At 40.9% G+C, this 72,089-nt stretch overlaps 2 protein-coding genes across 2 annotated transcripts; one reads left to right on the plus strand and one right to left on the minus strand.

Annotated features, from left to right (window-relative positions):
- Positions 1-7,304: 7,304 nt before the first annotated feature.
- Positions 7,305-38,171, plus strand: COPB2 (coatomer protein complex subunit beta 2). The gene is made up of 22 exons (XM_029214947.1): positions 7,305-7,426; positions 11,564-11,701; positions 15,206-15,292; positions 15,501-15,627; positions 16,498-16,646; positions 18,527-18,673; positions 19,603-19,702; positions 20,357-20,499; positions 20,749-20,948; positions 22,269-22,379; positions 25,411-25,499; positions 25,590-25,696; positions 26,761-26,904; positions 27,547-27,677; positions 27,954-28,161; positions 33,974-34,084; positions 35,113-35,327; positions 36,709-36,801; positions 36,890-37,070; positions 37,257-37,325; positions 37,479-37,550; positions 37,802-38,171. The coding sequence occupies exons 1-22, from the start codon at positions 7,424-7,426 to the stop codon at positions 37,895-37,897; spliced, it is 2,721 nt and encodes a 906-aa protein (XP_029070780.1). The 5' UTR covers positions 7,305-7,423; the 3' UTR covers positions 37,898-38,171.
- A 627-nt stretch (positions 38,172-38,798) lies between these two features.
- Positions 38,799-58,071, minus strand: MRPS22 (mitochondrial ribosomal protein S22). Its single transcript, XM_029214948.1, has 8 exons — positions 57,887-58,071; positions 51,283-51,446; positions 50,041-50,205; positions 48,046-48,189; positions 47,655-47,738; positions 46,008-46,153; positions 39,923-40,031; positions 38,799-38,927 (listed from the first exon to the last, which is right to left on the minus strand). Exons 1-8 carry the CDS (start codon positions 58,056-58,058, stop codon positions 38,832-38,834), a joined length of 1,080 nt encoding a protein of 359 aa, XP_029070781.1. The 5' UTR covers positions 58,059-58,071; the 3' UTR covers positions 38,799-38,831.
- Between the last annotated feature and the right edge of the window lie 14,018 nt (positions 58,072-72,089).

Below are 72,089 nucleotides of genomic sequence, written 5' to 3' on the forward strand. Positions count from 1 at the left end.
GATAACTAAGCATAAAGGGAACAAGAACCAGCAAAACGACAGACAGAAGAAATATACCCACAGAGACTTCTGCTGTTAGAGCCAGGTTTAAAAACCCAGGTTTCCATGTTTATGGAAGTGACAACCTTGAAAAGAACTGTAAGGAGACTATGAAAAGTTACATACTATATCTGAAAAAAAGAACCAAACTAAAAATAAAGATAGTAATTGAAATTTAAAACTCAATAATCACGTTTGCAACATACTGACACTATGAGGGAGAAATAATGAACTGGAAGGTGGGGCAGAAGACCTTATACAGCATGCAGAACTGAGAGAAGAAAATGGAAAAAATACACAGAAGTGTGTAGAAGATGTGGAGAATGTGGTACAAAGTTCTAACTTTGGCATGCCAGGAAGAGACAAAAGAGGGAAAAGACGATAGGGGTTGAGAATTTCTCAGAACTGATGAAAGATACCTATTCACAGATTTAAGACACTCAGGGGATCCCAAGCAGAATAAAACAAAACCCATGCCTCAACAACTCATAATGAAACTTCAGAAAACCAAGACAGAGAGAAAATCTTAAAGCAACCAGAGAAAAAAATTATCATCAAAGGAGGAACTGACAAAGGACTTTTAACAGCAAGTCAGAAAAGGGTAGACTGATACAGCTTTAATGTGCTCAAAGAAAATTAGTGCTAACCTAGAATTCTATATACAACCACAAAAAAAAATTCCATTCAAAAATGAATTTGGTCCCCTTTCCTAGAGTGTGGTCCCCTATAAAATTCTGGACACTCTGAGAGAGGCTTGGAAAACCCATGATGATTGATTACACTTTAAAGTGATAGCCTAGGTGATGAGTTTATCAGTCCGATATTTGAGAAAGTCATAGAACAAGTCCTTGTAACCACACACAGAGTTGTTGGGAAAGGGAGAAGAGGGTACCTGAAAGGTTGGAAGTAGCTGCCAAAGACCAATTACGCTTATTTGCCCTACCGTGAAGATAGCTCGTCAGTGTAAAATACCTGCTTTCTCCTCTCATTGATTCCTCAAATAGATGCATCAAGGACCAGTTCATTATCCTTACCTTACAGGCAGGGTTGATGCTCAAAATACTTAACAGTACTCAGGCACCAGCACTCATCAATCAGAAGAGTTGTCTAATATCAGACTAGATGCTGGCTGTTGCACAAGATCAGGGGCCTGGGGGCCTATTGCAGTGTAAATTGTTATCCCTTTCGTGGCCACAATAGGGAGAAACCCGATCAGCTTCAGCTAGGATGGTGGAGTCATTCAAGGTAGCAGCTATCTAATAACTTGTACATGAATACATTTGTTGACATACAAATACATACCTGCTGAACATGAGCCCTTCCAGCCCTTCCACCAGTCTCCTTAGTGGGTCTCATCCTTCCCCTGCTCCCTGATCACTGCCTCACCTTTCTCCCTTGCAACTTTAAACCTTTCAACAAAGCTGCCTTCTTGTCTAGTTTTACCAGGAACACACCTTACCAAAAAAATCCTTTCTCAAAACCCTCAAACAGGGATTGCATATTCTACCTTGGCAACTGTTCACTCCTGGATATGACCATACCATTTTGTTGCACCTCAAATGGGCTTTATAAAATGAAAATCGAGATTTATGCAGAAAATAAGAGGTATTTCTTTGCTTTATAGTCAGATTCAAACTAAGCTTCCTTTAAATGACAAGCTCCTTTGCTACATTTTATATTTGCATAAAGTAATTTATTTTCTTTATTACAGTATATGTTTATAATAGAAAAGTTAGAAAATATAACCAAAAGCACCTGTAATCTTTTTCTACCTCCCTCAGATATTGACTTTACCTATATATGTATGTCTGTATGTCTGTATGAATGGAGATATATATATATATATGATCCAATTAACATTCACTTTATATATAAATCTTTTCAGGATAAAGTTATCTCTGTATTCATTGTTACTGTCAGATGCACCAAAGTATGGCCATATTTAGCAAAGAAAACACTTTCTTCTTCCTATATTTGGATTTTAATGACTGGATCAAGCATTATCAATATGAAGTTGCTTTGACATCAAGTGAAAAGTCCTGTAGCAGCACAGCTCAGTATAATTTGGATTATCATCTTCAGGTACAAAACCATATCATGAGTTCAGAGCTCAAGGACTTTAAAACTTGGAGCTTGAGCTACATTTGAATTCAAATTCAGTAATGCCCTTAGATCAACTTGGGCTGACAAATTCTTTAGAAGACAGTGGAATAAGGCAATTTGATAGAAATTATACTGTGCAGTGCCTTGTCACTCCAGATATTTCACTTTTACATTAAATTTTTTTCAATTAATTTAAAGGTAACTGCTATGTGCCAGATATCCAGGCTATTTGTCATTATTATTCATTTATTTATATGCAGCACTATCATTTACAAGCACATAATTCTTAAGGAAACATCATTGCTCTAAACCTCTCAATTTGCTTATATAAAACTTCGTAAAGTCTTTTCTCTGGAAAGAAAGTTAAGCATTGATTGTCAGAGAATGTCCCCCCAGGACCTCTGCATACCATGCACACTTGGGCCTCTGCTGCTGGTCCCCTCACACCCACCAGGCTCCTTGCCCTGAGTTCCAGGACCCTCAAATTTATACAGCACTGTTTCAAGCATAATAAAGCCTCAACAAACATTTGCTGATTTAAGGTGGCTTCCTGAGAAAAAGAGCAATGCATACTATAAAATATGCAGGAAGAACTACTTCACTGGCACATGAATGAAGTAAAAAATGTCTAATATATCCTGCAGCCACTCCCTTTGCCCATTTCATTTGACGAAAATATAGAATCACAGATTCAAAATTCTAAAGAAACTTGGAGTAGAAAGGGACTTTAGAGTTCATTTTTCCAACATTATCTTGTAGGTAATGAAACTGAGACCCAGAGAATTCATTCCACAAGACAACCCTGAGTCAAAGAAGTCTCCAGAACCTGCTGGGCATGACTTAACCACAGGTTGTCTTAGCACTCCAGATGTGAAGAGCTGGATATAGAATGTCCAGGGTGTGGACCATTATGGAGGTCACTAAATGACCAAGTCCCAAAACTCTGCTGCCATATTTACAATGTCTAGCAATTGCTACCTATGAAATCACTGCCTTCATTCATTCAAAGCTCACTTTAAACCCTGCCTCCTCTAAATAGGTTTATTAAAAAGACATAGAGTGAATGCCATTTTTAAGAAGGTAAAATATACTCGTGTCAAAAACATGACTAACAATCTGGATATTTACACTTTCAAGTACACAAAAGTGAACATTCCCTCTATCCCAAATCCCACGTCAAACTCACACGGAGTAAATTTAACAGATTTTAAATTCTGAGGACGTAATCATACAAACTGTACAGTACATTGTAGTTGATCAGTGCTTTTGCAATCCGTCAAAGCTTTGCCTCTGTCAGGCAACCTTATTAAGCTTCATTCTTCTTGGAAGACAACTCAGTGGTTCTCCAATTCAATTCAGTCTCCTGCTGGTTAGTATGTGATTATGTGGTCAAGACTCCCACTTTCATTCACTTCATGCAGAAATCCAGCTGAGAACCTTAACATTTCCTTTAATAGGAAAAGTAACTGACATGGAATGATGCATCAATAATAGAGCATGAAGATTACCCTACTTAACATTCTTCAGTGCTTCCCTAGATCCTTCAGGGTAAAGTCCAGACTTCTTAAACTGGCAATCACAGACTCTCAAGGATCTGAGCGTCATCTATCTTTCTAGTCCCATTTCTCACTCCTCCCCCTTCTTACTCTCTGGTCCAAGCATGCCAAACTACTTTTAGTTCTCTGGAAAAATCGAACTCTCAAGTCTCTCCACTTAAAATGCCCTACATATACCCTCTTGACACTTGTCTGGCTAGTTCCTAACTCATACTGTAAAGGTCCATTCAGTTGCATGCATCCACGTGGAGTGTCATCATGAAGTAATTAACGTCAACTATACCCCAAATATAGGAACAATCAATCCACTTTCCGTAGGACATCAACGTTTGTCTTTCCATGACTAAACTTTTGGTAAAATAGTTTATACCCACCACTTCCACTTCTTTATCATCCAATCCTTTCTTAATCCCTTGCAAACCTGCTTCCCCTAGCATTACTCAACTGAAAAAAAAATTTTTTTAAGGCTACTAGTGTCCTCATAATCATCTAATTCACTGACAATAGTTTTTTTTTTTCTCCAAATACCAAGTTTCCTTAAGTTCTCTAAAGCCATCTAGACTGCTAGTCACCCTATTATATTCTACCTCCCTTCCCTTCTGTGGCATACAGTTTTCCTTGCTGCCTTATTCAAATTGTTCCTTTACTGTGTCATTTACTGACTCCACTTCTTCCTCTAATTAAAGATATTCCTCTGGGTTCACTATTTTCAAAACATGAGCATTAGGATGCCTCCCAATTCCCTAACTTACAAAACAAATGCAAATTATTTGTGTACCCTGTTGATTCTAGCTTCTTAGTGAGAAAGGAAGAACTCACAGTCCAGTAAAAAGAGCATTCATTTTGGAGATAAACTTGGGTTCAGATCTCAAGTATGTCACCAACTCTTGAGCAGTGTGGCATGGAGCATATTTACTCAACTCATTTGGGCCTCAGTGTTTCATCTATAAGTTGAAGAAAATAATGGCTATCTTTCAGTATTACTATATGAATTGCAGTATGCAAAGTGCATATTTCAATGCTGGGTACAAAATTGGGCACTCAATGAAATCTGTTCAATATTATTATTTCCACACCCACTTCCTCCAAACTTGTATAGTATCTCACTGTTCCAATCCATTTCTTCATACGCATCAACAAAAGATAAATCTTATAGAGGGCACATATGAACATGTTTTTTTTCTGGCTTAATTGTTCCCGAGTGCTTAGTGAATCAAAGCCCGATTTCTCCCTATTAAATTTTCAGATTTTAGCCCCATCCTTCATTTCCAGCCTTCTCCCTCACTGCCATTCTAAATGAATACCATTTTCCAAACAAACTGGATTTTTGTGGTCCAAAGGTCCACTTCAAATTCTGCCTCCTTTATGAAAATTATCTCCCCAGCTGGTTATTTTATCCTGAGTATTTTATTGGTACTTCTTATAAACTGTAACCCTTTTGCAGGGAGAAACTAGGTTCTTATTCATTCTCCTACTCACCACTTTGCTAAGTGATGAGACATGTATATATTTTAAAAATACCAACTAGACTTTCCTCAAGGAATTATTTTCACTTCCTCAACTTCTCATGAAAGGGTGGGAATAGAATAGGGAGGGAAGGGTGTATGTAGAGTACTGACAGAGACACTGCTGGCTGAACTTCCACTTGGAATTCTCCCAGCAGCAGCAAAAAGGCAGGGTTGAAACAGTCATCCTAGAAACTGACCAGGTAAGACTTTAAGATCTGTTGATCAATTGCACTCAAACTCTTGGGAAACCCTTTCCCAATTTGCTAAGCTTGTCCATATTTCTTTTCTTTCCCAGACTTATTTTTCTACCTTCTAGTCTTCTCTAAACTGAAGAGTAAACAAAAGATTTTATTTTAAACCCACAGTTGAACACACAGGAATATACACACATATATTTAATGTTATTTTATGTATTAGTTCATATTTGAGAATCTTATTTCTTTAAAGTGAAATTTCTTTCAACCCAACCCGGTGTTTAAAAAATAAAATAAAATTTTAAAATAAATTAATTTATTTTAAAAAGTGGGAAGGGATTTCCCTGATGGCACAGTGGTAGGATCTGCCTGACAATGCAGGGGACACGGGTTTGAGCCCTGGTCTGGGAAGATCCCACATGCGACAGAGCAACTAAGCCCGTGCGCCACAACTACTGAGCCTGTGCTCTAGAGCCTGCGAGCCACAACTACTGAGCCTGCATGCCACAGCTACTGAAGCCCGCGTGCCTAGAGCCCGTGCTCCACAGCAAGAGAAGCCGCCACAGTGAGAAGCCCAAGCACCGCAACGAAGAGTAGCCCCCGCTCGCCGCAACTAGAGAAAGACAGGATGCAGCAACGAAGACCCAACGCAGCCAAAAATAAACAAAATTAAAAAAATAAATAAATAAAAAGGCGAGAAGAGGGTGCGGGTAGGCAAATGCTCTAGCACTTTACTTTGCAACCGCTATGGCTCAGGTCCTTATTCTAGAGTTCAACTACCTTAATGAAGATATACTTTGTTGTAATAGAGCACTGGACTTGGAGGACTTATCAGTCTGGTATCAAATCCTGACGCTACCATTTAGTGTGGCCTTGGCGGGGACCCTTAACTTCTTTGAGCCTTAGCTCAATATGTTGTGATATATTGTTTTGGTTGATGTATATGAAAAAAACCCAAAAAAAACAAAACTCAAAAACCTGGCTCACAGATACTGAGAACAGATTGGTAACTCCCAGAGGTGGAGTGTGGAAGAGGGAGAAATGGGTGAAGGGGGTCAAAAGGTACAAACTTCCAGTTATAAAATAAGTAGGTCATGGAGATGTAATGTACAGCACAGTAGTTAGTAATACAGTGTTGCATATTTGACAGTTGCTAAGAGAATAGATCTTAAACGTTTTCATTGCAAGCCTTAGCTTCCTCATCAGTAAAATGGAGATAATTCAGATTCGATGTGAAGATTTGAGAGGAAAGTATTCTGGCACACAGCCGAAGATCAATAAATAGTTATAAATGAATGAACAACGCGGTCGATGCTCAATAGAAGGAGATCCTGCAGGGTCGGATACTCCCATATCCTGGGGAGCTCCAGAGCTGAAGACTCTTCGCAGCCCTCAGACCACCAATGCCTGAAGCTCAGCCCAGAAACCGGCCCACATCCTTCCAGCCTCAATCAGGGCCCCGAGCAGGCCCCGCAGAGGACTCTCTGGGCCTCGTTCTCAGGTCCACCAGAGTACAGTAGGCTTAGAGCCTAGCTTCGCCTTCCCTTCTCTTCCCCGCCCTCTCCTCAGAGCCAGAATCAGAGGAAGCTTCACAGCGCTTCTCAGCCCCTGCGACACAACTCCACTATAGGGGAGTTTCTCCGGCCGTTAGCATTCGGATGAAGCATTTCGCTTTTCCTCATCTCATTTAACTCGCGGTTTTCTGATTCTCGTACAAGCTCAGCAGCCCCAGGACACTGCAGCGGATAGTGGAGGCCACACTCCCACTTCCCCAGCAGCACCAGGTGGGCTCGAGGCCATTTAGGAGGCCCTGTTGCCTTGGAAATTGGGGCGGGGCTTGGGAAACGTCAGCCCCCCGCGCCCCGTTTGCGCAGGCGCTCGGGCCCTGGACTCGAGTTCTATCGCGAGAACTCCTCCCGGAAGTTCCACGTCAAGCAGTCGGCCGGTCGGCTGGTCGGTGGGTCTCTCCCGGACTGCTTCGTCCGCACCGAGTAAAGGCGTCCGGGCTCGGACCAACGGAGCCATGGTAGGTCCAGGCCCTGCAGGAGGGAGTGGGGCCCCTGCGGCCAAGGCCAATTCCTGGGGCTCCTGGCCTGAGGGCCGTAGTCAGCGGCGGCCTGGGCTCCCGCTGCGGCCGCCGCCTCAGGCCTTGCGGGGTCTTGGTCCAGTTTGAACTCTGGGAGGGAGTGGTTTGAGGAGGCAGTGCCTGGAATTGAGGGGTCCCTGACTCCTCCGGTGCTTACTGCGTTTGCCAGAGGTCGTGCGGTCTGCAGCGGGATCCTTGGTGTAGGGAAATAGAAGAGACCGAAAACGTTGAACTCCGTAGAAGGCTTTGGCGAAACTGCCTCATTGTGCCTTTAAAACGACGACAGCTGATTTTGCAGTCATGTTGGGTTTGTTCTGGTATAGTATGTGCTGACCGCAAACTACGAACTTAAACAGGCAAGCCCCCCTCCCCCAAAAAAGTAAATAAAATGCATAGAGAGTCAAGAGTGGAATTTCAGATGCTTTGGGACCCCAGCTTAAGTTTCTAGGGAGAAACGAAGAGTTGGGGAGTTGTTTATAAAACTGGTTGGCGTGCTTTTCTTCATTTGCAAATATGGCGGCTGATAAGAATGACAGTCATGACAGCATTTTTTATTATCACCCCCAAATATGCTCTAAAATACTTTTGCACAAAAAGAGTTATAATAGTAAGAAAAACAGTATGATAGTGTGAGAATTTCTTTCCAAAAAGATGTAAGAAATTCAATATTTTGTATTTAAACATTTTCCTGCTTTTCTTCACTTGTTAGGAAGCACAGGTTCAAGGATTTTGGAGCTTGAAGACCGTAGGGATTAATAAGTCCAAGTTCCTCGCCTTGCTGTTAAAGGAAAAAAAATAAATAAAAACTTAAAATCAAGTTAGTTTAAGGCTCATTGCTGCAGAGTTTTAACTACAGCAAGTTGATTTCCTGGGGAAACTTGTGAACATTATGGATACTTCCAGAAAAATGCATAGAGAAACACGCTGTGTTTTAGTGGGTTCACTCAGAGATACCACCCCCCCCCACAATCCTCATCCATGAACTTTATTGGGTTCCCAGGTTAAGAGCCTCTGAACAATACTGAAGTCACTTAATTATGCCACCTCGTATTACCAGCCACCTACTCTGGGGTGTGCTGTGCTTTCAGCACTGGACATTTTTGGAAACAGCCCTTGCATCTGCCTAATTTAGTTTTCTTTTGCAATGTTTAAGAGTATTTTTATAATTACATATTTCATTCTTTAACACATTTAAAATCTTTTATATAAACTACAAAATGTGAATTTATTTATTCACTCATTTACCATAGAGTGTTTACTATGTGCCATGGATTTTGCTAAACATTTGCCTCCTAATTCTCACAACAGCTGGGAGAGTGAATTATAAATGCTTATGGAGTGGTTACAATAGGCCAGGCACTGTTCTGTTTAACACTGAATTTAATTCTCATTATACTAAGCGGTAGATAATAGTCAATGGTTTTACATTTTTCAAACCTGAGAGTTAAGTAAATTTACCCACTGTTGTACGTTTGAAATGAGTAGTGGAACTGAAGTTTGAGTCCATCATGATTCTTTAGACCTCGATTATACTGTCTGTACTTAAACCTCTATACCCAAATATATAAGATTCTGTGGAGATAAACACATGAATAAGCAGTGACCCTGCCCTTAAGTAGCATCTGTTCTAGAAAGCAAAAACAGACATGTGCACAAATGTTAAATGTTAAAATTAAAACCTGTAGGATCCCTTAGGAAAGGATGCTTCTGGTAGGGTAATCTGAAAGATCATAGTAGTGGCAGTAGCATTTAAGCTGAGTCCTAAATGCATCCAGCTTTTGGGAGATATAAGGAGACATTTAGAGTTAAGGCTGCAGTATGAGTACCTTACTCATTTGGTATTCCACAGTGCCTAGTACAATGTCTCATTCAAAGTAGGCACTAAAATCTTGGGAGACATACAGCAGGAGCTCTTGGCTGTGCTTTTTGAACTGAGATTGTGCATTGGGGGTATGTAGAGTTATACTGGGGTTGCTCAGTCCCCTGGACCACCTTCCTGAAGCATCACTTTTACTCAGTAATCAAGCATTTAAAATATTTTTAATGGTAAAATATACATAGTTTATAAGTGTACAGTTTCCTCATTTACTAGAGGAAAAAGCCTCCACCGTGCTTCCTGGCATATAATAGACACATAATGTTTGCTGACTCTGAAGAGACCAGAAAAAAAGAGTTAACATTTGTGATGATAATTAATGGGACAAAATTCAGAAATGGGTGAAGTAAGAGGTCCTGCTTCAGCAAGGTATGTGAAGATGATGGTTTGAAAGTAGCAAGTTTGAGATAGAGAAGAAGGTAAGACAGTGGAAACATTTTTGTGGCTATTGTAGAGAAGAGCCAGAGAACTCGGATCTTTTAAATGGAAGTAAGAGGTGTAGGTTGTTGCCAAAAGTGAGGGAGGCCTGTATAGAAGTCAGAGCAAGGTTCGAAGCAGTCAGTGACCCAGATTTGATAGAGATCCAAAACGATGAATAAAAGCCTTGTGAGGTGTTTGCTTTGTCTCAGGAAATTACCTCTGCGGAAATTATGTAGCAGTCTTCATTTGTGTAGAAAAGTAACGTTAAATTTCTGTCCAATTCATGATCATCATGGAAGATCGCAAAAATAAAAATTGGATGATAACGCAACTTGCCAAATAAACTTTTAGGTTGTGTGTAAAACCTGTTGAAGGAGAAATATATTTTAAATCAGTCTTCCTCAGATCTGCTTCCAAGAGAGAATTAAGACTACTGCCCTAAGCCATCATTATATATAATGAGTTAACTTTTCTCCTAGAGAGGTATCCTTGGGAGAATTGAGAAAGTAGTTATTCAGATCATTTTCTTTCTGTGGTTTAGATGAGGAATCCAGGTTGAAAAAGGCTGTTTTAAACTATTAGTATTTTATGACTCGAGAGAGTATTTTAGCTTTGGTTTAAAATTGTAATTTCCATTTGGTTCTTGTAACTTAAATACATTAAAACATTATAAACATTCCCATTTGGCTCCAAAGCCCTTCATGGACATGGATATAACCCCTATTGATCCCACATTACATTGCCTAGCATTTACTGATATTATTGCCAAAATAAATCTAATACTTTTCTCTGAAGAACTCAATTTTTTAAAAAAATAATTGAGGTATAATTGACATATGACGTTATATTAGTTTTAGGTGTCCAATATAACGATTTGATATTTGTGTATATTGTGAAACAATCACCACAATAAGTCTAAACACCTGTCACCATACATAGTTACAAAAATGTGTTTTTTTCTTGCAATGAAAACGTTTAAGATCTACTCTCTTAGCAACTGTCAAATATGCAACACTGTATTATTAACTACTGTGCTGTACATTACATCTCCATGACCTACTTATTTTATAACTGGAAGTTTGTACCCTTTGACCCCCTTCACCCATTTCTCCCTCTTCCACACTCCACCTCTGGGAGTTACCAATCTGTTCTCAGTATCTGTGAGCCAGGTTTTTGAGTTTTGTTTTTTTTGGGTTTTTTTCATATACATCAACCAAAACAATATATCACAACATATTGAGGGCCGAAGCAGATATGGGAAAACAAATGTCCTCTATTAAGTCAGAATTTAAAGAGTTTTGCAAAAATGTGAAACATTGCTGCTCTTCTCACTAAATTTCTTTTGAAACTATAGTTAGTTTTCATAACAATATCTTACTTAAGTTAACATGTAATGGGTTTAGTTCATTTTTGAAAATGAATTAATACACAAATATTTTAATGTCTCAATTTTAATTTTTAGCATGGTAAATATTAATAAATATAATCTACCTAAAAAGAAGCTTTTTAGTGTCCTCGAAAATTAAGACTGTAAAGGTGTCCTAAGACCAAAAAGTTTGACAAGTCCTGCTACAAATTAAAAATTCTTAAATACTCATATTTTTTGTATATATGAGTGAATAAGTAGGTGCTTTAGACTTCAAATTGTGTCTGTAATTTAGCAAAGTAAAAACTGAATTGTTTTGTAGGCATGTTAATGCACTGTTTTTAGTTAAGATCTCAAGCATGTTTTATTTGGCATAGCAATTTAATGTTTGTTTGTTTTTTATGTTTGTCCTTAGCCTCTGCGACTGGATATCAAGAGAAAGCTAACTGCTCGATCTGATCGAGTTAAGAGTGTGGATTTGCATCCTACAGAGCCGTGGATGTTGGCGAGTCTTTACAATGGCAGTGTGTGTGTTTGGAATCATGAAACACAGGTAGGAATTTTTAAAGACTTTATTAGAAATACTATCTTAATCTGTTTACAATGAAAGAGAAGAAATATAACAGAGTTCAGTAGTATATGCCTACTGCTTTCTTAAATAAAATTGGTATGTAGTATTTTTAATAAACTAACATTTATGAGGGTAGAGCTTGTGGGAAAAACTGTCTGGGCTCATTATATCCAATATTTAAGTGTTAAGTTCTGAGATAGGTAGTATTAGCTCTACTTTGAAATTAAGGAAACTGACACCAATATAAGATCACTTGCTCTAGATGAAAGTATTTAATGGTACTTAATTTTCCATTCAGTGAGTATTCTAACCATCTTAAGAATGGGATTTTTACTTTTATTAAATTTTCCCCAAGTGCTCACTGTAATGCATGATGCAGGTAACTTCCAGTCAGCCATACAAATTATAGATTATATCAGAGAGAGATTTGTAGTCAGCTTTTCATTACACATGAGAATGTGCCTTTTACAGATTATTTCCCTTAAATGCTTTCATCTGAGTAAATAATAGGTCTTTCAGCTTAGTTTGTCTTATCTTTTCCAGTCTTTGTTGGCCATCCTTAATCTTTTTCTTTCAAAGTACAGAACACATCATAGTTTTGAGTCTATTTATACAGTAATTATCCCCAACATCCAAGGTTAAGTTCTTAAAATCCAGATAAAATTCACATTTGAGGGACTTAAGATGGCAAAAATAGGCCTTAGGGAACCAAGTTCAGGAGTAAACCTAAAAACACCCTTACAGCTTATATCACTCTAATGAAACAGTAAGGAGTACACAGTCAGCCAAGTCCCACCAGTGACATTTTATTCACATTAACACTTTGATCTCTGCTGTATCCCAGTGCCTGTGACATTACCTGACACACAGTAAGGGCTCAGTAATAATTTGTTGACCTAGTGAATAATAAACTTTCCTTTTATCAGTATATCACTAATTCAGAATTTCTGTCCAGCGACTTCAAATCTTTATCTCATGAATTCCTTTTGCCTTGATGCGGAGAGTATGCTTGTTAACTGCTTTTGTGTGGGTGGGGTCGGGGGGAGGATCTACTCTCTCCATGTGTTTAAAACCTTTCAGATTTTATGCTTAGCAGATACACTGGTACCTGCTCCACCGCCACCTTGCTTCCTGATGCTCCCTGGAGTCCCCTCTGTCAGCTCCATTTAACCATTTCTCAGCTCTGTCATTTCACTATAGTTGTGCTCTAAAGCCCTGGTGTACTTCCCTTATCTTTCTCCAGGCTTTACTGTAACATAACTGCTTTATCTGGGCCATCTACTTTGCTTCGTTTTTCTTTCTGTACCCTTCTGTGCCCTCCTGCAGGGCCACCTACTTCCCCTTTCATAATTCATCTCATTGGTAAGTTTTTGTTTAATTTCCTTCAAAAATGGAGGTTTTATGAGGACAGGGATTATCCTAGTGTTAATTCCCGTTGTTATTCCAAGTGGGTACCTGGCAGACAGGCTCATAGTAGATACTCAGTAAGTTTTTGTTGAATGGTTGGTCTATTTTTGGTTCTACCTGCTTTTCCTCCTCTTTTTATCACCAACAGAAGTTACTTGCCACTCGTGTATTGAGAGCAAAATTCTTGAAAGAGCCAAAAAATGTTTTTGGAAGTAAATTCAAATGTACTTGAATTTCAAATAAGGAGATATTATACTCTTTGAGGTGATGGGTGCAGCAGTTAAAAAATCAGTATGTTATATATACAATGGAATATTTCTCAGTCATGAAAAGGAACGAAACTGAGTTATTTGTAGTGAGGTGGATGGACCTAGAGTCTGTCGTATAGAGTGAAGTAAGTCAGAAAGAGAAAGACAAACACTGTACACTAACACATATATATGGAAGCTAAAAAATTGGTACTGAAGAACTTAGTGGCAGGGCAGGAATAAAGACACAGATATGGAGAATGGACTTGAGGACACAGTGGGGGAAGGGGAAGCTGGGACGAAGTGAGAGAGTAGCATTGACATATATACCCCACCAAATGTAAAATAGACAGCTAGTGGGAAACTGCTACATAGTTTCCCTGCTAATTAAATGATGTGGGCAAGCCTTTTAACCACGTTGAGGCTCGGTTTACTTACGTAAATGAAGATGATATGTTGCCTTCTTTACTTCGCAGGATTGTCAGAAGGGTTAAATCAAATTGATAAAATTGTGCAGGAGACCTATAAGGCCCCATACAAGTGTTTCTTTATTTTCTTACATTTCGCTGCTGGTTTACATGTTGAGTGTGTAGCGTTTCCTCCTGTTTAGCTTGTTTAGCTTCTGGAGTGGGAAGACCGTCCCTTAGGTCATTTGTATCAGCCACAGCACTTAACGTGGACCTGAAACATGACTGTTACTTCTGTAGCTGCTTTATTTTTTACTGCTCAGCAGATCCCTGAATTTGTTGGCCCCTCACGAGCCTTCGTGGATTTGTCTGTCATCTTGTAGGTTGCATGTTCTACCTGTTTGCAGTGTCTGTATCACAGTCAGCTGCTAGTGGCCGTGCAGGTTGGAGCTTATGTCCCCACTCATTCAGCCTTTGACTGAAGAATCTTTGAAGTCTTGCTCAGGAAGCCAGAGTGGGCTCAACAGTTCTTGTGAACCAGTCCCTATTTTTAAATTTGGTGCACATAGTTAATCAATCAGAATATGCTCTTTTCATTATTCTCTCGTACAGAAAGAGAGATTGAAAAGTGATAGTTTGATTTTCAGAATTTTAAAGAACAAAGCATCAAAGTGGGAGGACAAAGAGATGCATTCATCCCTGCTCTTTCTAGCAGGGTCTCCTAGTTTTCCACCTTTATCCTGTGTATATAATTCTATTCTGAGCAGCTTTAAGGGACATCTGAATCACTGTGTTCTCGTACTTCACTAAAAGGAAATGGCATCTGTACGGAAGCATATTGCTGAAGTGTACAAAAGAGTTGTATCTTGTTTATAAATTTATTTTACGAGTTTATGGGTTTAATTTTTAAAAGGAGAAAACTAGGGGCTAATTCATTCAACAAATACTTATTACACATTCATTGTTTTTCAGCAGCTGTTCTAGGCTCTAGGTATACAGTGGTGAACAAGATTCCTGCCCTCAGGGGACTTAGCAGGAAAGATTGACGTTAAACATGTAATTATGAAGGTGCTATGTTGTGAAAGTGGAGTATAAGGTCCTCTGGGTGGGTCTTCAGGTGGAGGGAACATGAGCAAAGAAGGCACTGGGAGTAGCCAAGGATGAAGCTGGAGCACAGAGGATGGGGAACTTCATCTTGTTGACATTTGCTTTCTTTTGTCATTTATAAGTATTTGCACTTTGAATCTGTTAAAGAAAAGATCTTTGGTCTATTGTTTTCATTTGACTGTTGCACTTTTATATTTTAGCCTGAGAACATTTTATGATTAGTAGTGATATAAAAAATCGGATGTTTTAAATATAACAGGATAGATTTTTCAGTAATTTTCTCATGACTCAAAGTGTATTCTTGTGAAATTTTTAAGACACTGGTGAAAACATTTGAAGTATGTGATCTTCCTGTTCGAGCTGCCAAGTTTGTTGCGAGGAAGAATTGGGCTGTGACGGGGGCGGTAAGTAATTCCCTGCGCTTCTAACCCATCCGTGAACCTGTCAGTGGCTGCTTTGGCGGCGTCGAGTCAAAGAGCTTTGGCTCTTGCTTTGTTTTGTTAATTAGTGCATTGTTTTGGAACCTGGGCTTTATACCCTGAGCCTATAATATACTTTTTTGTGCAATTTACTTCATAACAGTAATGATGGTGTTAAACTTTCCATTTCCAGGATGACATGCAGATTAGAGTGTTCAACTACAACACTCTGGAGAGAGTTCATATGTTTGAAGCTCATTCAGACTACATTCGCTGTATTGCTGTTCATCCAGCCCAGCCTTTCATTCTAACTAGCAGCGGTAAGAGATGACCCCTTTTGGTCATGTGCGTCTCTTTGAGTAATTCATTTTCATTCAGTGAGACATGCAATTCTTTTACTGCTGTTACAAGCAGAGTTCTAATTCCAAGCAGCCTTTAAACTATTTAAATCCATTAACGTGCTGTCAGTGCTGCTTACTTTTGTATTTTAATGAATATCAGTTCTACTTAGGATTTGTATAGCAGTTGCTCCAATTCCCGTCAGGGAAGACCTGAAGGTCTAGATGCTGAAAAGTCTGCTGAACAGAAAGCTAATTTACATGCTGATTGAGTGAGTTTTTGGCAGATTGCCATATACCCTAGTCAATTTATCTTTATACTCAGACTAGTTTGCTCCTTGGTATTATGTATAAAACAGTGGCGCTTTTGGAAGGCATTTAAAACCAGTTGCACTGAACTGGTAATAGCTCTTTGAAACATTTTAATTTAGAGATTGAGAAGTAACTCAGAACTTTTTTTTTTTAACCAATCTTGTATTAAAAGAGAAATGCTTATTTCTGAAATAGTCACTGCCATCATTATTCGTTCATACTTAGACTCTAATCAGACTTGTTCCTCTTTCATCATTCTGTAAAGCCCATTGAGTCTGTCTTAAATTTTTTTCCATGAAATTTGTATATTTGCTATTAGTAATCTCTCTCTTTTATCTCCACTCTTTAGAGAGTTAAATTTATTCTTAGAATAAATAAGCATATTGAAAAATCTGTTCAATTCCGATTCTGTTTCTTTAAGACATGGAATATATGCTTTGTGTTAGATTTGCTGCCTTAAAAGGCACAGAGACTCTGCACCTTAGTTCTGAATGAAAGAAATAGAAATTGCAACTAACTGGAGACTTTCTTTTGGTCTAGATGACATGCTTATTAAACTCTGGGACTGGGATAAAAAATGGTCTTGCTCACAAGTGTTTGAAGGACACACCCATTATGTTATGCAGATCGTGATCAACCCCAAAGATAACAATCAGTTTGCCAGCGCTTCTTTGGACAGGACTATCAAGGTAGGATGTCCACTGTTGGTGTCAGTTATGATTGTTGGTGACATATAGTTGTGTCAGGTATTTTACTACTGGCTGCCCAGAAAGTTATTCCTGAGAAGTTTCTCTCAAAAGCTCATTTTGAAGCAAAATAGGACTTCTCATTTTGAACCAGAAGGGCATCATATTCTGTTGAGAAGAACAGTGTGGCAGCTCAGTGTCCTTAATGAAGGAGTGTTTTTCCACGTGGAAGCAATATGGTGTAAGACTTCTTAAACCTCTGCACATCCAGAATAAGAAAATGCCTGTATCTTCTCTAGGTCACTGTTTCCTCTCCTTTAGTATATGTGTTGTTGACTTCTGCTGATTATTAATCTGTTTTACATTTAAATGTCATCTGCCTCCATTCTTTTTCTTACTTCATTTCTCCATACTGCTTCCAGTTATCTTTCTAAAACATGGATTCCGTCTTGTCAGTTCCCAGTCTAAGGATAAAGTCCAAATGCCTTGGTGTGGAATACAAGCGTTTCCAAGACTAGCCTTAGCTAATGTTATGAGATATCTCCAGTAACCCTGGTCTACTCACCATTTTCTAGAGAAGCCCTGAATATTCACAGAACCTTACCTAATTCAGCTGGTCCTTCTGCCTGCAGTATTCTTTATTCTGCCATTTTGATTTCTTTTCCTCTGGATAATTAATTACTCATCTTTCAAGGCTTATTAGCACAGTTATTTACTGTGAGAAGCTCTCTTCAGACATACATTTCACCTCTAGACAGAGCCAGTCATTTTCATCCCGTTCCTTCCATCACTTTTTGCCTCTATTATGACCTTCATGTTGAATAACAATGAACGTGTCTCCGGAAATTTTTATACCTGAAATGTTGATGTTTGGGGCAGGAACTGTGTGTTACTCCCTCCCCCAAACAGACACAAGTTAGCAAGCAGCACAGTGCCTTGCCTATACTAGATGCTTAATACATGTTGCAGTGAGTGTAAATACATTTCTTTTCCCACTGTAGTATTTAAATTATTTCTGTATGCATAGATTTAAAATATACATTACATAAACTTTTGTTTGCATGTATAGGCTTACATCTATATAACATTTTTATTAGTTTTCCTTTAACTTTTATAAAATGTTATATGCTGTTTGTCTGACAGTTTATTATTAAATGTTATATGTTGAATATCTTAGGACTTCGGCTTACTTTATTTTTTTTCCTTTCACTGGATTGTCCTTGCTTTTGACATAGGTTGAAACTTTGAAATTAGTTTTAAACTTTCTTCACTAAATTAGGTATATCTTGAAGACAAAAATTATCTTATCTTTGGCTCTAGTAAAGTTTGTTTACACATCTTTATACTCCCCACAGGGCCTCCCATGTAGTAGGCATACAAAATAAATATTTGTAAAGGTAAAGCTCAATACCAGTGCTGTAGTAATATTTGACTACTTTTCCATACTTTTAATTTTTTGACTAAGCAGTAGTTTTCTCCTTTTAATACGTCCTACTAAGTCCACTTTCATTAGCTTTATATTAAATCTCTCATGAAGTCATTTCCTGCCCTTAAAGTAGTGTTTCTCAGAGTCAAGACATCTGGGGTGTCTGTTAAAAAAAATCTAGATTCCTGGGCTTCATTGTAGATCCATTGAGTCATAATCTCTGGGGATAAAGCCTGGAAATCGGCATTTTTCAGAGAATGCTATAGTGATTCTGCCCCCTGGAAATTCAAGGAAAGTGAGAAAAAACAAAAACAAGTGGGTGAAAAAATGAGCTTTCTTCAGCCCCCCCCCCCCCCCCCCGGCTTTGGCATTTATATGACCTGTCGGGGGTGTGGTGGAGCTGCCTTCTGAAAAGCAAGGCCCTATATTGACTGGCAGATGCTGTTGCTCTCTGAAGGTGTGGCAGCTGGGCTCCTCGTCACCAAACTTCACTCTGGAGGGACATGAAAAAGGTGTGAACTGCATTGATTACTACAGTGGGGGCGACAAACCATACCTCATTTCAGGTGCAGATGACCGTCTTGTGAAAATATGGGACTATCAGGTACAGTTTTTTCATAACTTACTTGCCATATATTAGATATGCTTCTTACTGTTTCTTACAGGACAGTTCAAACTTGGGTTGTTGAACTCTGTTTATAGCATAATAACTTAAGGCATCAGAATTTGCACCTAAAATGTGGTCTCAGACTTTCATTTATATTTGAAAACTAGCGGACAAATGAATAATGTCATGACATTACCATGGTACAATCATTTTGCCACAAAGACTCTTGTAAACCTAGGTATGTTACTACACTTTTGTTTTTTTTTTTGCGGTACACGGGCCTTTTTTTTTTGCGGTACGCGGGCTTGTCACTGTTGTGGCCTCTCCCGTTGCGGAGCACAGGCTCCGGACGCGCAGGCTCAGTGGCCATGGCTCACGGGCCCAGCCGCTCCGCGGCATGTGGGATCCTCCCGGACCGGGGCACGGACCCGTGTCCCCTGCATCGGCAGGCGGACTCTCAACCACTGCACCACGAGGGAAGCCCTGTTACTACACTTTTTATCTCCAAGAGTATGTTAAATTTTTATTTTTTTGTTTCTCACATCAAAATTTCAATAAACAGTTAATAAAATGAGGCCTAGAAACCAGCTGTACTGAGATACTCAAATTTGTGTTTAAATACAGGATAAAAGTATTAAAGACATTATCTTAGGAATTTGAGGGAATGACACTTAGATGAAGACCACATCTTTCAGGGGTGTGTTGTGTTTTCTTCTTTAAATGTGATAGTTACATTTACATTTGCCTGTACTATCAAATAGAGAAAATGTGTACACGGTAAGATGGTTCTATTCCAAAAATCTCTGTATTGAATACTGTTAAGATGTCATAACCACTCTTATTTATTATGTATCTGTGCACTGAGAAAATTAAGGATGAGTTATTGTTTGCCACTAATAAAAGTGTTTTCTGTGTACTGATTACAGAATAAAACATGTGTACAGACACTGGAGGGACACGCCCAAAATGTGTCTTGTGCCAGTTTTCATCCTGAGCTGCCAATTATCATCACAGGTTCAGAAGATGGTAAGTTAGAAATGAATATTTATTCCTGTGTTTAATATCATTACTAAGTGGATATTTAAGCTGGCTAGTGCCCTGCATTTTCATTGGAAGTTTCAAAGGATTTTGATATTTTTATTAGAGTAGAGACTACTTAAGCTATAAAAGAGTAAAGGGGCATTATTATCAGCATCATTCTAATGTGTTTTGACTCTGTTACTTAAATAAGAGGACACCCAGAAGTGCTAGAGAAAAGCTGAAAAAGCCTGTGCCTTGGAGTCTAAAAGCCCGGGGTCAAATTCAGCCTCTGCCACTTCATAGATGTGTGGTTTGGGTACATTATGAAATGGGCATAGATATATCTGCCTCATAGGATTACAGTGAAAGGATGTGAAGAAATCATGTATAGAAAGCATCTGGCACATAGTGGGCACTGTACCCAGGAATCCTGTCATTATTTCACACTTAAGATCACATTTCTTAGTTTTAGTTTCTTATAAATTTTCTATTATTTATTTATGTTGCTTTATAAAATCACAGACTATATATAGATCAAGAAATTAAGCTGTCAGGAAGTGTGTTCTGCTTGAATATAAAGACTTCCATGTGGCTGGTTCACCTCACAGTTCATTCTTGGATGTTCAAATCAAAAGGGCATATTCACATGGTTCTTTTCAGGAACCGTGCGTATTTGGCATTCAAGCACCTATCGCCTTGAGAGCACGTTGAATTATGGCATGGAGAGGGTATGGTGTGTGGCCAGCCTGCGAGGGTCCAACAACGTTGCTTTGGGCTATGATGAAGGGAGCATCATTGTGAAGGTAATCTCTCATTACACTGTCTCTGAATAGATGGACATAGGGGAAGCAGTTATCTTCCAAGTCACCAGTTTTGTTAAACTGGCATTTCTGTCATTAAGCTCAAGAGATTAGCACCGGAGATTTAAAGTGGAAGAAAGGAGCCCTCCATTAAATGAAAATAGAAAATGTTTATTTTGTCGTGGTTTTATTTTGTTGTGGTTTTATTTTGTTTTCCTTTTCATTGCTAAGAGTCATTTGTCATTCCTCCAGCTTGGTCGGGAGGAACCTGCCATGTCCATGGATGCCAATGGAAAGATAATTTGGGCCAAACATTCAGAAGTCCAGCAGGCCAACCTAAAAGCAATGGGAGATGCTGAAATTAAAGATGGAGAAAGATTGCCACTGGCAGTAAAGGATATGGGCAGTTGTGAAATATACCCTCAGACTATCCAGCACAATCCTAATGGGCGGTAAGCCACCACCAAAATCTCTCTCTGGGCTTCTGTGTATGTTTGCATATCCACAGCATATCCCACCCCTGCCCTTTGGTGGGCATTCCTCATTGAGCTTTTGCCGTGGCCTCACAGTCCTCAACACAGCAGCAGACAGCCATGCTTCTGATCGGGTTGGCATGCAAGGTGAAGTATAGTTGCCTTCCTGGCCTTATCCCACCACGCAGTTTTGAACAGTTGAATAGTTTTGTGTTGACTCTTTATTTCAGATGTGTTGGTATGTGTCCTTCCGCTCCTTCAAGGCATAGAATCATGTCTTATCCTGAGACTTAGTAGGTGCTCTCTAAATACTTGCTGACTCATTGCTCTTAAGAAGAAGAGTTGTGAGGTCTTTGTCTTTTGAAAACATTTGGGGACTGCTAATAATTCTGCTTCTTCTCTGTAATTTGAATCGTCAGCTCTGTTTCTCCCTTAAGATTTGTAAAGCACTGAACATCTTGTGAGAGGAGAGTTTCTAGTACAATAAGTTTAAACCTGTGAGTTTTAAAAATTATTTTACAATAGATCTTGGCATTTTATAATGCTGTCCTGAGTATTAAAAAAGACAGAGTATATAAACCAAGTATGCTGCCTAGTTCAGTAAATGGTATCCATAATTACTTGTAATAAAATTTTCTTATGAAGAGTAAGAACGCATTGCATTTTTTCCCCTTAATATCATAAAATGTTTCTTGCTGAAGTTTTACATTTCACCTTTGGCAATCTAATAACAGCCAGTATGTCTATTGAGAAAATTTTGACTATGGAACATTCTTTTTTTCTTATATTTAAATGTTAAAATATCCTGTTTATTTTGATAAATTTAACAGTCATTAAAAACTGGGGTAAGGTATCTTTATTCATTTGAATGATCAGCTTTAAAATGAAGATAGCCTTGCAACAAGGTAGTGCCTTCCTATGGTGTAAATGTAATGAGCAAACTGCCAAGCATCTTGGTGCTCAACAGGTGCTCGTTGAATTAGGGGAATCTTCCCCTGTGTGCCTCCACCCTTTCTCATCTTCCTGACCCTTTGTTTGTAAGAGAGGCCACTGCAGTAACATTTTCAGCAGTAACCCCCTCTTCATAATCTGCTTTTGATTTGTTGGGTGGAATATTTATGTCTAGCTCCATATTCAGAGAAATATATAACTTTAAAAGGTAATAGGTTCATTTGTAACAGTCAACTGAAATAACGTTTGTTATTAGAAATATTTCACCATAAAGATGAATCATTGTTACTTAAATTTTACATGTCATTGGTCCTTTGTACTTCCCTCCCTGGGTTCTATAATTTCTAGGTTTGTTGTGGTGTGTGGTGATGGCGAATATATCATCTACACAGCAATGGCACTGAGAAACAAGAGCTTTGGGTCTGCCCAGGAGTTTGCCTGGGCCCACGATTCTTCAGAGTAAGTTTTGGCTGTGTCATATCCAGCTTGCCCTGATTGCCAATGTGTGTTCTCTGTGCAGCTGTATTAAAGAGGTTTGCAAGGCTCAGTGTAGGCTGTTCTTCACCATGTTAAAGAACAGTTCTCACCAGAGCTGTGTTGGAAGATTGGTCAGGGGCAGCTATGCAGCCTGAGCTGCCTCTGCCTTTTCTGTGTTCAGTATTGAGCGGGCACTCAATCTGATATAATAATCACATTAAACCGGGGACCCAGCACCTATTTCCTTGGTGGAGCCCATGGCAGGGCCTGGTACTTATGGGCTGAAGGCAAAGTAGGCCCTCAAATCAAGACCATGGCAGGCCCTCCCCAGCACCTGGCATCCTGAGCTGCAGCTGCCCTTTTCTGAGCTACTGGGGAGAGATGCTAAATTCTGATGTAATCTTGATGAAAACCTCAATGAATCTTTTTTTTTTTAATATCTTTATTGGAGTATAACTGATTTACAATGTTGTGTTGGTTTCTACTGTACAACAAGGTGAATCAGCTATATGTATACATATATCTCCATATCCCCTCCCTCTTGAGCCTCCCTCCCACCCTCCCTGTCACATCCCTCTCGGTGGTCACAAAGCATCAAACTGAATCCCTGTGCTATGCAGCAGCTTCCCACTGGCCATCCATTTTACATTTGGTAGTGTATGTATGTCAGTGCTACTCGCTCACTTCATCCCAGCTTCCCCTGCCCCCCGTGTCCTCAAGTCAGTTCTCTACGTCTGCGTCTTTATTCCTGCCCTGCCATTGCAGGTCTGTTTACAATAGCCAGGACATGGAAGCAACCTGAGTGTCCATCAACAGATGAATGGATAAAGAGGATGTGGCACATATATACAATGGAATATTACTCAGCCATAAAAAGAAACGAAATCGAGTTATTTGTAGTGGATGGACCTAGAGTCTGTCATACAGAGTGAAGTAAGTCAGAAAGAGAAAAACAAATACCGTATGCTAACACACATATATGGAATCTTTAAAAAAAAAAAGGTTCTGATGAACCTAGGGGCAGGACAGGAATAAAGACACAGATGTAGAGAGTGGACTTGACACGGAGAGGGGGAAGGGTAAGCTGGGACAAAGTGAGACAGTGGCATGGACATATATACACTACCAAATGTAAAATAGATAGCTAGTGGGAAGCAGCTGCATAGCACAGGGAGATCAGCTCCGTGCTTTGTGACCACCTAGAGGGGTGGGATAGGGAGGGTGGGAGGGAGATGCAAGAGGGAGGGGATGGGGGGATATACGTATGCATATAGCTGGTTCACTTTGTTATACAGCAGAAACTAACACAGCATTGTAAAGCAGTTATATTCCAATAAAGATGTTAAAAAAAACACCTCATTTTCTGTAATGTTACCTCCCATTCTTTTTTTTTTACAATCTTAGGATCCATTTAATTTTATTTAAATATATCATCACCCTCCTTGAGAATCTAAATCAAGGACTTGGGATCCTAATTTGAAAATGAAACAGAACAACACAGAGGAACCTGTTTCCTCAAAACAGTAATGGGCTTACAGAATGCCTTCTAGGAACTTATACCTAATTAAGTCTGTTCATTCCTTGCATAAACTTTAAGCATCCTCAAATTTTATACATCTCTAAATAAAGTGGAGAAAAGGGGAAAAACCACATTTAGCTGCGTAATTCAAATAAAAGTATTTACTCACGTCCCATTCTTAACAAATTCTGTCAGAATTCAAAATGTTCATAAAATAGTCTCATTAAAAACAGGAAAAAGTTACGTCTCAATTATTATAGTCACTGATCGGTTCCATTTTGATTCCTGTTTGGTGCATGTCATAAACTTCGGGGCTTACACGTTTTTTTCAAACACTGAATTACATCTTTACAGTTTTCTTAGTTTTGTTTTCCCCATATTTTGTGTTGCCTCTTCTGCCAGCAGTGGGTAACGTAAGCCTCAGTGTTGCATAGTAAGATGCATGCTTTTTATTTTTTAACAAAAAGGTCACTGAAAGGTAAGATCTTTTCATAAATTTCCTAAATAAACTCATTCATGCACAGTTCCATATACTAAAAGGCACTTTGTAGGTACTTAGTTACCATCTTAAGCATGGTCGCCTTACCTCTCTCAACATACCTCTCTCTCTGTTTTGATAGTTTCCTCTTTTCAGCTTTATCCAGCCCAGACCCTGTTCAGCATCTTTCCCGTCTTGAGCAAAGCACTTGTCAGATCACTTCCTCATATACTCCCAAGTACCCAACCACAGCCCCTTTTCAAGGCAGAGGCCTGAGTATATATGACTTATTAAGTTGTTGCCAAACATGGCTGACTAATGAGCCCTTTATAATAAAAGTTTTATTTTTTAAGTTACTTTTATTGAGGTATCATTTATACCAAATAAAATGCACTGTTTTAAATGTATATTTCAGTGAATTTGGACAAATGGATATAATCTGTAACCACCAGCACAATCAAGATATATAGAACATTTCTGTCATCTCAAAAACAATCCCCTTGTGTCCCTTAACAGTCAGCACCCCAGTCCCTACTCCCCAGTAGATTAGATTTGTCTTCTTTAGGGTTTCATGTCAGTGGAGTTGTGTGGTGTGCACTCTTAGTCTGGCTTGTTTTGCTCAGCATTCATGTTTTTGAGATTCATCCATGTCGTTGCATGGATGGGTAATTGGTTCCCTTTTTTGCAGAGTAGTGTTCCATTGTATGAACAGACCACAGTTGGTTTAGTTATTCACCTGTTGAGGAACATTTGGATCTTTTCAGCTTCTAAAATAGTTTGTAAGCCCTAGTAATTTGTGTAATAGACCTTGTGAAACCCATTCATTATTTGTCCAACTGTAAGCAGGTCACTGATCTCTCAGGAAAAAATATAATATTGAATTTTCAACTATTTTATATTTTTGCATAATTCACTACTCACATATATTTGAAGATATTTGTAACATTTGGTGGAATTGCTGTTTAGTATATACATAATATGCTATGTTTGCTTTCCTTTTTTTTCCCACCCCCCAGATATGCAATAAGAGAGAGCAACAGTGTTGTAAAGATATTTAAGAACTTTAAGGAAAAAAAATCATTTAAACCAGATTTTGGAGCTGAAAGTGAGTGCTGTTTATATATGATACAATTTTAGAAGCTTTGTAATGGCTCAGAAACATCTAAAGATCTAAAATTTTTTTTGTTCTTTTTAGGTATCTATGGAGGCTTCTTACTGGGAGTCAGATCTGTAAATGGCTTAGCTTTCTATGACTGGGACAATACAGAACTCATACGCAGAATTGAAATTCAGCCCAAACACGTGAGCTCCCTCCATTGCTGTTTTTGGAGTGTACATCTTTGTGACAAGCTCTGAGTCCCTGAGGCCAAAAAACATCCTTATACCCTGCTGTCCCTGTTCCATTGTGCTGGACACAGTGCCATGTACCTCAGGATTGCTTAGAAAAGTAGAGTCGTGGTATTTGAGTGAGGCAGTAGATGTTGGGCTTTTTGAAAAGTATAAAAAGTTATACAAATGCCAAGTGCTGTTCATATTTTAAATGGCTTTAATGCTTTGAAGATAAGTAGCCAGGGAGTTCTTGACCTGGAAGGGCCTACAAGTCTCCCACTCAGTTCAGAAAGCCTTTTCATACTTTACCTGATAATGGCTGTTTAAAATTTAGGTAGCCGTTCTCCAGTGACAAAGTTTTCAACCTTTAGATCTGCCTGCTTCTTTGACAGCTTTAACTGTCAGGAAATTATCTGTGGAGGCAAATCCACCTCCCCAGGGTCCTGGTTCTGTCTTCTAGAGCATGCATTTTCAGCAGGGGGACGTCGTCCCCTAGGGGGAAGAAATTGGTTCCTGAAACCAATTGATGAAAAAAAATACTCTCTTTATCTACAAAGCATAGATGCTCATATGTTCATACACATTATGTGTTTGTGTACCTTATGTATATGTTTATGTATTAATATATGTATAAACATATAGTATCTGTGATACTAAAACTTCAGGGGAAGATGATTGGGAAAAAAATGCCTAAAAGAAGTTTGGGGTGGGGGTCATAATGGGGAAAAAAAAAAGAGTGAGAAACACTATTCTAGAGCAATAGGGAACAGGCTAGTGCTCCTCTGAATCTCAGCACACCTGGCACTGCCAGCGCTCCTTGCTGCCTCCCTTAGGTCTTTCCATGTCTATGAATGGAACAGTAGTGCCCTGTCCACCCTCCCAAATATGTGTGTATATACATGACAAAATTGTTAAGTGTATACTTAGTATCTTAATGTAGGAAGATAAATCTTGTAGGAAACAAAGTGTATGCAGGTTGTCATACCCACTTAGAAATCCGAAATCATTTATCTGTGTTTTTGTTTGTCATGTTGCAGATTTTCTGGTCTGACTCTGGAGAGCTAGTCTGTATTGCCACTGAAGAGTCATTTTTTATCCTTAAATATCTGTCGGAAAAAGTTTTGGCTGCACAGGAAACACATGAGGGAGTTACTGAAGATGGCATTGAAGATGGCTTTGAAGTAATTGCATCAGCACAACTTTAGCTTTGTTTTTAAATGATTTATATTCTTATAGCAGAACTTCACTCATTGTAACATTTTACTATAAAATAGGTTTGGGGAGACTAATAAGCATTTAAGGAGTTACGGTAAAATGTGAAAATTAAAATCTTGGCTCAGAGATCAGGGTCTGAAAGTATTTGTTCAAAAGAAATTTGTGCTTTGATTTTAGGAAACCTTTAGACTAACTTTGATTATCTTTCAGTAAGGAAATTAGAAGGTGTTTTGGTCTTAAGATAGTTTAGCCAGAGTTATTTGAAATGAGCTCTCAAATGTAAAGATAAATCGTCCATTGTGGAGGTGTCTTGGAAGACATTTTGAAATACTTATTATGCCAGTCTCATGTATGTTAGGAATTTAGATCAACACATTCTTAGATTACAGCTTTGACGCGACAGTGAGATTTTACAGTACAGATACTCATCCAGGAAATCTGTTCTTAAATGAAGAAAGTAGAAATTCCAAGGAAAGATTTTCTTTCTTGAAATAGGATTCTTTCTTTGCATTTCTTATTTTACGTATCACCTCTAATTCAGTTTTTTGTCATTGACAGGATTCCTGTTGCTGAATAAGATAATAATAGACTTTATTTTTTTCCTGCAGGTTCTTGGTGAGATTCAGGAAATCGTGAAAACCGGGCTGTGGGTAGGCGACTGCTTCATTTACACAAGTTCTGTGAACAGATTAAATTATTATGTCGGAGGAGAAATAGTCACCATTGCCCACTTGGACAGGTAGCTGAGTATCGTTTTGCTTTTGTCTTTAGCATCCTAAATTTAAAAGCATACTTTTTAAACATAAACAAAACCAATTGCTGGCTTTTAACAATGATAGGCCTGATTTTTCAGTGTTATCGTTTTAATAGATGGCAATTGCTAACGAAAATTGCATCAATCAAATGGAAAGATTTTGAGCAAGAGGCAGAGTGAGTGAGTGACTGCAAGAGAGAGAGAGTGTGTGTATGTACTGACTTGGGCTTAGTTCTAAATTAGTTTCCGTTTCTCTTACAGGACGATGTATCTCCTGGGCTATATTCCTAAAGACAACAGGCTTTATCTGGGGGATAAGGAACTCAACATCGTTAGCTACTCCCTGCTGGTTTCAGTGCTGGAATACCAGACAGCTGTCATGCGGAGAGACTTCAGCATGGCTGATAAGGTCCTTCCAACCATTCCCAAAGAGCAGAGGACCAGAGTTGCTCACTTCTTGGAAAAGCAGGTAAGGGGGTGGGGGTTGTTTGTTTGTTTTGTGTGTGTTTTTGAAAACCAGCAATTTGAAAGAATGTTAATACAAATTTGAAGAACTTTATTTCTTAACTGCCACTGATTTCCTTATGGCAATGGAATTTCTCTTGTAAATTTAAGTCACTTGTTACACTCCTCCTCCTCCTTTCTCATTGCCCTTCACATCCTCTTTAAATGTTGGAGGTGATTACTAGTCTTCCCTTTTTGTAGACTTCTTTTCCGTTCTATCAATATTTTCATTTCTATGCTGCATTTTTCTCTATCCTAGCTGGCTTCTCTCTCTCTCTCTGTCTCTCTCTCTTTGTAAAATATACATAAAATTTACCATTACTGATAAGCCTATTCCTTAATGTAGCACTTTTTAGTATAAATTCAAAGTTATATGTGCACAAAGTACAACGTTTTGCAAGGCTTAGGAAGAAAACAGCCCTCCCTCTCTCATTTCTCCTCCCTAGCGGTAATCACTTGTAATTCTTTTAGCTGACTCTGTTGGCATTTATTTCCACATGTCTAACATGTTTATATTGCTGTTTCTCAGCTTTAGGCATTTCTTGGGACTTTCCACTCTATACAAGATGAGGAATTTACCTTTCACTCCCCCTGCTTCTACTACATACATGCTACATTCCTATTCCTTATCCTCCCAATATAGTTACATCATAATGTTGATTAAATTGGTATCCATTGTTTACATTATTGTGGCTGTGTAAACACTGTTCATAGCTGAGCCATGTGATATAGCAATAGCTTTCTCTTCTTGCAGTTGTTTGTTTTCCCTGGAGTTAATAATTGTTTCTTTTTTTAAAACTTTGCTTATTTTTCTATGTGCTTAGGGTTATTCTCCCTACTCTGATGGTTCTCCAGATTTCCTTGAAATCTCCTTTCGGTATGTTCAGTCTGCTTCAGGCTAAACTGGTTTCTGCCCTCATCATGGATATGGATATCCCCTCACCATCGTGTTGAGGCTTCCCTTTGGCTCTCTTGAGTTGGATCCGTTGTTTCCTATATTCCCTATCTTTCCTGGTTTACTCCCTCATTTTGATGGAGTATGTCCTTCACTAGTTTCCTGAGAAAAGGGCTATTTATTAATAGCAAGTAAATATTTTTGTGACCTTGATTATCTGAAAGTGCCATTGTTCTACCTTAAAACATATTTGGCTATTTAACTGGATATAAAATTCTAGGTTGGAGATGATTTTCTCTCAGAATTTTGAAGACGAAACTCTTATTTTGCCTTCTGCCTTCTAGCTGCTAGTTGTTGAGGTCTAAAGCCATTTATATGCCTGATTCTTGGTACCTGATCTGTTTATTTCTCTTTGGAAGTTTTTTGGATCTTGTCCCTGTTCTGTAATGTTATCATGATGGTGGGCCTTGGTGTAGGGGTCAGTTGTTCATTCTGCTGGGTATTAGATGAGCTCTCTTAATTGGAAACTCATTCCTTCATTTTTTTTTTTTTTTAATTCTGATACAGTGCCTGTGAAGTTGGCACTATTTTTATTTTTTATTTTTTTAACATCTTTATTGGAGAATAATTGCTTTACAATGGTGTGTTAGTTTCTGCTTTACAACAAAATGAATCAGTTATATATATACATATGTTCCCATATCTCTTCCCTCTTGCGTCTCCCTCCCTCCCACCCTCCCTATGCCACCCCTCCAGCCGGTCACAAAGCACCGAGCTGATCTCCCTGTGCTGTGCGGCTGCTTCCCACTAGCTATCTACCTTACGTTTGGTAGTTTATATATGTCCATGCCTCTCTCTCACTTTGTCACACCTTACCTTTCCCCCTCCCCATATCCTCAAGTCCATTCTCTAGTAGGTCTGTGTCTTTATTCCTGTCTTACCCCTAGGTTCTTCATGACATTTTTTTTCTTAAATTCCATATATATGTGTTAGCATACGGTATTTGTCTCTCTCTTTCTGACTTACTTCACTCTGTATGACAGACTCTAGGTCTATCCACCTCATTACAAATAGCTCAATTTCATTTCTTTTTATGGCTGAGTAATATTCCATTGTATATATGTGCCACATCTTCTTTATCCATTCATCCGATGATGGACACTTAGGTTGTTTCCATCTCCTGGCTATTGTAAATAGAGCTGCAATGAACATTTTGGTACATGACTCTTTTTGAATTATGGTTTTCTCAGGGTATATGCCCAGTAGTGGGATTGCTGGGTCATATGGTAGTTCTATTTGTAGTTTTTTAAGGAACCCCCATACTGTTCTCCACAGTGGCTGTATCAATTTACATTTCCACCAACAGTGCAAGAGGGTTCCCATTTCTCCACACCCTCTCCAGCATTTATTGTTTGTAGATTTTTTGATGATGGCCATTCTGACTGGTGTGAGATGATATCTCATTGTAGTTTTGGTTTGCATTTCTCTAATGATTAGTGATGTTGAGCATTCTTTCATGTGTTTGTTGGCAGTCTGTATATCTTCTTTGGAGAAATGTCTATTTAGGTCTTCTGCCCATTTTTGGATTGGGTTGTTTGTTTTTTTGTTATTAAGCTGCATGAGCTGCTTATAAATTTTGGAGATTAATCCTTTGTCAGTTGCTTCATTTGCAAATATTTTCTCCCATTCTGAGGGTTGTCTTTTGGTTTTGTTTATGGTTTCCTTTGCTGTGCAAACTTTGAAGTTTCATTAGGTCCCATTTGTTTATTTTTGTTTTTATTTCCATTTCTCTAGGAGGTGGGTCAAAAAGGATCTTGCTGTGATTTATGTCATAGAGTGTTCTGCCTGTGTTTTCCTCTAAGAGTTTGATAGTTTCTGGCCTTACATTTAGGTCTTTAATCCATTTTGAGCTTATTTTTGTGTATGGTGTTAGGGAGTGATCTAATCTCATACTTTTACATGTACCTGTCCAGTTTTCCAAGCACCACTTATTGAAGAGGGTGTCCTTTCTCCACTGTACATTCCTGCCTCCTTTATCAAAGATAAGGTGACCATATGTGCGTGGGTTTACCTCTGGCCTTTCTATCCTGTTCCATTGATCTATCTTTCTGTTTTTGTACCAGTACCATACTGTCTTGATTACTGTAGCTTTGTAGTATAGTCTGAAGTCAGGGAGCCTGATTCCTCCAGCTCCATTTTTCGTTCTCAAGGTTGCTTTGGCTGTTCGGGGTCTTTTGTGTTTCCATACAATTTGTGAAATTTTTTGTTCTAGTTGTGTGAAAAATGCCAGTGGTAGTTCGATAGGGATTGCATTGAATCTGTAGATTGCTTTCGGTAGTAGAGTCATTTTCACAATGTTGATTCTTCCAATCCAAGAACATGATATATCTCTCCATCTGTTTGTATCATCTTTAATTTCTTTCATCAGTGTCTTATAATTTTCTGCATACAGGTCTTTTGTCTCCTTAGGTAGGTTTATTCCTAGATATTTTATTCTTTTTGTTGCAATGGTAAATGGGAGTGTTTTCTTGATTTCACTTTCAGATTTTTCATCATTAGTGTATAGGTCATTCCTTCATTTTTGAGAGATTTTCTTGAATCATTTCTCTGTTGATTTCCTTCCTTTGTTTTCTATATTGTCTCTGTGCAACTGTTATTCAGATGTTGGACCTCTTGCACTGGTTTTCTCATTTTGTTATTCTTGGACTTTTTAAATCTTGTTTATGGATCAGAGTTTGTCTTCATACCCTCTGTAAGGGTATGAATGATAGTTTTGTTGCGTTTTCTTTTCCCCTTATATGGTATGCTTTCTTCAGATTGCTGTTATTGGTTCATTTTGATCTCTGTCTTTCCTTTTAAAGATTTTCCTCCGGTATCTGATGATCTTTGGGCACTTATTTAAGAGTGGAGGTCTAAGAAGCAGGTCAAAAGATCTGAGTTTATGGGTGAATTTATTGGCTGGACTAAAAATATGTGATGTGGCTGGGCCTTTTGATTGGGGAGCCTCAATCAATATCAGTATCTTCATCTAATGAATTTAATGACTCTTAACTTACTCATTTAGTGAATTTAATGAGCACTTAATATTGTACCAGGCACTGTTCAGGCTGGCATATGGCCCTCGTTGACATTTTAGTATTTTTAAGTCTTACCCCTTTGACTGGTTAATTTACAGAGAAGCTCCCCAATCACCATCCTTGTGCGGGCTGAGCAGAGTATGGCTTGGTGTCTCAGTATTTAGTACTTCAGATATTTAGCCTCAACATCTATTCTTATAATCTCCTGTTTTCCTTTTGCCACTGAGCACTCCTTCTGGGTGTGCAGGGATCCCTCAGACTGGAGACCCTCTAGTTTACCCTCTCTAAAGAACAAGATTCCTGTCTTCTGTGTGTGTCGAGAGGTCGGGGCAGGGAGAGGAGTGGGGACCTGGGGTATCTAACTGCTTCTTATATAGACTTTCAGGCAGTTTTGTTTATTTGCTGGTTTTAGCACTACCCTTCACGAGACACCTCTGGGGATTCTGAGGTGTGAATCAGGTTGTTTCTCTGCTGTCTTCACTCCTGATTTAGGGATTAGTCCTCTCTCGTGTTTTAACTTGAATGTTTATACTCCTCCACCAGCTTTCAAGTTTCCAAAATTGTTACTAATGTCTCTGCTGTCTTTCTGTGTGTCCTTGGGAGTTTATGCTTTTAAAAAAGAACCCCCTAAGTGTCATTTCAGTGGGGATTTGCAGGAAAGCAGAAGTAAGTGTATATAGCCCACCTCATTTCATCTGCTTTGCCCTCACCTATATCTGACTAGTTCTATAGATCTTCCATCCTCCACTCTTGGATTTTATATTGTCTACATCAGTGCTAGGGAAGAAAGGGAGTAATGCAGATTATTCAGAATGCCTTGTTACATGGTACTCCTGGGAGAATGGAGGGAGGGGCAGCTTGTATAGTCTGGGAAGTTATTTTAAACACAGTGATACAGCAGTACTGAATATCTACCCAGACAGAACTCAGACAGCTGTCCAGCTTCTCCATCCTGACCACCCCTAACAGAGCATTCACTCTCAGTCTGAGGAAGTCTTCTGCAGCCTGAGCTTTTTGTCTCATGTACCACATCCCTGGAGCTGGAGAACTTGCCCAGAGGGCAGACCCCATCATCCCTGTTTGTCTTGAGGGAGAGGCTAATACAGTCATTACAGTAGTTGGTTTGAAAGCTTGTTGCTGATGACTGGAGCATGGGAAGGCAGTTTTAGACTTCTGTGCTCCGGAATACTTGCTCATGAGTAAACTGGACATGAGACCAACAGTAAAGGCATAGGTAATGACACCAGATCAGTATCAGGACCTGAAAGCAAAATGTTTGCTAAACGACCTGCAGATGATAGAAAATTGGAAGGTTTTATATTCGACTTCCTTTTCTCTGAGGCACTGGACTAGATCTCTAAGGCCCAGCTCAGGAGATTACGGACAGCTAGGTTTACACCACTGTGTCTGTCTTTCTCTTTTTGAAGTGGCTCTTGTTCAGTCAACTTTCCAAAATCCTTTTCTTTTTGACATTCGTTTACTTTTACATTTCTAAATTTTACTGGTGGTTGTTTTACTTGAGTTTATCAAGCATTGGTCAGCTCCCACTGCTTAGAAACCAGTAGGTGTTGTGTGACTGAATTTTGTCTGCCCTGTTTACCAGTTAATTTAACAACTCCTTAATTTTTCTGTCTTCTAATTGAAGAGTATTTTTTGTTACTTTGTTTAAGTAATGGGGCTTCCAATGTCAGCAGCCTATTTAGTTTGAGAGAGCAATGGATTGTTTGCCATGTGTGTGCACTGTATATGTAGACTACACACACAGGTTTTTCTGTACATAATAAACACGTATTTTATCTGTTTAGGGCTTCAAGCAGCAAGCTCTTACAGTATCCACAGACCCTGAGCATCGCTTCGAACTTGCTCTTCAGCTTGGAGAACTAAAAATTGCGTACCAGTTAGCAGTGGAAGCAGAGGTATGTACTAATTTATGATTTTTTGTAACTGATGGAAGGGTCAGTAGGTACTTTCATGTGTTTATATAAGTTGTGTTTTAAAGTTTTCTGAAATGCAAATTAGTGACTCATTTTGGTGAGGTTGTTGCCTTCCTTTGGTCTTCTTAAAAAATGAATTACGTTCATCTTTGCATAAATTAAATGGATTATATTGGAGATATGTATTATTATATTCTTAATATATTCTTAGCATTCTAATTTAAGAAAAAGTGTTTTTTTTTTAATCTTACATGAGATCTGTTTTGGAAGAGAAGGAAAGCTAGAAGATAGTAGATAAAGGAGTCTGGAACTCTAAAAGGATGCAGACACAGCAGTAATTTGCCAATATCCCAAACTAGTGAGGAAGATGTTGGTTTTAAAGAAGGGTTCTGACATTTTGAGACAGTTTGATGACATTTTTATGGATCGTTGTATATTTTGTATACTGAGGGCTCCCAGTTGTGGTTTAAGTCTAGCATTTACTGGTAAATTCATTTCAGATGTACTAAATAAATTTTAGCTATGTTAAGATCATCCAGATGAGCAGCATTTTATTTGATTTCTGAGAAGCTGCAAATGACAGAAATAATATTTATTATTAAATATTTAAGGACATAAAAAGTTTTTTCTGCTTTCAAAAAATGGTATTAAATCGTTCCTTAAAATAGTCTAATTACCGTAAAACTCGTTAGTTTTAGTTTCACTGTGTAATTACAAAATAAAAATATAACGGGCTGATGGTTATTCACATGCAGCATTAAATTTGTGTTTGAATTAATCTTATGTATGTGAATAATTTCAGTTTCCTCATCATACATTTTGTCATTCCGTTCTTAATTTGATAGAACCTACTTAAGCACAGCTCAGTATACATAAAATATGTATTTTATAATTATAGAAAATATAAAATTATTATTACAGTAATGTTCAGACTAACAGAATAATGTTGATGTTGGAAATTCAAATGTTTATTTAAAAGATATTTTAATGTGGAATCTCTTTTCTTACAGTCAGAACAGAAGTGGAAACAACTTGCTGAACTTGCCATTAGTAAATGCCAGTTTGGCCTAGCCCAGGAGTGCCTACACCATGCACAGGATTATGGGGGTCTGTTGCTTTTGGCCACTGCCTCTGGAAATGCTACTATGGTGAACAAGCTAGCAGAGGGTGCGGAGAGAGACGGCAAGAATAATGTGGCATTCATGAGCTACTTTTTACAGGGCAAGTAAGTATTAACCCAAGGTCTAAAAGAGGTGGGCACAGTAATAAAGCACTGACTTCAGGGGTGGTCTTTGGAGAGGAACATGAAGAAGGAACCCTGGAGAGAGCGCTGATGCCTGGCCAAGTGGTGCTGCTGACGGGAGCAGGCAGGAGGACAGTGCTGCTTTGGAAGAACGCAAAGGATGCTCTTCAGCAAAGGATGCTCTTACCACTAACGTTAGGTCTGATGTTTGAGCAAAATGAGCTGCTCAGGGAGGCTCAACTGGGAGAAATGTTAAACCCCTTTCTCGACAGCCCTGCCACTTACTGGCGAAGGTATTTTATTTAATGAAGGCAGGAGGCTGTTGGGCTGCTTGCTGCATTTGGTACCTGAGTGGCAGTTCATTTTACCCAAGTTGAATAATTCTGATCTGCTTACAACAAAAATAAGGTGGATGAGGATGCCAGTTACTTTCAGATTTGATTTCAGCTATAAAGCATAAAAATGTCATGTATTAAAAAGTCTAGCAGTTAGTGCATATCAGATCATTAGTTGACCATATGATGAAATAAAACACAAAAGTATTCATTAACTTTGCCCTACATACTTTTTAAACCTCGCACTTAATCATAGAAACTTTGAATGTGTTTTTTATAACATATGTTATGTGTAAGTTTATATACCTGTAAGAATAGGTCCACTATTTCTTATCAATAACTCAAAAACCCAAAACCATTCTGAGAATTTTATTTGGTGGCAAAACTTGGCCTAAACGCTGAAGTATTATTATTAGTTGCTTTTATGCCACTTGGTTTGTTTTTATTGCATTTAGTATTCATGTGTTATAGCAGAATATTGATGTTTGTGACTCTGATGCTGAGGGTATTATGTAACGTATGGTATATGTACTTTCTAAAATCCAAAAGGTATTTTTAAAATCCAAAAAATTCTGAGTTCTAAAGCATGTTATCCACTTTATCAGACTTACCCAGGAAAAAGTTAAAATTAAAAAAAGAAAATGGACACCTGGATATTTTCCTACTGGGCACCACTGGATTGTCCAGCACAGTCCATGTTAGAGATGCTGCCCTCAAAACTGTTTCTGCTCTTCATATTCTGAAGCCCTTAAATGTGCTCATCTAAGCTTCCTTGTTTTAAAAAGCCCCTTTAGATTCTTCTTAGGGAAGTTAAGGAGATTGAAAAATCTCTCACACTCCTGGAGTCCGTTATGTAACACACTGGTGATGACAAGTTAGTGGCTCAGTGACAGAAAAGAGGTGTATGTGTGAGAGTTGGAGAGGGAGTGCTGACTTGCCAGCACTAAACCCACATTTCTTTAATGTGTTAAGTGCCATTATTATAGCGTTTATTCTTGGTAACAGTGCCTCTCCTTTTTAATCTTTAGGCTTGATGCTTGCCTGGAGCTCTTGATTAGAACTGGACGACTGCCAGAAGCTGCCTTCCTGGCACGGACTTACTTACCCAGTCAGGTTTCAAGGTACAGACTTTTCATTTTAGGAAGATATGTTTCAGATAAAAACAGAGCCCCTAACAGTCTCCCAATGGTTCTATGATATCTGTAATAGGGTGGTGAAACTCTGGAGAGAAAATCTCTCAAAAGTCAATCAGAAAGCAGCAGAATCCCTTGCTGATCCAACAGAATATGAAAACCTTTTCCCTGGTTTAAAAGAAGCCTTCGTTGTAGAAGAATGGGTGAAGGAAACACATGCTGACCTGTGGCCGGCCAAACAATATCCACTTGTCACGGTGAGTGCGTGGGGTGCCTCATCCCGTGTGACTACGGGGTGGAAAGGCATTCACGACTTAAGGTTTTGAACTGCACCACATACATTATGGTTTGATTAGGAGCTAGTATCTGGGATTTAGGCCAAGTTTATAGATGAATTATGCTTTCAGAATATCTCATTTCATCATTGCTTTATTCTCTGATAGCCAAATGAAGAAAGAAATGTTATGGAAGAGGCAAAAGGCTTTCAGCCCTCAAGATCTGCATCTCAGCAGGTCAGTCAGACCATGAGGAAGTCTGGTTGAGATTTGGTGATTTTAAGTACCATTTCCCACTTCCTAATCCTCATCTGCCTTCCCTTCGGGAAAAATTTCAAATTCCTAAACAGATTCCTTTGTTTTTATGTGTGTTTCTACTTGGGTTTTCAGGAACTTGATGGGAAACCTGCTTCTCCTACTCCTGTTATTGTGGCCCCCCCCACAGACAACAAAGAAGAAAAGGTACGGACATCGTACCCAACTTCCTATTGGACCCCAGCCTCACCCTCCCTCCTCATAAATGTCTGCAGGATGTGCAGGCCTCTGCGTTTAAGTGATGTATCAGTTTCAGAGCAGGGGTTCTGAAATGAGAAAATGCCCCCTTTTGACTGTTGTTTTAGTTCTCTTTGGTTCATGAATCACAGATAACTCTTCTTTAATAACTTTGCTTTAACACAGTACTATATAAGTCACCCTCTTCCTTTTCTTTGCAGAGTTTACTTGAACTGGAAGTAGATTTGGATAATTTGGAATTAGAAGATATTGACACAACAGATATCAACCTGGATGAAGATATTTTGGATGACTGAATAATGTTTCCCATTTACTCAACTAAACAGATCATTATTATGGACAGGTATTGATCATCACCCTGACCACAGTGCTTTGGACTCTGAGAAACTCCTTAGATTTTTATATGCAGACGCTGTGGCCCACTGGGAGCACAATGCCCTCATCTTCGGAGGAGTTTATGTGCAGCATCTAAATCACAATGTTTCCTTGTTAACTAAGACTGCTGTGGGCTTTGATTTTTTTCATACTGTCATTAAGACCATATCTCATAAAATCTTTTGAATTAATGAAGATACTTCAAAGTTTCCTTTCTGCATAATGAAAATAGGATTCTAGTTTTAGAAGGCTGAGCCAAAACTACACCTCACATAGGGATCAGCCCGCATTCTCTTTTCTTTGAATAAGTATTTTCAAATACCATCAATCAATCACATTTTTCTTAGAACTGAATATCCGTGCTAAACCATTTTCCTTGACCTCATGGCATTATTCCTCTCTATGTAGCTTTCTTATGCCTTGCCCTGACTTTGTCTGGTAGGTACCCGTTTCTGGAATCGGGGTCTGAAACTCCAGCTCCTCTGACCTCATTAAGCTGGGCTCTAGTTAAATTACCGACTGACTGGCCCATTTGGTAACACAGAGAGGCATAGTACTTTCTTCTTCCTTTCTTGTTACACTGTACTCATCTGACATGATCAGAAAAATTCATAACCAGGCACTAAGATGTACTTCTCAGTTAGTTAGTTATCCCCTTGTAGCCTAGGAAAGTGAGCAGAGTAACAAGTTTTTCTTTGTATTTCTGATAGAGGCACTACTTGGAATTTAAAAAACAAAAGAAGTAATTTTATAGGGAGGGAACTCCCAATTTTGACATTTTTAAACCACTCAGTATTAACAAACAGAGAAAACTAGCCAGTATTTAGTAAAATGAAATTTATTTAAAAAGTATTTTTAGGAAGCTGCAGAATTGCTAATGAATGCATCTTGATAAGCTTGCAGTGTTAATTCTATATATGCTCCCTTCTGTGCTTCTGTTTCTGCAAAGACCTGTTTAAAAAAAAAGTTTGAAAATAATAGAGCATATACTATTGATAGTTTTTAGTTTTGAGACATCACTAACATTTCTGTAGTAGCAAAGGAAAGTCCCAGTTTAAAAAGCCTTCCACATTTCCAGTATTTTTCTGATTACCAAACAATAAGCATACTACATGGACAGAAAACAGTATCACAGTTAAAGCAATACTAATTCTAAACACCAGAGGTATCCAAATATGGATGCCATCTTTCAGAAAAAAATTAAGAAACCTGACATTGCTGGATCAAAATAAAAACCATTAGGTTCAAGAGAAATCTGGAGGATAAGAGTTAGCAAACTGATTTTTCACTTTAAAGAATGGTTTCTTTCCTACCCCACCTATGATGTCATCATCACTGGTGGTTTTTATCCTTAGTAAGCTTTGTAACTGCTTTGAAGTATGCATGAAGTAATATTGGGATAGAAGCCAGATCCACAAATACATGTCTATCCTGAGCATTAGAATCTAGAGATGAAAATTATACAATGGTCTCCCCTTCCCTTCCTGAAAAAAATCATCTCTCAACATTTACAGAGACATCTATGTTAGCCCATAGTTTTGAGAGGTATGCAATTCCAAAATGATAGCACAACTAAGGCCTGGTATTTATACAAGCACTACCCTCCCAGCTCTGGACACCTGGAACAGGAATGTGACCGAACTGGAGGACAGGAAGCTGCACTGGGGATGTGTACTACCCAGCAGTCCTCCACCACGCCCTGCTGGTGACCTGACCACTTAGTTGCCAGTACTGCAAAAAACAAGGGGGCTACTGCCCCACTGTGTGAACTTCTTGGACTCCAGCAGCAGCTCTGTTTCTACTGTCCAGGCTAAAGAAATATGGTAGCTCCGATCACTCTGGTTCAAGGCCACAAATCTGTTTAGTTACCATTAAATATGACCCACTTAAAAATTCTTTCCAACTCAGTCACCACACAGTAGCTAATGTGAAAAAAGTCCCTTTACCTTAACTAAATGTAATCCCTCAGCAGCCTGCTCTTTGGCCTCTTGAGCTGACTGGCCATCTGGATGGAGGATGTGATAGAGCTGGACCAAGCTGGTGGCATCATCGACTCTAGAGGGAAAGGGTTTACTGTTAAAAAGGTTTATTGTTTTCTTCCTTTTTAATTTTTGTTTGTACTGTTTTCTTCTTTTGCTTCACAGTCCTATAAAATGTGCCAAACTTTAAATTACATTTCAAACTTCCCTTGGGCCAGAAAAAAATTTTTATGGCCTTCAGTTTCATATTTTCAAAGGCACTTTCAGGAATACTGTCTAATTTAGGCTTCATTTCAACTCTGAGATAGGTAGGGCAGGAGTCAATACAGGCAGGGCCCAATTTATGACAGTGAATGTATTCTAAATGTGGCTGTATCCTTTTTGGAAGCAGAACATCATTTCTTGTAGAGACAGCGTTCTAATGGTAGATGATTTCCAAGCCAGCCCACATCATCAGCAGGTAACATAATCCAACTCAGGGGGTGTGACTGTACCTTCATCCTACATAAGCCGGAGGCTGGTGGTCATGGGGATTGCTCAGTGCCACCATTGCAGTGACATCTGCTAACAAATTTTCATTGAGACAGATGCCTCTGTATGAAGCATTTTAGGAGTCCAAGGCAAGACTCCCAGGCCTCCTGTATTCACAGGAACCCATCAGTTAAAAATCAGCATCCTAGGGAAGCAAATGTGCAATTATGCATACCACACAAAAGGAAAGTCAGGTTCTACCTCAGTAGCCTATCTAGTGTCACACAACTATCTATGATGAAGCCATAACAAAAAAGCTCAAGTCTTACAGTTTGTACTTATCTTTTGTGAAACCTATAAACAATGTTTATCAACCTTAAAACTTAGCCTTCCCCAAACTAAATAATCTCTGTGCTCTCACATAGTCAATACCTTCCTACCATTTGCCACCTCAAAGCTGACAGGGTATATAAAAATAACCCTTCTAATGGCTTCACAGGCGAATTCTATCAAACATTTAGAGAAGAGCTAACACCTGTCCTTCTCAAGCTCTTCCAAAATATAGCAGAGGGAGGAACACTCACAAATTCATTCTAAGAGGCCACCATCACCCTGATACCAAAACCAAACAAAGATGTCACAAAGAAAGAAAACTATAGGCCAATATCACTGATGAACATAGATGCAAAAATCCTCAACAAAATACTAGCAAACAGAATCCAACAGCACATTAAAAGGATCATACACCATGATGAAGTGTGGTTTATCCCAGGAATGCAAGGATTCTTCAATATAGGCAAGTCAATCAATGTGATACACCATATTAACAAGTTGAAGGAGAAAAACCATATGATCATCTCAATTGATGCAGAAAAAGCTTTTGACAAAATTTAAACCCATTTATGATAAAAACCTGCAAGAAAGTAGGCATAGAGGGAACTTACCGCAACATAATAAAGGCCATATATGACAAACCCACAGCCAACATCGTTCTCAGTGGTAAGAAACTGAAACCATTTCCGCTAAGATCAGGAACAAGACAAGGTTGCCCACTCTCACCACTATTATTCAACATAGGTTGGAAGTTTTAGCCACAGCAATCAGAGAAGAAAAAGAAATGAATCAAAATCAGAAAAGTAAAACTGTCACTGTCTGCAGATGACATGATACTATACATAGAGAATTCTAAAGATGCTACCAGAAAACTTCTAGAGCTAATCAAGGAATTTGGTAGAGTAGCAGGATACAAAATGCAGAAATCTCTTGCATTCCTATATGCTAAAGATGAAAAATCTGAAAGAGAAATTAAGGAAACACTCCCATTTACCACTGCAACAGAAAGAATAAAATAGAAACCTACCTAAGGAGACAAAAGACCTGTATGCAGAAAACTGTAAGACACTGATGAAAGAAATTAAAGATGATACAAACAGATGGAGAGATATACCATGTTCTTGGATTGGAAGAATCAACATTGTGAAAATGACTCTACTACCCAAAGCAATCTAAAGATTCAATGCAATCCCTATCAAACTACCACTGGCATTTTTCACAGAACTAGAACAAAAAGTTTCACAATTTGTATGGAAACACAGAAGACCCCGAATAGCCAAAGCAATCTTGAGAAAGAAAAATGGAGCTAGAGGAGTCAGGCTCCCGGACTTTATACTACAAAGCTCCAGTAATCAGGACAGTATGGTACTGGCACCAAAACAGAAATATAGATCAATGGAACAGGACAGAAAGCCCAGAGGTAAACCCACGCACATATGGTCACCTTATCTTTGATAAAGGAGGCAAGGATATACAATGGAGAAAGGACAGCCTCTTCAATAAGTGGTGCTGGGAAAACTGGACAGCTACGTGTAAAAGAATGAAATTAGAACACTCCCTAACACCTATACAAAAATAAACTCAAAATGGATTAAAGACCTAAATGTAAGTCCAGACACTATAAAACTCTTACAGGAAAACATAGGCAGAACACTATGACATAAATCACAGCAAGATCTTTTTTGACCCACCTCCTAGAGAAATGGAAATTAAAACAAAAATAAATGAATGGGACCTAATGAAACTTAAAAGCTTTTGCACAGCAAAGGAGACCATAAACAAGGTGAAAAGACAACTCTCAGAATGGGAGAAAATATTTGCAAATGAAGCAACTGACAAAGGATTAATCTCCAAAATATACAAGAAGCTCATGCAGCTCAATAACAAAAAAACAAACAACCCAATCCAAAAATGGGCAGAAGACCTAAATAGACATTTCTCCAGAGAAGACATACAGACTGCCAACAAACACATGAAAAGATGCTCAATATCACTAATCATTAGAGAAATGCAAATTAAAGCTACAACGAGCTATCACCTCACACCGGTCAGAATGGCCATCATCAAAAAATCTATGAACAATAAATGCAGGAGAGGGTGTGGAGAAAAGGGAACCCTCCTGCACTGTTGGTGGGAAGGTAAACTGATACAGCCACTATGGAAAACAGTATGGAGGTTCCTTAAAAAACTAAAAATAGAACTACCATACAACCCACCAATCCCACTACTGGGCATATACCCTGAGAAAACCATAATTCAAAAAGAGTCATGTACCACAATGTTCATTGCAGCTCTATTTACAATAGCCAGGACATGGAAGCAACCTAAGTGTCTGCTGACAGACGAATGGATAAAGAAGATGTGGTACATATATACAGTGGAATATTAGCCATAAAAAGAAACGAGATTGAGTTATTTGTAGTGAGGTGGATGGACCTAGAGTCAGTCATACAGAGTGAAGTAAATCAGAAAGAGAAAAACAAATACCGTATGCTAACACATATATATGGAATCTAAAAAAAAAAAAATTGGTTCTGAAGAACTTAGGGGCAGGACAGGAATAAAGACACACACGTGGAGAATGGTCTTGAGGACACGGGGAGGGGGAAGGGTAAGCTGGGACGAAGTGAGAGAGTGGCATGGACATATATACACTACCAAATGTGAAATAGCTAGCTAGTGGGAAGCAGCCGCATAGCACAGGGAGATCAGCTCGGTGCTTTGCGACCACCTTAGAAGGGTGGGATAAGGAGGGTGGGAGGGTGATGCCAGAAGGAGGGGATATAGGGATATATGTATCCATATAGCTGATTCACTTTGTTATAGAGCAGAAACTAACACAACATTGTAAAGCAATTATACTCTGATAAAGATGTTAAAGGAAAAATAAAAACCCTTCTAGAGTGGGGTAAAGAATTTCTCAAGACATGGTGACCTTTGAGAGATGCTCTGGGCTCGTTCCAAGGCCCATCCACCCTAAAGGCCATGTCTTGGTAGAACTAAGAAGCCAGAAGTGAGAAAGTAAAACTTTCCAGAGGAAAAATATTTTTTAAATGTTCAGTATAAATCTGTTGTGTTTGTTGTAATCTAATAGTCCAATAAACATGACAACAAAAGATAACAGTATAACCATGTGAACCCATAAAGAGCTTAAATGGGTTTCTATATCTTAGTCATGCTTACGGCTTCTTTACGTTCATGCTACAGTACGATGCCTGTGTCTCACAGAATAATTTAGCTTCACACCCAGCCCATATTTGAAATTAAAAAAAAATAAATTTACATGTAAAGATTTTAAAGGCATCTCAATTCAAAACCAACAGTGGAACTTCAGTTTGAAATAAATGTGCAGAATCTCAATTCTGGCCTGGGCTCCGTTCACTGAGGACATGCACCCTCTACTGTTTAGCCTGGGATTTGCAGCAAACTGTCCTGTTCAGCATTCCCACAGAAGTTTTACTTAAGCAGATCAGGAAATTCAGGGAACTCAAAGTTCCCTCCCAGTATGCAAATGAACTGCTTCAGAGGTAAAGCGTATGTGTGATGAGTATTACTAGAATATCGCTTATTAGTACTCCTCGATAAAGAACCTTAATTTTCGAAGAAATACAGTTTTTTAAAAAAATTTATTCCTTTTTGGCTGTGTTGGGTCTTCATTGCTGTGCATGGGCTTTCTCCAGTTGCGGTGAATAGGGGCTACTCTTCACAGTGGTGCGCAGGCTTACTGCGGTGGCTTCTCATTGCAGAGCTCGGGCTCTAGGCAAGTGGGCGCAGTAGTTGTGGCTCGCAGGCACTAGAGCGCAGGCTTGTGATGCACGGGCTTAGTTGCTCCTCGGCATGTGGGATCTTCCTGGACCAGGGATAAAACCCGTGTCCCCTGAATTGGCAGGTGGATTCCTAACCACTGCACCACCAGGGAAGTCCACAAGTACATTTCTGTGTTGCTCTAATTTCTTATAAAAAATGTTAAATTCGGGCTTCCCTGCTGGCGCAGTGGTTAAGAGTCCGCCGATGCAGAGGACGCGGGTTCTTGCCCCGGTCCGGGAAGACCCCACATGCCGCAGAGCGGCTGGGCCCCTGAGCCATGGCCCCTGAGCCTGCGCCTCCGGAGCCTGTGCTCCGCAACGGGAGAGGCCACAACAGTGAGAGGCCCACGTAGCGCAAAAAATAAAAAAAAGTTAAATTCTTTTTATAATAAAATAATTTCAGAATATTTACATTTGAGGAGCTTTATAAGAAAATTCATTCACAGGAGATGTCACTGCTAATGCACCTAAAGGCAAGTCATTTTTGAGCATCCTCATGACCACCAGCAGCCTCTTGCTTATGTGGGATGAAGGTATATTTCTGCCCTCTCAATTGGATTACACTACATATGCTGGAGAAGAGGGCTAGCCTGGAAATCACTTACCATTAGGAATGATGTTTCTATGAGAAATGACACTGTTTCCACATGGGCTGTAATTCTTAGACAATATGGAACCTTCTAGTTCCAAATGCCTTTACCTTTGTGTGAACGGTTCAGATTACACAGAGGATAGTCTGAGTCAAAACTCCTTACATTCAAGATGGCAATAATCACTAAGCTCTCTGGTGACTTTCTTACTACAGCCGTGTTGGTTTCTTTTCCTTGTTATTTTGGCCTTTCTCTAACTCAACCAATGGAAAGATACTCGAAAATAATCTTCTCCTCAGTTCATCACAAGTTGTAAAGTATTATTTCAGCTAGAAGGCTGGGTGCACACCAGTTGAATGCTAAAATACAACAGACATTCTTCGTTTCACGCAACTTTGAAAAAAACCTGTAACCTTTTTAATGCCTTAAAAATCTTGCAAAAACAAGGAGGATCAAAAGCAAGAGTATTTTCATAAATTAAATGACTTTTACTGAAAAGCACCCATCAGAGCTTATGTCTACTTCTTTACATTTCCTATTTAATCCCCTTTAAGTATATGGAAAATTCACTGGTATCCAGGAGCACCAGTAAGGCCAGGGATAAGTCAATATCTAGGGTATACAGTACAGATCCAAAGCCATTTACTCTTTCAAAGAATCCAGCCCTGTTTACACAACACAGAAGCAAAGACTGAGAAAACTGGATTATACTGGAAAAACAAACCCATAAACAAACTGAGGTAAGTGAAATCTATCACTGGACAGGACATTGTTATCACTGGAAAAATAACATAGATTAAATACAAGTTTAATGATAATAAGAATTTCTTTACTTACTAAGATCATACTTACAAATCTCTCTGAATCTGGTCAATCAGTAAACCATCAATCTTTTTCTTATTTACAAAATACCAAGCCATTCCACCGAAGTGTCTTGTTGAACGTAAAAGGTCATACTTTCCATATTTATCTATATCTTCGTAGGTCTGATGATGAATCTATCCACACAAAATGCAACTTTTCAGAAATATGAAAATAAATAGAAGTGAGCAGCATTACTGGGTATACATCTACTAGCATGTGAGCTGCCTAAGAAAGTATCAGTAAACGAGGTCTACTTATACCGGCCTCCACTATCACTAACCAGCAGGTATGATTTAGACCAGCCCTCTACTGTAAAAGTATATAGGGCCTGGAACAAGTCTGCCAAACATTTATAGCCAGATCAATTACTCTTCAGCAGCCACGCACTATTTTTTTTTTTTTTTTTTGCGGTACGCGGGCCTCTCACTGTTGTGGCCTCTCCCGTTGCAGAGCACAGGCTCCGGACGCTCAGGCTCAGCGGCCATGGATCACGGGCCCAGTGGCTCCGCGGCATGTGGGATCTTCCCGGACCAGGGCACGAACCCGTGTGTCCCCCGCATTCGCAGGCGGACTCTCAACCACTGCGCCACCAGGGAAGCCCAGCCACGCACTATTTATGAAGCTCCTATTACATATATATATATATATATATATATATATATGGACCACTGGAAATAATGGGCCACCACTCCCTTTTTTCCCTATCCAATCAACTACCCCACACTAACTTATTAACTAATGTTCCTTCAGTTCTTCTAGAGTGATCTTCCTAAATGAGGACTTTGATGAGGGCATTCTTGCGTTCAAAAGGCTGCTGACTGAGGTCAGATTCATCAGCCTAGCATCTGAGGTCACCTGTGATATGGCCGCATCTACCTTTCTAGCTTAATCTTGAGCCACTCCCCTACCTATACACTGCATGTACAAGCAAACCAGATGACTGGCCATTTCTCAAGTATACTTTGTTTCCTGCCTGTTGTTCATACTTTCCCCTCTACCTGAAACACCTCTCCTCACCCAACTCCACCAGCCATAATGTTCCCTGCCCTTCTAGAACCCTCTTCAAGAGCCCTATGACGCCTGAGAGCAGGTTGTAACCTCCTCTTAGCACCTAACATCTTAGACCTACAGTGCTAATTATCTGTATACTTAACTAGCACTCTTCCCCACAATCATTTGTGGACTTTGACAGGGCTCCCTATCCTAGTTCATGCCATAACCTACACCTCCACAATACCTTATACATGGAAGGTACTATATGATTATTTATTAAACTGAACTGTAAGATACATACACTGCATTCTGGCAAATTTCCGTGAACAACTGTTTTCCTGTGTGATTAACTGAAAAAAGAATAGTCTTTGCCATCAAGTTTGGGTCTTATCTCTACCACTGACTAGCTGTGCAACTTTCAACAAGTTACTTAACTCTCTTAAATTCTCTCATCCTTCAGTCAAGGGTTGTGAGGATGAAAATATCTATCTGGTGTACATCAGGCACTTGATAGGTGTTCAGGCATTTCCCTTCTCTTCCCCCTGTATCAAAGCTTATAACCGAACTCATTGTGCTGGATTAAAAAATCATACTCATAACCATACTTAAGCCCATACTTTAGAAACTGTAGAATATACTCACTTTGATATATTCAGCAGAATCTGGCTCAAACTGGGCAACGCAGAGATTGAGGACATCAGCATGCCGGTCCTGGCTGTACATGGTCTAAACCAACACACACAGAATTAGATGAGAAGAACATGAGAGTGCAATGCCTGTCCTGACGCCATGCCGGACCTGCCCATCCACACACAGGCCACATCTGTGCCCAGCAAGAGGGATGCAGAAAGAACACAGGCTTCGTAACTGTCACACCTGGATTCAAATCCTACCTAAGCCAATTACAAGATAAATAACCCTCCTTATCATTAGAAATGTCTGTTTATCAAAGCAAAATGCCCAGCAGCACCAGAGCCAACTGTTCAACAAAGAAACCATCAGCACTACCTCTATGAAACCAAAATCACCTTACCTGAAGATTTTCTTCCTTGAAAATTACTGGTGTTAAAACTCTACGACCTTCTTTTGGGAAATAAACTTGAATCATCCGGTCCCTTTCTTCCCAAGAGGCTTTGCGTAGTGTGCCACTTGGTTCTCTGACAACAATAAAACGCTCCTGAAATAGAAAACGTAGTCAAGGATGAGTCCGTGAGGACTTAATTTTTAGTTCCAGTGTCTCACTAAGCACCATTATAAGAATAACTTGCAATCAACAATATAAAATGCAACCGGGAAACATAAGATGCAATCATCTGTATGATTTCAATGATAACTGTAAGCCTCAAAGACCTGGCGAGATTTGATACTCCCTTCACTAATCACTGCCGTGCCTCTGACAAGCAGAAACCTAAATCAAAGTATGTACTAAATGTGATCTATAGCCGTCAAGTGGGCTATAGATACATAAATACATAAAACGGTTCAACTAAAAAAAGGTGACCTGAGATTCATCTAAATACATTTCAGAAGAAAGAAGTGCTATAAAACCTTTCTGAATTATTTCATTTCCCCATCCTAAAGTCTCACACAGACAGACTTTACTACTTTATGATTTATGTTTAAAGTCCCAGGGATTGAAGGAACAAACCCAAAGGTGTGGAGTCTTAATCCCACACCTCTGCGATGCCTCATACTCGAGACAAAAGTGTCAGAGACTGGCTGGTCCGCCTGCCAAATCCCAGGCCACAGGGCTGCTTCCTCCACTGAATTCCACCCACTGTGTGTACCACCCAACTGGCAATTTATCACGTGCAGGATTCTTAACACCTCTCAGATATTGTTAATATTGTTACAGAACTGGAAGAGGTCAGGAATTGTGGATTACAATTCTTTGCAACACCCAGAGTGACTTACACAGAGCTTTGCACATAGCAGATAAATGAGACCCATCTGATTAATGTTTAAATTAACCAGATGGTACTGACACTCAACTCTTCAGAGATGTTAAGGGTCTCTGAATGTGTTCTGAGGATAATATAATTAAAACTTTCATCAAGCACTGCAAATAGAAAAAAAAATAGCAGATGGCAAAGTAACACAGTTGTTCCTCAAAAGGATTTTGGTAATTTGAATTCCAAGTTCCTTTCTCCCTCTCAGGTTATAGAATGCTCCCACAACCAGCCTGCACAGCACTGCAAACATATATAAAAGCAAAAACTCTAATTAAAAATGAAACTGATCCCTGTTCATTATGTCAGATATACAGGTGATTGATGTACAGACATGGACATTGCTCAAATCATGTCTTCTAACCAAAATCACATATGATAAAAAGATTAGTACAGGGTGGCCCTTTTTCCAGCCCTATCACTATGCAATATTCTACTGCATCTTGTGGGCTGAACTGTAAATTACTCTTTTACTCTTTACTTGAAAAGGCTCAAACAACAACTAATATATTTTGTAAGTGCCAGAGTGTTCTTTTGGAACTGGCAATCAGAGGAAGAGGAGCTAGACAATAAAAACTACAACAGATGAAGTGGTGCCTGAAAATTATCTGGGGAAACCTGCCATTTTTACTGCAAATTCTGAACAGTGAAAATCCTTCAGGAAGTCTGAGTTTTTTGGGCATCAGCAAGAATTTCCATCTTAAAAAGCTTCAGCTACGGAAATCAGTCTAACTTGGGCAGAATCTCCCTTCTCCTATATTGCCTTGAAGATACTTTCCTATTTGTGGTTTGAGGGTAGGTTTCTGTCTTGTTCTGTCTCAGCACACCTGTCTCTTTTTCTGCAGTCAATCTGGAAATACTGTGTCCATAATCTGTAAGGAAATGGTGACATGATGATATGGTGCTGGTTTGCATTTTTCTTCTTTATGCTGTATCTGCCAGGTCTCACTCAGTCGCAGAAATTCTGGTTTGGAAGATTCAGAGACAGCTGGGTCACACGATGTTGACCCTCGTCCCTCAGGCCCATCTCTACACAGTATTTCAAATAAAAATCATTTTGCAATTAGACATACACTTACCCGGTGTGGTATGCAATATGATATATCAGTAAACACATATTTGGCTGTTTCTGTTCCTTCCAAAATCTTATCTTCAGCTAACACGTCATTTATTGGCGCTCGCTCTTCCAGAACTGGTGGCATTTTTAATCGGACTTTAGCCGCCTCGGCTGCCTGTCTTGTAGCCTAATGAAATAAAATATTTCTTGGGAAAGCCGCAAGGTTACAGACCAAAAGGATCACCTGACAAAAGCAGATACTAATGAAAAAGACTTCAAAGAGAAGAAGCTGTAGCCATGAATAAGTGAGTAAAAAGCCAAACTTGGGCTCCTGGGCCCTGGTCTTTGCCTCTGTGGTGTGGCTGAGAGCACTAGCTACAGGCTTAACCACTCTCAAAACAGCAAAGGGATGCTCAAAGACAGAGCCAGGCCACAAAAGCTGCCCGAAATAGGACAAAGGATTTCACTTATTGGGTGCTTACTATATGTTTAAATATTTTGTATTATATTTGGCTCATTTAATGCCCACAACTACCTTATGAGCTAAGTGCTACTGTTATGTCATTTTATGAGAGAGAAAATAGAGGTACACAAATGTTAAGTAAATTGCTAAGAAGCTGCAGCACTAGGATTTGAACCCAGGCAACTTAACTCCAGAGCCCCTGCCCTTAACCACTGAGCACACTGCTCCATGCCATACTGTTAACGGTGGTTACCTCTGAGAGGTGAAAGGGGCCCTTCGTGTGATACGCTATTGGGTATTTGAATTTTTTGCTATGACTCTTAATTATTTTTGAATTAGAAAGAAGAGCTATTGCTCTTCACATATTCATACATCAAAGCATTTTCCACAAAGCACTCAATACCCACGACTCCAGGAGGACCCTTGCCTGGAGTTGGACACTGTCCAGAAGGATCTCATAATCTCACCAAAGCCTCAGCCTCAAAGTACTCACAACAAATGTTCCTCTAGGAAGGAAGCTGGAACAGGCAGCACAAAGGGAGGCTGATCAAGCTGGTTCTGGAGCAGAGGCGGTTCTGCCGGACAGCCAGGCCTGGACCACACGCCCAGTCTGCCTAATTTTGGCCACACCCCCTGCTCCTCTCTGCCTGCCTGCTCACATTTCTTTTCTCACTTCTGTGCCTGCAACTCCCCCTCACTAGCACCTGTGGAAGAGCAGCTACCAGCGTCTGAAGGGGTCCTGGAAATCTTGTTTAATCCTTTAAAGGAAGGTATTATACCAATATTCTTACATTCACATACCTCTTCCAACTGTGCTTGGGTCATTAGCTTATAAGTTGGTGGCTTCACTTCTTGTATAGCTGGCTTAAAAATCTTCTTCAGATCTAAGCCTGTCATCTTGATGAGTATGCTTTGGACTTCCTCATCCATAAAGGTAGGTTTCTTGATCTTTGAGCTACCAGATTCTGTTAAAATGAATTTTTAGTAAATAAGATGTCAAAAATGACAAACCAACAAGACCTCTAAATGGAAAAGTCAACAATAAAAATTATTAACACAAGGTCTACCTCAGTATGCATAATACTAATACCTACAAGATTCCTTCATTCATTCATTTAAAATTACTGAGCATTCACTATGATAAAGATACAGTTTCTGCCAAAAAGGCACTGAAAGTCTAGTGAAGAAAGCAACATGAAAAAAGTAGCTAATGCAACATTAACAACAATCATGGTTACTACCATCTACAGAGTTGTCTCCTATATGCCACTCATTACATACATTTTCAGGAATGCTTACAACAACCCACAAAATACTGATATCCCAGTTTTGTAAATGAGGATATCGGATATTGGAGTCTTCCTAAAGACAACTAGCTATTAAATGATAGAGCCAGGATTTAAACTGCAGTTTATCTGATGCCAGAGCCTAGATCAATTCCACTCTTCCATTACATTCCTTAGAGCAAGTGCTACATACAAGGAAGGTACAGGGGGTTGTGTGATTACAGAGGCAGAAACTAAACATAGCCTGGGAGCAGAGAAGGGCATGGTAGGGTCAAAGAAGGCTTCCCAGGTGCCTGAATAGAGCAGAGAAAAAGGGAAGGAAATTCTAGGCTGAGGGAATCCAGCTAGGAAAAAAAGGCCTGGGTCACTGGACATGACACTGAAGAGGTCATGTGGCATCATGGAAGAAAGCTGGACAGAAGAGGAGGAGACTCAGATCTCAGCTCTGCCTTATGCAGCTTGCCTATCCCTTTGCCCAACCTCCATTTCCATTAGAAAAAAAAAGCCATTCCTTCCCAACCACCTCTTCCTCTGCTAGTCCTATAAATGCTGGCGTCCTGGTGTCCCTCAGGATTCTGAACTACATTCTTCTTTTCTCCCTTCTCACATTCTTGATGGATGATCTCCTAACGTCCTATAATTACTTCTATATGCTGGAGACTCTAAAATCTGAATCTCCAGCCAAGATCATCTTCCATCCAACTACCCAATGGATATCTCACATGCAGTTCAATACTGCCAAAGCAGAACCCATAACTTCTCTCCTGTCACAAACCTGCTTTTCCTATTATCCTTAGCACCATCCAATAGGTCACGTGGGCCAGAAGCCTACAGTCATTCTTGATTTCTCCTTTACCATCCACATCTAGCCAACAGCAGGAGTAATGTTAGCAGCTGACACTTGTTAGATATTTACTATGTGCCGGTACTAACTACTTTACATACTTGGCACGTTTAATCCTCCTAACAACCCCACAAATACTATGATTATCCCCATTTTACAAAAAAGGATACTGACACAAAACATACTGCCTGTTACACCTCATAAATCGGTCTTTAATCCTCCATTTCCCACTGCCACTACTCTAGTCAAGGCCATCCTATCTCTTGCCTTAGCCTCCTAACCTATCCCCCTGCCTCCATTCTGACCGTTCTCCACAGAACAATCACAGTCATCTCTTAAAAATGTAATTCAAACAACAGAAAAGATTAACAAAGAGTTCGTTCATTGGAAAGATAAGCAAAATTGACAAACCTTTAGCTAGACCGAGGAAAAAAGAGGACCCAAACCAACAAAATTGTAACTGAAAAACACATTACAACCGATACTACAGAATTTCAAAGGATCGTAAGAGGCACGAACAACTATATGCCAACAAACTGGACAACCTAGAAGAAATGGAAAAATTCTTAGAAATATACAATCTACCGAGACAAAATCGGGAAGAAATAGAAAATCAAAACAGACCAATTACTAGTAAAAAGACTGAATCAGTAATAAAAAATTCTCCCAATGAAGAAAGGCCCAGGACCAGATGGCTTCACAGATGAATTTTACCAAACATTTAAAGAATTAATGCCCATCCTTCTCAAACTCTTCCAAAAAATCGAAGAGGAGGGAACACTCCCAAACTCATTTTATGAGGCCAGCATTAACCAAAGCCAATAAAGGATACTAACAGAAAACTACAGGCCAGGACTTCCCTGGTGGTGCAGTGGTTAAGAATCCGCCTGCCAATGCAGGGGATATGGGTTCGAGCCCTGGTCCAGGAAGATCCCACAAGTCACGAAGCAACTAAGCCCATGCACCAGAACTACTGAGCCTGTGCTCTAGGGGCTGCGCATTGCGACTACCGAGCCCACATGCTGCAACTACTGAAGCCCGTGAGCCTAGAGCTCAGGCTCCGCAACAAAAGAAGCCACCACAATGAGAAGCCCGCACACCACAATGAAAAGTAGCCCCCGCTCGCTGCAACTAGAGAAAGCCCACGCACAGCAACAAAGACCCAACAATAAATAAATAAATAAATAAAAACTACAGGTCAAACATTCTCAATAAAATACTAGCAAACTGATTCAGCATAACATTAAAAAGATCATTCACCATGGTCAAATGGGATTTATTTCTTGGGCTGCGAAGACGATTCAACATACTCAGGTCAATCAATCAATATTCATAGAATGAAAGGAAAAAAACATGATTACTTTGACAGATGCAGAAAAAGCATTTGACAAAATTCACGATTAAAAACTTCTAACAAATTAAGTACAAGAGGATCACACCTCAACATAATAAAGGCCATATATGACAAACCCACAGCTAACAATCTACTCAATGGTGAAAGGTTGAAAGCCTCTCCTCCAAGATCAGGAACAAGACAGGGCTGTCCAATCTCATCATTCCTATTCAACACAGTACTGGAAGTTCTAGCCAGAGTACTCAGGCAAGAAAAAGAAATAAAATGCAACAGAATTGAAAAGGAAACTGTCTCTATTTGCAGATGACATGATTTTATCTATAAAAATATCCTAAAGACTCCATCAATAAACCATTAGATCTAATCAACAAATTCAGTAAAGTTGCAGGACACAAAATATACCAAAACCAATACCATTTCTGTACACTAACAACAAATTATCTGAAAAAGAAAGCATCAAAAACAATACAATATTTATGGCTTCCCTGGTGGCGCAGTGGTTGAGAGTCCGCCTGCCAATGCAGGGGACATGGGTTCGTGCCCCGGTCCGGGAAGATCCCACATGCCGCGGAGCGGCTGGGCCCGTGAGCCATGGCCGCTGAGCCTGCATGTCCGGAGCCTGTGCTCCGCAACGGGAGAGGCCACAACAGTGAGAGGCCCGCGTACCGCAAAAAAAAAAATTAATTAATTAAAAAAATACAATATTTAGTAATAAATTTAACCAAGGAGGTGAAAGATTGCTATACTGAAAACCACAAAACACTGCTGAAAAGAAATCAAAGAAGACACAAATAAATGGAAAGGTATCCTGTGTTCATGGATTAGAAGAATTAATATTGTTAAAATGTCCATACTACCCAACATCATCTATAGATTCAATGCAACCCCTATCGAGGGTCCAATGGCATTTTTTTACAGAGGCAGAAAAAACAAACCTAAAATTTGTATGGAACCACAAAAGACCCTGAATAGCCAAAGTAATCCTAAGAAAGAACAACAAAGCAGGAGGCATCACACTTCCTGATTTCAAGCTATATAATCAAAACAGTATGGTACTGGCATAAAAACAGACACATAGACCAAGGGAACAGAAATCAGAGTGCATAAATAAACTCATGCATATAGAGCCAACTAATATTTGACAAAGAAACCAAGAATACTCAAAGGAGAAAAGACAGTCTCTTCAATAAACGGTGCTGGGAAAACTGGATATTCACATGTAAAAGAATGAAACTAGACCCCTAGCTTACACCATTCACAAAAATTAACTCGAAGTGAATTAAAGTCTTAAATGTAAGACCAGAAACCATAAAACTCCCAGAAGAAAACACAGGAAAACAGCTCCTTGACATTCGTCTTGGCAATGATTTTTTGTATATGACACCTAAAGCACAAGCAACAAGATTAAAAATAAACAAGTGGGACTACATCAAACTAAAAAGCTGCTGCACAGCAAAAGAAACAACCGACAAATGAAAAGACAACCTACAAAACGCAAAAAAAATTGCAAACCATATATCTGATGAGGAATTAGTATCCAAAATATATAAAGAATTCATACAACTCAATAACAAAAAACCAAATAATCCAGCTAAAAAATGGGCAAAGGACCTGAACAGACATTTCTCCAAAGAAGATGTATGAAAGGTACATGTAAAGTACTCAACATCACTAGTCATTAAAGAAATGCAAATTAAAACCACAATGAGGTATCATCTCATACCTGTTAGAATGGCTATCATCAAAAAGACAAGAGATAACAAATGCTGGTGTGGATGTGCAGAAAAAAGGAACCCCTCTGCACTGTTGGTGGGAATGTAAACCGGTACAGCCACTATGGAAACAGTATGGAGGTTCCTAAAAAAAAAAAAAACTACCATATGACCCAGCAATTCCACTTCTGGGAATATATCTGAAGGAAATGAAAACACTATGTTGAAGAGATTACCTGCATCCCCATGTTAATAGCAGTATTATTTACAATAGCCAAGACACAGAAACAACCTAAGTACCAATTGATAAACGATACATATTTACATACATACATATTTACATACATACGTATGTTTATGTGTACACAAGAGTGAGATATGTTATATACCTCACATCTTTATATACACATAAACATATACATACACACGTGTAAAATATAGTGAATAACATATAATTTTGTTACAGATACTTCTGAATTTTTCCAGAAAGATAGTTTAAAAACATGTAAAAGGTGGTTCTGTTAGAGTAGGCACTCCTGATAGCATCCTGTCTTTACAGTTACTAAGAAAGAATATTATTAGTGAGAAGAAAAGCATCCCAAAGATCACGTCCTAGTAGAAAATCATGGCTGTCAGAGAAGTTTAAAATTTAATATGTAAAATAATACACACACACAGAATATTTTTCAGCCACAAAAAATGAGGAAATCCTGCCGTGACAACATGGATGGACCCTGAGGGCATTACACTAAGATAAGTCAGGCAGAGAAAGACAAATACCGTATGACCTTTGTGAAGTGCAAGGTGCTGGGGGGGCGGGGCGGTCAAAAGGTATAAACTTTCAGTTATAAGATAAATAAATTCTAGGAATGCTGTATGGTATACATGAAAGTTGTTGAGAGTAAATCCTAAAAATTCTCATCATGAGAAAAAAAACCTTTTTCTTCCTTTTTTTGGATCTGTATGAGAAGATGGATGAGAAGATGGACGTTAACTTACTGGGGTAACGATTTCACGATATATGTAAATCAAATTATGTTGTACACCTTGAAGTTATACACTGCTGTATATCAAATATATCTCAATAAAACTGGAAAAAAACTTTTATCTCAACTGTAATCAAGGTCACTCCCATACTTAAAACTCACCAATGGCTTTCAACACCATTTAGAAAAAAAGTTAAGGTGATCTGCTTACTGCACCGTGTCCCCACTAGACTCTGTGTTCTCCCAAGGCCACAATCCTGTTTTGTACTGGTCTCTGGCACCCAGGGTCTCTTACAGTGCCTGGCACACAGTCGTGCTCAGCACTACTCTCCCCTCAGACAGTCCCTCCCATTCCGCCAGCTTCAGTTAACATTTTTACTCCAGTACTTCTCAATGTCTATGTAACTGCATACCCAACACCTCCACTTTGAATCTCAAAGGCACCTCAAATTTAATGCGTCCAAAACAGACGTTTAACTTTGCTTCCCTTCCCGTCTCCTTACCTCATCTACTCCTGCCTTTTCTCCCCCATTTCTCCTCCTCTCATTCCCCTCTAAAAAACTGCCCTATAATTAATCTTCTCTGTCTTGGTGTAAATGGGACTACTCTCCACTCAACTGCTCAAGTCAGAAACTTGAGAAGTAACATTGATTTCTCCTTTGATATCCAGATTCAAAGTCATAACCAGCCTCATCAATCCTGCCTCCAAAGTGGGTTCCCAAACTACCTGTGTTCGGTCTCATTTCTGGACTTTTGCTTATGCTGTTTCCTCCGCGTGGAATGCTTCTTGTTTTCTCCCTGGCACGATTAACCAGGTCTCAGCTTTGGCCGTATTTTCCAGGAATCCTTCCTTGCCTTTTCAACCTAGTCTGAGTGCCACTCTTCTCTGCGACCCCTATCACAGTCCGGGTCACACTGTACTGCCATTCCCCACTGGGCCGCCAGTTAGCTCAGGGCAAAACCCATGTCAGTCCTAGTCCACCGTATCCCCTAAACGTAGCTCTGTGCTTTACAAAGAGCGGAGCCCAGGCACTGACGCTTAAGTGAAGGAATTAATGAACAAACGCGGTAGACTACAGACCCCGCGGGTACAGGAGAGAGCCGACTGGGTCTAAGGTCGCGCTGCAGGAAGAGCCGGGGCCCCCGTGTGGGTCTCGCCAGCCTGAAGCAGGCTCTAGATATCCAAGGAGAACGTCCAAGAGGACGCCCCGCAGGTCACTTACCCGCCTCGGAGCCGAGCCCACGGCATGGCGTGCCAGCCCCGCAGACCCCGGGCAGGGACCGGAACAGGGAACCGGGCCGGGGCCGAGTGCGGGCCCGGAAACAGACTCGCCAGGTGACCCGAGAACCTGCCTGCGAGGTGAACAACGACACAAACGCTCCGAGGATCGCCATACTTATCCGGGCCACTCACGCCGGAAGCGTCTGAGAGCGATCCCGGGTCTCGCGCGGTTCTTAGGGCATTCTGGGAAATGTAGTGTGGAAGAGGGAGGAGGGAGGAGGCTGCAGGAAGCTACGCAATTTCTATTTATAAAACAATAAATTTCTGCTTATGAAGCAATAGATTGTTTCTTGTAAACCGCTTGTTCACAAGTAGAAGGTGTTTATGTGCTCTTTTTCCTAGACCTTTCCTTCGTTTCCATGGCTCTCAATAACAAATTTCCTGCCCAAACCTTTTCTCCCAGCCCCAGGTTTAAATCCAACTGCCCATTCGACTTCTCAGTTCAGACTTCTCACGGGGCCACACCCCACCAACCCCGCCAAATAACACCTGATTCCAAGCTCTGATTGCCACCACCATTCCCCATCAACTCACGCACCGTTTGCTGTCTTGGAATCTTAAGTGTCCTCTGTAGTAGCTCTTTTCTCAATTTGTGCTCAATTAATTTGCTCATTTATCTGCTTGCTTATTTTTCTCATGCCATGGAGACAATGACTTTATACACTGTATTATAATATCACCTAGCCTGGTACATATGTACACAGCAGACATTTGTTGAGTAAATGACTAACTGAACAATGAAAGGATCCCATTAAGTTCTTCCCAGCTGTCCAGGATGTGCAGGTTTTGCCCTCCACCAGACTATAGGCTGGTGCCTGTACTAACTTGTCCCAACACCTGGCTAAAGAAGGGTGTTAAGTAAACGATTGTTTGAATTAGCTAGACAGATAGACTCATCTTCTAACCTCACCTCACCCACTGCCCAGTAAGAGCTCTGTTTATGAACTCATTCCCTATTCAGGCAGGGAAGGAGAGAGCCCTAGGCTTGGTGATGCAGTCAGGCATGACCGCTGCCCAGTGTGTCCCAACACTTCCTCTCACACCTATCGGATAAAAGGTGTCAGGGAGTGGTAGTGGGATGCATGCAAGTGTCTCCCAGCTATGTCCTTTCTCTGAGAATATACCAACTACTTTCCCAGAGGATAGGCCTCTGTGGTTGTTCATTTAACATCCCCCTGGATATAACTGATTGGACAATGAGTGGACACCTAACGCAGGAGAAGTGAATCCACTGGCTGCTGTATTAGTTCCCTGTAGCTTCTGTAGCAAATCATAACAAATTTGGTTACTTTAAACAACAGAAATTTATTCTCCCACAGTTCTGGTTGCCAGTAATCTAAAATCAGTAGTACTGGACTCAGGTCAAAGTATTAGCAGAGCTGTGCTCCCTTCAGAGGCTGTAGGGGAGAATCTGTCTCTTCCAGATTCTTGTGACTGCAAACATTCCTTGGTTTATGGCTGCATCACTCCAATCTCTGCTTCATATCACCTTCTCTTCTGTCTGTGCCCAATCTCTCTTTGCCTCAATCTGTAAGGTTATACATACGATTGCATTTAGGGCCCACCCAGATAAACCAGGGTAATTTCTCCATCTTCAAATCCTTAACACTTCTACAAAGACCCTGTTTCCATATAACATTCACAGGTCCCAGGGATTAGGAAATAAATATCTTTTCAGGAGGGTGGACATTTTTCAGCTGACCCCAGCTGTCCAGGTGCCAAGCAGATTTTATCTCAATATTTCAAACTAAGAAACACAGAAACTATAGTTGATGGTAGAAGCTTGAAGTGAGTAACTATTTAGAGTTAGGTTTGGAACAGCCTTTTTCAGCAATGTGCTCACTAATAAGTGAGCAGAGAAAGCCAGTCTACAGAGGAAGGCAGGAAAATGGAGCAGAAGCAGAAATGGCAGAGTAGGAGGCCTGAGAAAGAGAGAGATGGAGGAAGGTGCTATCTTGGCCAGAGATGCTCCCACTTTCCTTCTGTTAACCTCCTTTTCTTGGGCTACACTATATTTTACTAATAGGATGACCAAGTTTCCTGGTCCCAGCTTTAATCCTCAGCAGATGCCCACATCTTTCAGAGCCTCAGTCTCTCACCTGAAAAATGGGTATGATGATAGTACTTATCTTGCAGACTCTGAGGAGAAAGTACTTTCAGGATCTAATGCCTAGTGTTTCCAAAGAGGGTACAAGAAGGTCATGTGGTAGCCAAGTCGGTGGCTTTCTGAAGATCTTCAGAGGGAGAGCTTTACAGAGGTATATGCTTATCAGTTAAGATTCTCTGGTTACAGGCGACTGAAATCTTTCCTATAAAACAGAGATGGAAGTGATGGGAAGGATGCTTAATATCTCACAGAGTTAAAGGGGAAGCTGAACAGCCAAGCTTCAAGAAGGACTTGAAGGATGGAAGCTCCAGGCAAGAACTGAAGAGAAATCTCTCCAGGAGGCTGCTGTCAGAATGACATGGTTCCAACTACAGTTGGCCCTTTGAATCCACACATTACACATCCACGACATTTTTTTTTTTTTGTCTGCGTTGGGTCTCCGTTGCTGCATGCGGGCTTTCTCTAGTTGTGATGAGCGGGGGCTACTCTTCGCTGCAGTGTGTGGGCTTCTCATTGGGTGGTTTCTCTTGTTGTGAAGCACGGGCTCTAGGTGCGCGGGCTTCAGTAGTTGTGGCTCGCGGGCTTTAGAGCGCAGGCTCAGTAGTTGTGGCGCAAGGGCTTAGTTGCTCCACAGCACATGGGATCCTCCCGGGCCAGGGCTCGAATCCGTGTCCCCTGCATTGGCAGGTGGATTCTCAACCACTGTGCCACCGGGGAAGTCCCCACATCCACGACTTCTGCATCCATGGGTTCAAACTGTGGATTGAAAATATTCAAAGAAACAAAATTCCAGAAAGTTCCAAAAAGCAAAACTTGAATTTGCCATGTGCCAGCAAATATTTACGAAGCATTTACATTGTATTTACAACTATTAATATAGCATTTACATTATATTGGGTATTATAAGCAATCTAGAGATGATTTAAAGTGTAAGTGAGAATGTGTGTAGGCAATAAGCAAATACTATGCCATATTATGTAAGGGATTTGAGCATCCTTGTATTTTGGTATTTAAGGAAGTCCCAGAACCAATCCTCCACGGATTCTGAGGGATGACTTTACATGCTTGCCATCAAATTCAAGTTCTGGTGAAAGAAGCTGATTGGCCTGGGTGGGGTTCTATTTACCCCTGGGAAATGGAGAGAGCTGGTCCTCCGACTGACAGTTTCAAGACAACTTGGCTGCATCTACTGGTAGGATTCATCAGGTCAAATCTGGGAGAGGGATGCCTAGCTCTGTGCAGCAAGAATGAGTCCTATTATTTGTAAACCAAAAGTGATGTTTCAATTACTCAACTGCCAGTGATTTTACAAAGTCTGAACTTTTCATTATTTCCCTAAAGGGACTAGGATTTTAATTCTTCAAGATGAGGGTATGAGGATAGATGTCAGGGAGAGGGACGGAGACAGAAAGAACAGGGACTGAGGGAGAAGGGTGACAGTCTGGACAATCTAAGAACCCTTGCAATTTTCATCAACACCCTTGCAACTTCCATAGAGTCTTCAAAACCTTATCTCTGAAGCCTTTCCCAAGGGCCACACCTGCCCCATTTTTGTCCTCACCCAGAGTGTTTCTCCCCTGTTCCTGTTCATGGTCCAAACCCCCAACAGGTTCCTACAGACACAAATTCCTTGGTCAAAGCCCCGTTGTGCGCCGAGAAGGGACCAGTAGCAAGAGAAAGAGTAAAGCGAGAAGGGATATGTGATAAGGGGAGGTCCCCAAGGAAGTATCAGGAAATAAGATTCTAAGTGGGGATGCTGTCCATTGATGGGAAGGGGCCTCTGAACCAGCAGGCAGGGAGTTAAAGATGGGTAGAGTGTGGATAGGTTCTGAGTAGAGAATCAGAGGGCCTTCCTGCCTCTTGGCCTCTCTCTTCTCTGAGCAATGGAAAGCAAAGTCATTGGCTGAGAAGAGGTAGGGTTGTGTTGGGAGCTGCAGGAGTGAGAATTTTGAAGTAGCTGCTGGGGGCTGTGCACGTGGCTGTGATGCTAGAACTTGAATCCACGCAGCCCACCGAGTAGTGGGACGGTCTGTAGCACTGCAGGGCAGTCCTTCCTGATCACTCAGAGCACAGTCTTCTCATTAGCCCTGTGTGTCCTCATGGCAGACTGGTGAAGTAGACAAGGCAGGCACTGATAGTCCCACCTTCTATATATAAGCTGAGGCTCTGGAATTAAGCGTTTTGACCAAGGCCACCCAATTTATTCAAAGCAGAGATGAGGCTAAACTCTGTGGTCCCTGGCAGCTGTTACAATGGAAAAGCTCTGTTTCACTTGTGTTTCTTGGGGTAGGAAAAACACTGAGACTTGTGAAAATAATAGAGACTGCCTTCCGAGCCCAGAATGTGGCCCAAAAGAGAGCAGGCAGGGAGACTGTCCTCCACCACGAGATGGTGCGGTGAATGAGTCAGTTCTTCCAACCCTGGAATTATCAGCTTATCCCCAATTTTCCACATGACACTCTGTCTCTTTTCTTCTGACAACACCTACTGAACTACAGTTCTACCCCAAACTGAACACTCAAAACAGAAAATAACTGCCCAAGGCTAAGGCTACATCTGTCTATGATGACAGGCAGACTCTCTGCCCTATAGCACAGGGACATAAATGTCAAAGGCACTTGGGCCGGCTCCTTCCTGCCATCCCGGATGCCCCCACTGTGACGCAGGCCTAGGGCAATCATCCCATGTCACAGGCACTGTGGACATGATCTATAATAGCTGACACTTGGCTCCCCTACTCCCCAGAGCTGGCTGCTGTCAGGTTTGGTATGTGGAACATTTTGTCTGAGGGACATGCTGGCCTGGGTTGAAAGTAATTCCCATCAGCTCAGAACCGGGTGGTCTGTCACAAGGTTATTTTTCAGTTTGATCTGGACTCAGGAAGTCTTTGGGACTGAGAGCTGGTATTTTCAAAGGTTAATAAGCACATCAGAAATTTCTTTCATGAGAAAATGTGATGCATCTGACTGCCCTGACTTGCATGCAGTTCCCAGATCAGAGGCCTGAGCATTATTTCACTTTAGACTCAGGACTGCAGTTTCCTGAAGATTCCTGGGGCCTGGGCTGGGAGAAGCTGGCAGTGGGATGCACTGGCCACTACTAATGGGAATCCAGAAAGGACAGAAAGTATGTTCTTAGGATGCCCTAAGTGTGTGTCTGTGTGTAGGTGCACATGCAGTGGGTGTTTGGCTGTGTGCATCACACAAATGTTTATGTGCATGTTCGTTTGTCTCCAGGGGACATGTGTTTGTGCATATGTGTATGTATATGGTGGTGGTCAATTGGTGTGAGTGTGCTTGTGTATTCAAATGTGTGTGTATGTGTGTACACATGTGTGTGTTGAACGTGTGTGTGTGTATGTGTGTGTGGTCCTGTGTATGCATAGATGGACATGCATGTGTTCACACATCTATGCTGGCCTGGGAATGGGGCGGTTTAATGGTAAGAGCTTTGGAATCAGACAGATATGGGTTCAAATTCTAACTCTACAATTTATTAGCTATATGAGCCCTTGCTACTCACCACCTTGGCTTCCTCCTCTCCAAGATGGGATGATACCACCTTTCCCATAGGAGCAGGGTGAGGGTTAACAGCCATGAAGTAGATACTGCCCTGGCACATAGTCAGTGCCCAGCAAGTGGTAGATAATATTATTACTATGACTCTCATCACCACCATTATCATCCTTCTTGTCTCATCTTATTTTGTTCCCTGGCTGTGTGGCATCCGTTCTGTCTCTTTAAAACCCATCCAGGGGGCTTCCCTGGTGGCGCGGTGGTTAAGAGTCCGCCTGCCGATGCAGGGGACAGGGGTTTGTGCCCCAGTCTGGGAGGATCCCGCATGCCGCGGAGCGGCTGGGCCCGTGAGCCATGGCCGCTGAGCCTGCACGTCTGGAGCCTGTGCTCCGCAACGGGAGAGGACACAACAGTGAGAGGCCCGCATACCGCAAAAAAAAAACCAAATAAAACAAAAAAAACCATCCAGGGCTGCAAACATTTCAGATGGAAATGAACTAACTTGAACTAGCAGTCCAGAGAAGTGGGTGACCACACCAATTCCCCTCACCCACTGTGACTTTGGCTACATCAGTGAATAATAATATCCCCATCAACTAAATGACATGAACAACCATCCCTGCTCAATGAGTTTTCTTTCTATGCTGGTACCTCTTGTAGAGATGAAAGTAATCAAATGGTTGTTGGCCACTTTCTGCACACCCAGGCCTGGCATAGCTTCCATGGAACATATGAGAAGAGAATACACATATCCCTGACCTTAACAATTTCCAGTGCAGTTGTCTTGTTGTTCTTAATAAATAAACAAGTAAACAAACAGGCTCATTCAGGTATAATTGGCGTACGATAAACTACACGCATATAAAGCATATGATTTGGTAAGTTTTAACCTATGTACACACCATATAACCATCACCACAATCAAGATAACGAGCATGTCCATCACCCCATCCCTTCCTCCCACTCTTCCTGGCACAACCCTTCCCCCTGGCAACCATGCTTTCTTTCCCTGCAGACTGGTGTGCATTTTCTAGAGTTCTATAATCTTCAGATTATAATCATAAGCATGAATTCTGGGGGGCTTTTTGACTAAGCATAATTATTTTAAGCTTCATCCATGTTGTCATGTCAGTTTAATCCTTTTTATTGCTGAATAATGTTCCATTATATGGATGTACCACAATTTGTTATCCATTCACTTGTTGAGGGACTTTTGGGTTGTTTCCAGCCTTTGACTACTACAAATAAAATTCCTATGAATATTTGTGTGCAAGCTTAGATGTATGTTTTCATTTCTCTTGGGAAAATATTTGGGGTGGGATGGTTGAAACATATGACAAGTGTATATTTAACTTTTCGGGCTTCCTTGGTGGCGCAGTGGTTGGGAGTCTGCCTGCCAATGCAGGGGACACAGGTTCGTGCCCCGGTCTGGGAGGATCCCACATGCCGCGGAGTGGCTGGGCCCGTGAGCCTTGGCCGGTGGGCCTGCGTGTCTGGAGCCTGTGCTTTACGGCGGGAGGGGCCACAACAATGAGAGGCCCACGTACCGCAAAAACAAAAACAGTATCTTTTAAGGAGAAATTTTAAATTTATCACTGTGTTCTTTTATGGGTTGTGCTTTGCCTAATCCAAGGTCACAAAGGTTTTCTCCTATGTTTTCTTCTAGAAAGTTCATAGTTTTATATTTCACATTGAGGTCTATGGTCATTTTGAGTTAATTTTTGAAATATAGGGAATTCCCTGGAGGTCCAGTGGTTAGGACTTTATGCTTACACTGCAGGGGGTCCGGGTTCAATCCCTGGTAGGGGAACTAAAATCCCACAAGCCATGTGGCATGGCAAAAATATATATATATATATATATATATATAATGAGGTATGGATTGAAGTATATTTTTGCATATATATGCCAATTGTTCCAGAATCATTGTTTAAAAGACTGTCCTTGGGGCTTCCCTGGTGGTGCAGTTGTTGGGGGTCCGCCTGCCAATGCAGGGGACACGGGTTCGAACCCTGGTCCGGGAAGATCCCACATGCTGCGGGGCAACTAAGCCCGTGCACCACAACTACTGAGCCTGTGCTCTAGAGCCCGCGGGCCATAACTACTGAACCCACGCGCCTAGAGCCCATGCTCTGCAACAAGAGAAGCCACCGCAATGAGAGGCCCACGCACCACCGTGAAGAGTAGCCCCCGCTCACCGCAACTAGAGAAAGGCCACGTGCAGCAACGAAGACCCAATGCAGAGAAAAATAAATAAAATTAAAAAAAAAAAAAAAAGACTGTCCTTTCTGCACTGAATTGCCTTTGCAACTTTTTCCAAAGTCAGTTGTCTGTATATGTGTGGTTTTATTTCTGGAAGCTGTTCTATTGTGTTGATCTACTTTTACATCTTTATGTCAATACTATGCTGATCGTTACTGTGGTTTTATGATAAATCTTGTAGTGTTAGTTCTCCAATTTTGTTCTCTTTTCTTTCAAAGTTGTTTTGGCTATTTTATGTCCTTTGCATTTCCATTATAAAATTTAGAATCAGGTATTCAATTTCTATAAAAATCCTTCCTGGAATTCTGATTGAGATTATATCATATCTCAGATCAAATCTAAGATCTCAGGTCAAATTAAACCTATTCTCTCCAATAAATCAACTTGGAGAGAATTTAGGTCTTAAAAATATTGAGTCTTCCCATCTATGAACAAGGTTTATCTCTCCATTTATGTAGATCTTATTTACTTTCTCTCAGCAATGTTTTGTAGCTTCCAATGTACAGATCATATCTTTTGTCAGACATATCCCTAAGTGTTTTTAACCCTCATACTAGTCTACACTGAGCCTCCAGCAATTTGTCAATTACAGTTCAAGTTTTCCCACCTCTGTGCTAGTTCCTGCAGAAGTTGTGATTCTATGTATCCACCTATCTGTCTCTCCAATTTGGGGGTAGCAGTTTGCCCTGTGACCTCACTTCTCTGACAGACCTAAGAAGGTCTGCTGATTTTCAGTTTGTCCACCCATTTAATTGTTAGGATAGAGTGATGACTTCTAAGCTCCTTACATGCTAAACCAGAAACCTGTTTAGGTTTTATTTGTCCAGACTGTTCATGATCTCTTTTCCTTAATTTTCTGCTTTTTCCCAAAGTGTTCATTTTTTTTTCATCACCTACTTTATGTCCTTTGTTGGCTTATTGTACTCTTATCTTAGTAATTATTTTAGGATAGTATATATCTATAACACATTTGGTGTGATATTACACACCATAGTATACTTCTGTTTTTTCCCCTCCAGTATTTATGCTATTTTATCATACCTTTCACATATATATCGACATATATACATATATTTTACATACATATATTCGAGACCCCAGAGTGGGTGGTTACTATTTTTGTTTAAACAGTCAATTACCCTTTACATTTTTAATACTTTAGTTTTTAGAGCAGTTTTAGGTTTACAAAACCTAAAAAGTACAGAGAGTTCCCATATACCCTCTCTCCTGACCTCCACCCCAGTTATTAATATTTTGCATTTGTTACCAATGATAAACAATCTTGATACATTTTTTAAAATGCTAATGTTCATAGTTTACTCTAAGGCTCACTCTTTGTGTCATACATTCTATGGGTTTTCACAAATGCATAAGGTCAGGTATCCACCATTACAGTACCATTCAGTATAGTTTCACAGCCATAAAAATGCCCTGTGCTCCAGCTCGTCAAACTTTACTGCTCCCCCAAACCCTTGGCAACCACTGCTTTCTCCAGGATGTCCTATAGTTGGAATCATAAAGTATGTGGCCTTTTTAGATGGGCTTCTTTCACTCAGTAATATGCATTCAACATCTCTCCATGTCGTTTTGTGGCTTGATAGCTCATTTCTCTTTGTCACCGAAAAATAATTCCATTGTATGGATGTACCATAGTTTGTTTATCCATTCACGTAATGAGAGACATCTTGATTGCTTCCAATCAAGCATTCCAATATAAACATTCATATCCAGGTTTTTGTGTGGACATAAGTTTCAACTCACTTAGGAAAATACTTAGGAGCATGGTTGCTAGGTAATATGGTGAGAATATATTTAGTTTCGTAGGAAACAGCCAAACTCTCCCAACGATTACCTTTTAAAGATATTTAAGTAATAAGAATATACATATAGATAGATAGAGATAGACAGATACACACATACCCATATATGCCATTTCTAGTGCTCTTCATTCGTGTAGATCCAGATTTTCACCTGGCCGGTAGGACGTGTTCTGGGTTCCTGTCCAGCGCCCACCTCTGCAGGGTGAAGGGACGCGTGTTATTCTGGGACGACACTAGGTGGTGCTGTGGGACCGCTGTCAGCCCCCAGGCCCCAGGCAATGAGGGTCCTGCCGGCTGGCTCAGCCCTGGAGGAGCCCTCTCCCACCTGGTCCTTCGTAAAGCCAGGGTGGCCCCTCTCCCTGTTCTCCTTCTCTCGGAATGATATAGTTGTGTCCTCCCTTTTCATGCAGCTTCTTGGTTCCTTTTCCAACGGCCCTGTGGGCAGAGAGAATCCTCACCCTCCCTTCTTCCCGCAGAGAGAGAGACACTGGGTCTCCGAGGATGGAGGAGGAAGTAGGGAGCAGACAGCAGCACCATTCTTGGGGGAGACAGAAACCTTGCTACAGAGACCAGTCTACCTCCTAAATGCCCAAAGCCCACATCCAGGCATGCTAACCCCTCTTTCTAATTTTGGAAGCTTGGTGATAAATCTCTGCAACCCTGTCTTTGGGGATACTTGCTTTTCTAAACGGACCTGTTCAGGAGAACCAGAGGACCAACTCTCCTCGCATCTGGCACTGAGGGACCCCACTTGTGCCCACACGGCTTGGCTGTGGACCTTTCAATGTGGGATAACAGAGAGAGTGTGGGTCAGGAAACGTCAGCCCTGGAAGCAAGCTCAGCCTCACAAACTGGGTGATTTAGAATCAGTCAGCTTCTCTGAGGCTTGTCTGCAGAGTGGGGAGAGGAAGCCCTGCGTTGGAGGGCTGCAGTGAGGAATGAGCGTGTCTTGTGGAGGTGCTTTGTCCACTGGGAAGCTCTGAGCACCTGTGTGAGGTGCTTATCACAAAATGATAACAAACTTGGACAGCCTTGGGACATGTACAGGATGGCTGGTGTGGGCAGCAAGGGCCAGGGAGGCCGGAGGACGGTGGAAGGGAGAGATGGGCCTTGAGCCAGGCGGTTGGGACGAAGGATGGGGGTTGGGTTCCCAGCAGCACGGGGATTGCAGAGTGCGGGGTGAGTGGGGCTTGGTCCACAGGCTGGAAGGAGAGGATGCAGTCTGAGAGGGGGACCTGAGTGCCTGACTGCTGAAGCTGAACCAGTCCTCCAGCCATCAGAGAACTTCTACCCAAGAGGGGCAGCCCTTGCAAAGATCCTTCTGGCAGCAGTGGGATGAGAGGATGGGAAGGCAGCCTGGAGGCTACTGAAATCAGCGTGCTTTCACCCTGTTCTTAATTGTGATTTTGGAAGCACTGCTCCTCCTCTAACTTTTCCTGACTACAGTATTGAAATGGGCTTGAGAGTCGAGGTTTGCCCAAGGACGGGACTGGCCGGGTCAAGGCAGGTGGCACTTGACGGATGACACAGGGCTGTTCACACACGTGTTCCCATCTGCACTGACACCACGGAGAGTGTCCCTAAGGCTTCCACGCCTGCTTCCCAGCGAGGCAGGGAGCCCAGCTGAGGCCTATCTGGGTTGTCTCAAAGAGAGAGGCTGGGGCTCCCCGGTGGCGCAGTGGTTGAGAGTCCGCCTGCCGATGCAGGGGACGCAGGTTCGTGCCCCGGTCCGGGAAGATCCCACGTGCCGCGGAGCAGCTGGGCCCGTGAGCCATGGCCGCTGAGCCTGCGCGTCCGGAGCCTGTGCTCCGCAACGGGAGAGGCCACAACAGTGAGAGGCCCGCGTACAGCAAAAAAAAAAAAAAAGAGAGAGAGAGGGGCTGGTCACAGAACCCATGGCAGCACCAACCCGGCACGCACACACGCGCACACGCGCACACACACACACACACACACACACACACACACAGCGGTGGGGCGGGGGATGAAATGTATGAAGGACAGGGCTATCTCTGCTCTGAGGGAAAGCCAAAAAACCACAGGGCCACAAGATGTGCCCACATCTCTGGGCTTCATCTCCTCTGCTGCCCACCAGAAGGAGAAGGCTCTGCAGGACCTACTTCCTTGGTATCTCCTCCACAGCAACCTTATCGCCGAGCCGTGGAACTGTGGGTCAGGAGGCCTCGGCTGGCCAGAGGTCTGGGGCAGTGGGCTCTTCTGTTGGGGAGGAGAGGGGGCACCTGAAGTCGCTTGCCTTTCCCAGCCTGTGGCTGATAATCTTTCTGAAATCCCAGCACTCCCATCACTGCTGGTGGCTCTGGGTGAAATGTCCCTTGAATGTTAACTCTGAACCCCCAGCAACACAAGGACTTCAGAAAGGGAAGGAGCTGGGCCGGCCTGAGGATGCATTTGAGGACTCCGTCCTTGGGGGGAAGGTCGAATCTCATTTCTCTCCATGCATTCATGGAGAAGGCAGAGGAAGGCGGTGGATGTGGGACAATGGGAGACTTGGTTTGCTGGGTCCCGCCTTAGTGAGATTTCTGTTCTGAGCTCTGGGAGCAACTCCCCATGGCACATGGCTTCCCCCCGCCCCGCCCCCGCCCAGGGGAGCCAGGAAGACCTCTGATCCAGAAAAGAGGCAGAGAAGCCTTCTATGGGCCCTGGACAGCCCCCTACGAGCTTTGCGCTCAATTCTTCCATCTGTAATATGGGGACAACAGTACACAAAGGTGCTTCATGGGGTCACTGTGGAGATTAATAGATAGATGTAAAATAATTTGGAAAAGGGCCTGGTACCATTTAGTGAAGGTGGTACTTTTCCCCCCAGTGGGAAAAAGAAGCAATATGTTCTCACTACATAGAAGTAAAACCTTAGTCCCCAGAGCCGAGCGGGTCCAAGAAATGAAGCCAAAAGCAAACCTGGAAGGCTGTGGCTGGAATTCTCAGCGAGGAGGCCTTTGAAGTGAGGCCTCTCCCTCCCTCCAAGGGCTCCGGCAGCTCCCCGCTCAGCTCTTGATAAAAGGGAAGACAGGCTCTGTTGTGGTTTGACACATGCCCCAGATGTCAGGTTGCAGCTCCACTTGGCAATTAGCTCTCAGAGGTGGCAGCTGTGTGGAGTGGAAAGGACCCGGTCTTGGAATCAGGGTGCGCGGTGCCAGTGCCAGCTGTGCCCCACACAACTTATCTGTGCCTCCATCCTTTGTGAATAAAATGGGGGTGACACCAGCCCACACCACCTCCTCTGAAATTCAGATCAATCTGAATTTCAGATAATGAACATATGATCTTTTAGTACAAGTATAGCCCATGCAATATTTGAGACATACTTACACTAAAAAAACACATTATTTGATGTTTACCTGAAATTCAAATTTTCCTGTATTTTATTTGGCAACTGTATTCCCTTGGAAGACTTTACAGGGGTCATCTGGGTGAAAGGGCTTCAAACTGTAAATGCTTTGAAAGTACAGGCTGGGAGGTATTCTGGAAAGATGGTGGACGGTAACTTTTGGCAACCAAAAAGGCTTTTTATCTTGAAACGCCCAAGGCCCTCCCCGCCCCCCGCATCCATACCCACTCCCACTGCAGTGGAATCTCTTCATCTCTAAAGGACTCCCCTGCTCTTCTAAGCCCTGCTCCCCTCTGGCTCGCACACCTCCTCCACCCCCAGGTCCTGGAGAGGCTCCCTGGGTTCTTGGAAGCTGAAATCATCCTCTGCTCTGGGTCCTGCGCACTGGGCTTAATCCACCTTGGGTTCAACGTGACTTTGGCCTTCATGGAGTGTGTGATGCAGTGGGGAGGCTCCCGGGTCCGGGCAACAGCCCTGGCTGGAGCGCGTGCTCTGCTGTGGAAGCAGAGACCTCGGACAAGCTACTTCTGTCTCTGAGTTTCAGATTCCTCACCTGCACAATGGGAAGATGCCAACCCTAGCTCATCTTTAAGATAAGAAAACAAGATGATGCTGGCAAAGCACCTAATATGGAGCCAGGCACACAGTGGACACACAGTGGGCCAGTTCCAGTTCCACCTGTTCACCCCGCCCTCCGCCGCACCAGGCTGGGCTGCTGGCAGTCCCCCAAGTGTTCTGTCTAAAGGAAGGCTCTCCCTCACCATTGCCTCCCCCTATATGTTCCCACACTCTCAGGATTCCAAGCTACCAGCTTTGCCAGCTTCTATCTCCCATCTGTCTGCCCCTCCCCAAACCACACTGGATACCCTCTCTTATGATGGGAATCTGGTCACTGTCATTGTCCCCCAAGTGCAGCAGAAAAACAGACAAACTTAGCTCACACTGCCTCAATCACACCACCAGCTTATTCCCTTCCCTGCCCAACCAAGACATCCCAGAAGTCCAGCCACTTGAGGGAAGCAGGGCAGGTGCCCAAGGTGGGGCTGTCTGCTGCTTCCCTGTTGGGACCCCAAGTGGCTTTCAGGACAAAG

The sequence above is a fragment of the Monodon monoceros genome, unplaced genomic scaffold (assembly GCF_005190385.1).
Source record: "Monodon monoceros isolate NGI ecotype Baffin Bay Population unplaced genomic scaffold, NGI_Narwhal_1 Super_Scaffold_11, whole genome shotgun sequence".
NCBI lineage: Eukaryota > Metazoa > Chordata > Mammalia > Artiodactyla > Monodontidae > Monodon > Monodon monoceros.

Excerpts from the sequence above, each read along its gene's own strand:
- COPB2 (XM_029214947.1), top strand. Across the intron at positions 15,628-16,497 it reads TTTCATTCTAACTAGCAGCG|ATGACATGCTTATTAAACTC; the intron begins GTAAGAGATGAC and ends CTTTTGGTCTAG. Across the intron at positions 19,703-20,356 it reads CATCACAGGTTCAGAAGATG|GAACCGTGCGTATTTGGCAT; the intron begins GTAAGTTAGAAA and ends GGTTCTTTTCAG.
- MRPS22 (XM_029214948.1), bottom strand. The coding sequence starts at position 58,058 with ATGGCGATCCTCGGAGCGTTTGTGTCGTTGTTCACCTCGCAGGCAGGT. Across the intron at positions 50,206-51,282 it reads CCCAAGCACAGTTGGAAGAG|GCTACAAGACAGGCAGCCGA; the intron begins GTATGTGAATGT and ends TTATTTCATTAG. Across the intron at positions 46,154-47,654 it reads ATTCTGCTGAATATATCAAA|ATTCATCATCAGACCTACGA; the intron begins GTGAGTATATTC and ends TTGTGTGGATAG.